The 72089-nt window shown below is 36.2% G+C and overlaps 3 protein-coding genes across 3 annotated transcripts; 1 reads left to right on the forward strand and 2 right to left on the reverse strand.

Moving 5' to 3' along the window:
* Positions 1-8207: 8207 nt before the first annotated feature.
* On the reverse strand, positions 8208-30907 carry LOC144452795 (uncharacterized). Its single transcript, XM_078143951.1, has 12 exons — positions 30704-30907; positions 21044-21231; positions 18235-18289; positions 16877-16959; positions 16453-16596; positions 15885-15982; positions 15587-15728; positions 14875-14939; positions 14259-14293; positions 13824-13868; positions 12933-13040; positions 8208-11825 (listed from the first exon to the last, which is right to left on the reverse strand). The coding sequence occupies exons 2-12, from the start codon at positions 21145-21147 to the stop codon at positions 11649-11651; spliced, it is 1056 nt and encodes a 351-aa protein (XP_078000077.1). The 5' UTR covers positions 21148-21231; positions 30704-30907; the 3' UTR covers positions 8208-11648.
* Positions 30908-37596: 6689 nt separating this feature from the next.
* On the forward strand, positions 37597-39273 carry LOC144453208 (uncharacterized). The gene is made up of 3 exons (XM_078144485.1): positions 37597-37790; positions 38370-38672; positions 39066-39273. Exons 1-3 carry the CDS (start codon positions 37597-37599, stop codon positions 39271-39273), a joined length of 705 nt encoding a protein of 234 aa, XP_078000611.1.
* Positions 39274-59607: 20334 nt separating this feature from the next.
* Positions 59608-64305, reverse strand: LOC144452828 (uncharacterized). Its single transcript, XM_078143995.1, has 4 exons — positions 63841-64305; positions 63016-63168; positions 62510-62573; positions 59608-61938 (listed from the first exon to the last, which is right to left on the reverse strand). Exons 1-4 carry the CDS (start codon positions 64163-64165, stop codon positions 60708-60710), a joined length of 1773 nt encoding a protein of 590 aa, XP_078000121.1. The 5' UTR covers positions 64166-64305; the 3' UTR covers positions 59608-60707.
* Positions 64306-72089: the final 7784 nt, after the last annotated feature.

The following is a 72089-nucleotide window of genomic DNA, read 5'->3' on the forward strand; positions in this document are numbered from 1 at the left end:
TTTACTTTTCACCTTAGGTAGTAAAGTTGTGATTTTAACTATACACCTTAGGTAGTGAAGTTGTGATTTTAACTATACACCTAGGTAGTAAAGTTATGATTTTCACTATTCACCTAGGTAGTCAAATTGTGATATTTTTTTTTTCACTATTCACCTAGGTAGTAAAGTTGTGATTTTAACTATACACCTAGGAAGTAAAGTTATGATTTTCACTATTCACCTAGGTAGTCAAATTGTGATATATTTTTTTTCACTATTCACCTAGGTAGTCAAATGTGTGCTTTTCACTATTCAGCAAAAATTACCACAAAATATGCATTTCCCTGAAAGCTGTACTACTTATTATTGGAGTATTATTATTTCGATCAGACAATCAACAGTACATTCACTGAAAATTGTTAAAATACCAATAATTAGATAATTGTAGATGTATGTAAATTAGGGGTGACTGTATATAGAACTGGTGGAAATCGTAATTACATTGATTTTTGGGTGCGGACCCAAAAATCAATTTGATGGGATATATTGCACCACAGTATATGTACAGCTACACAAATATACATTCCCACATAGGTGACTCAACACTTCAGGATGTACAATATTACGAGCGAGTTATTATGCCAAATGAAAACAGTTTCAACAAATTTTCCAGTCACAGCTAGTGTAGTTTGAAGCTTTTATTCACTGTAAAAAAAAATCGCGAAAGGTTACAGCTAATGTGGGGCTTCAGATGATGATGATGTCTACATTTTATAGCAATCTGACATTTTCACGATAATGCAGACACTATTATATATCTGCTTGTCTATCAGCCCACATCACTGATAAAATATGTATGTTCCTCAGAATTCTTTGAACCCCTTTCAGACAACACATTGATTGAAGTAGATATTAAGGTCTCCACTGAAAAGCATTTTGCAGATGTTACAAAAAAAAAATCTACTGGAAAACATTCCCAGGTTACATGCTTTCTAAGAAATGCTATTCATTGACTATATATATAGACTGATTTCAATTCAATTTCATACATATTTAAAAGATATCAAATTCTATGAAGAAAGAAACTAGGTCGCCGTTGTCCTATAAATCTCCTCCCACAGGACATTATGTACCCTTCCAGACAAAATGTTGGCTAACTATGTTTTTTAATAACCTTTTAAAAGGTAATGACTCTTGCAGTAACGATCTTACAATGAATATGATTTGAAGGAAATTAAAAAAGAAAATTATGAATTGCTACATTAATTTTCAATAGCCATCTAACTATAACATGTATGTAGGCCAATATGTGCAGATTTTTAGTGAAATTATTCACTTTTTGATAAAAGAACCAAATATGGTGTGAAGGTAGAGTTCTATGTACTGATTAAAGTTGGATAATGACCCAATTGCATGAATTAAAAATGGCCACCATTTTCAATATGGCCGCCATTCATAATGCTTACTTCATAGTACCTTGATTTTAAGATTGTTCCTTTTGTGATAATGACACCAAATTTTGTAGAAAGGTAGAGTTTGATCAACTGATTAAATGTAAGTATGAAACCATTTGAATAAATTAAAAATGGCTTCCACTTTCCATTCTTATTTACAATACACACTAATTCATCAATGTACTAAAATGTTCAATACACATGGTGGCCATCTTGGAAATGGTGGCCATTTTTAATTCATGCAAAAAATTTCAAACTCTATCTTCCCACTATATAAATTTGTTCCTTTCATCAAAAAGTTAACTTTTTTTCAAATATCCACTAGACTAATATTTCTCCTGCCAGTAATAGCAAGAAAATGCTGACTCCTAGAAGTAATTCAATTTTTTTAAAACAATTTCATCAGGTGACTTAGTCTCATGGGACCACAAACTTGACAATCTTAATGTAACTACTTTCTGCAATATCAATTCTGTTTAGCAGAGTTCTCTAACAATATTCCAAACAGCATATACTCACTTGATCTGAAAACAAGTCTCATTTTTTAATGTATCTGGCAAATACTTACAGACGATCACACTCAACAAATGAACAATGTTTGTTTAGGTCAAAACCCCCTCCCCTTCCCCTAAATGAATGTTCACAAGTACGACATCACACGTTTTATGTGATATAAACCATGATGAAAAGTGTAACAGTCACACCACTACGATAGATGTAATGTAAAAACTTGATGTAAACACATTCAAATACTACCAGAAACCCAGCACTGTACCATGGGTATACATGTATCATATTAGAAGTAATTTTTATCAACTTATCAACATCTCATTAGTAAATACAATAAGCTGTTATCATTGATGGAGTGAACATTTTCTGTCAAAATTTGTTTAAAAGTGTGAAAATGAAGTTCAGCAACTGCATTGACACCAGACTACATCCCCCTATATGAACAAAGTTCGCTTAATAAAGCTTGTGTGACAGTGTGCGATCGTCCCTTACTACCAAGGAATTAAATTATTGAAGAAACATATGAAATTTAGACTTATTTCAAGAATCTACAGTCTTGTGGATATTGATGTATTAAATAAATTAGATATCATTCCCAAACATGTTTCTTTGTTCCTCCAAGACAAACTTGACTGTCCTAAGGGGCTTTGTCACAACTCATCTAGCAACTCATAGACAAGCCTCGAAGTCACGATTCACAAGTATTTTCCACCTGAACGAAGAAAATTATTGGGGAGGGATAATATAATCATACCTCCTGAAGCATAATGTTTGAAAAATAATGAATGTTTGACTTATATATCAAGCAACGCAAAATAGATATTTTTCTTCGTTCAGGTGGAAAATACTCATGAATCGTGACTTAGGGGCTTGTCTACTAGTTGCTAGATGTGTTGTGACAAAGCCCCTTAGGACAGTCAAGTTTGTCTTGGTGGAACAAAGAAACATGTTTAGAAAAAAATACATCTCGACAAATTGACATAGAACAACCAGGGTATATAATCCATATTTTCTGTTTAAACACAATAAATTGGCTTGCGCGTGGTACAATGTGTATTTTTTTCTAAACATAAATATTAAAACACAAAAATCTAGTGAGCCTTGACAGAGTGAAATAAGAATTTAAGTCATACATTTTGTCAAGGTTAGCTGCAATATGTTTTACGTCAAGGACATTATGATGTAAAAACTAAATTATAAATTTGCAAGTTTGTCAGTAATTTTACCATATTCCCTTTTAAGTGATTCGATAAAATCTGAAAGTTGAAATAATACTACAATGTACTGCTTTCTTTCCTTAGGTTAATCCTTGTAAATAATTAAAACATTATGATAATAATATACGATTTGTGATAACCTGACAAGATATAGTGACTAGAACTCATCACATCACATTACATTGTGTCACATTGCATTGTATTGCATCACATAACATAAACATCACATCACGTCACTTCATGTCACTTCACATCACATCAATCACATCATAAACCATCACATCACATCACATCACATCACATCGCATCATATCAGATCACATCACACCCATCACATCACGTCATCACATCACATCACACCCAACACATCCCATCACATCACATCACATCGCATCACATCACATCACACCAATCATATCACATCACATCACATCATATCGCGTCACATCACACCCATCACATCCCATCACATCACATCACATCACATCGCATCAGATCACATCGCACCCATCAGATCACATCACATCACATCACATCACATCACATCACATCGCATCAGATCACATCGCACCCATCAGATCACATCACATCACATCACATCACATCATACCTGCTATCAATTAGTTTACTTGCAAAAGTCTAAATTCACAACCATTCACAAAACATCAACATATCTTACGGACTTCACTTTAAAAGAAAACATATTAGTTAACTACAATTTCAATAAACCATACCACAGTACTGATCAACACTAGCTTACACATCCACCATTATTCAAACAAAGTTACATATACATGTGCATTCCTCTGGGAATCCGAACTCAGTACATATTTATAGCAAGTTAATAGCATCTATGCTCTCAATCTGTGAGTGTTAATACAGTTTCCAACTAGATTCTCAATATTCACATCGCTTCCTTACATCCATTCTGAAAGCACTTTGCTGATTGGTCAATCCCTTTGAGAATTGCAAATGATTCTTATTTATTAATAGAGGTACCTACATTTATGACAAGTACCCCTATGTGCACCTGAATTATTCCAATTCAATTAATGTCAAGATGTGCATGCATGTCGTTCACTTAGTCATGTCCTCAGAACAATGTAAACATCTAACAAATGTTCTCAATTCTCTCTTTGTATTTTTTTCAAATAAAAAGAAATTAAAGAGAAACACAGCCACTCCGGAAATAATATTTTTACGAAGTGATTGTTCTTGATAGTCATTTCATAATTTCACTTCACATAAATTTTGCGCGGTTGGCAAGAAACATCAAATTGAAACTCTATTTTACTGCTCCACCATTGCATCATGGGACTTAGCAGATATACAAATGCATTAGATGAACAATGAATATTCATGACTCCCTAAGTGCTTATAAGTTATTACCTTTAGAAAAATATCACGCGTTCCTCCCTGTGCCAGTATTATACATACAAAAGCTCTTCATTCCATTTATTTATTTATTTGTTTGTTTGTTTGTTTGTTTATTGATGTGTTTGTTTGTTGTTTGTTTACTATTTTTTGTGTTTGTTTATTTGATTACTTATTCAATTATCTGTTTACTTATTTACTTATTCACTTATTTATTTATGTTTTTGTTTGTTTACTTTTCATTAAAAACAAAGACAAATTAAATTGACATTTAAGCTACGATGTCAAGAAACCTGTTCATTTCTTTCTAGGATTTATATTTCAAGGATTTATAATTTTACACTCAATTCCAATTCTAGCCAATAACTTCTTGGAGAAGAGAAAAAAAATCTAAAATCTCTCAAACACAGTGACAACTTTTCCCTGGCATATATATAAACCAAGATGTATAAATTGAAAACATTGCATTCACAATAATATGATTTTCAATGCTAGCGTTGTTTACATTGTTGATGAAATTCATTACCTTTTTCCATAAATTATTTTCATATTCAGATTCTCTTCAATTTAGAAATGAAAATTAATAAAAAGATATTTATACATATAGATGGATTTATTTTTTTATCTATTTAACTTTGGAAGAGCTACAAATTGTTTACATTTGCAAGTATACAAAAACAAACAAACAAACAGACAGACAGACAGACACATGCACAAACAAACAAAATAACTAACAGTTATTCATGTTTTTGGGAAACACTGTAACTAAAAAATATGGATTCATTTGAATTAAACCTTTAAAAAATACTGAGTCAGCATTTTATCATGCCTGGACTTATTTTCAAGGGAACGCTACTTAAACTAACTTGTGTTATTTTCTTTTATAAATGTGAGATTTTTTTTCACCTTTTTAAATCAAGAAATTGAAAAATGCTTTTCCAGTCATCAACAACACTAATTAATGTGGAGCAATACACAACCAATATAAAACCACATCAACATACAAAAGTGAGATACCCAAGAAAAATTGTATCCTATTTGAAATTATGCTGACGTAAGCATTATTACTAACAACACAAAACACATCAATTCCATACACCACACTATGTCTTGTAGCATTCAAGGAATTATGAGTGACACATTGGAAAAAAGTAGTGTTCAATTTTAAATCTGAACAATTTTTTTTTAATTATTTTTTTTTACATTTATTATAAAACTATGTATGTCCAACGATCATGATAGCATTATGATTTATACACAAGTTCTCTTCTTCCACTTTTGATAAAGAAACGCATGATTTGAACAAATCACATGTCCGTGTTTATTTATAGTGTCAGACGGTCTAACTAGATCTCACCAAAAGAATGATCCAAATTTGTTGGAGGTGTTGAGGAAACTGGAGGTGTGAAAAGGTTAGCTTCAATATATGTAAATTGAGGTGTGAAAGTGCTTATTCAGTTATGTACATATAACTGTCCACCTTATGTGATGATATCACTGCAGATTGATGGAATGTCGTACTGTAAACCGCTATATTTTCACGTATGTATTTTTTGGGCGATTTGGTACCTTGTGGTAATTTCGCGACGATCATTTTTCGCGTATTGTGGTCAAACACGTCTCTAGCCTACGTCAGATGTCATCATGACAACTGTAACCTTCCATCAATTCTCTGCTGATAACGTGTGATTAACCGTAGACTTGATTACACACTGCTAAACGATACCCCAATTAGAATGGCTAACACCGTATTATCGAATGCCTCATTAAAAACGTTAAACGAAGTGTTTTGTCGCATTTTCTTACATTGCCGTCATTGGCATGATTAAGTAACGGATTGTTGACTTTCATGTACACGGCCTCATTCTTGTTTGTTAAAGAGATAAGAAAAATCTTTCAATTTCCTCCGAATCCGGGTTAGTTCAACCAAAAGTGATATATTTCCGACAATTATGCAAATACCAGGTCTGGTATGCAGTGCCAGTGGGTGAGGACTCGGAGGGCAAATTGTTGACCCGGCGAGTGTAACAAGTGGTTCCACAGTGCGGTACCGGGTCAGGTCGTTCACGTATGGGGGTTAAGACGTAGCCTCGAACTTTGAGATCAAATTTTACCCAAATAATACAAACACATTAACCTTTGTGGCCACACGACAAATTATTAAAAAAATTAATGCCTTTGTAATCATATATGTCTGAGCCGTATTGTTTTTATATCAACGTTAGTGGCATCATTAAAAGTTCTCGATTTAAATTAAGATTTTTCGAACTATTTAATTTACTGATTCAGAATCAATTTTACGTCTGATTACATTTAATACTAATTACCTAATTGCATGTGTACTTATTAAGTTCGTGTTATGATAATTTGCAGTAATTCAGCGGAGACATATCGCATTGCTGAAATTAGCATGCATAACAACACTTCAGCGACGAATAAATATAACACTTGATCAATGATCATGAACTTCGTTCAACACAATTTATCGAATAACCACACGCTGACAGTGATTTTAACTGAGAGATTCGAAGTTGTCTTTGCGATATTATACATATACACTTACCTTTCAGATGTGAAGTTTGCGTCCGGAAATAGAAAGAGCCATGTATCTCATCGTCTAACAGGTAGTGAAATGTCCACATCACATTCTGCAGTTCCATCTCTTTCAGCTGTTCTCGCTTATCTTCTCAGCTGGATCAAGAAAACCGGAAGTTTACAAAGTAGGTGCTGCGCCCTCAAACGACGAAGTTTGAGACGAAAAGTTATCGAAAAGCAATGATCGAAAATAGGAGTTTATCTTTCGAAAAAAAAATGAAGTGCCTGAGTCATCTAGGCGAGATATACAAAAAGAAACGCTGAGTATGGAAGACACGCTGAGAACGGAAGAAAACTGTCTAACACTTTCTTTTGAATATGGTTGCAATTTTTTTTTTTTGCTTCCATGCCGGTATCTGAGTAATTCATTTCCTTAAAATTTATATTTTTGTAAGTTTTGAATCGACAAGGAATGAAATACTGCTTGTACCAGTTTCTACATATTGTCTTTCTGGGTAAAATACATAGTTCATTATGTGCATTTAATCTTAACTGTGGGAGTAACCCAATTTTTTAAAATGATTTGAAACTGAGAGCCAATACAAACATGATCATATGTACAAAGTAATGATGAAAACAAACACTGGAACATTTTATCAAATTTCTCTCACCACTAACATTGGTGACTGGACAAAAAACGGTTTGTTTTTCCCATCCTCAGGTACCAGAATAAAGTTTTCCACTCTATCTCCATAAACAAGTACGAGTTGTCACAGAGACCGAGTGTTTTAATATGATATATATATATAGTTGCATAGTGAATAAATGAATGGGTGAAATCATTCTATAACCCTTTCATGACTAGAGACGCATTTTAAATAATATGGGGACCAATTTCTATGAATATTTTCATAATTACAATAATATTACTTTATTAGGAAGTAACATTTCTTTAATTCCACTCTAAAATGAAGTTGATATAAGCCAAAAATTTACATAAAACAAGAATTTTATCCAAACAATTTTGGCGGGAATGTTTTCAGTTAAGATTTGGTTGGATTTATCAAATGGAAAATCAGACCTACATATTTACAGAAATCTGTCTCACACTCAGCACAAAGAAGTCAAAACAGAGAAATTAGAAACTGTGCATAAATAACAATATTTATTACATCCTCTATATTAGAGTATAAACATGAATCAAGTGACATAATTATGGACACAATAAAATTGCAGTCGTAAGACAACCAACCATAGAACAGGATGGGTACCAAACACTCAACACTCTTACCATTCACATTTATAATGTATACTAAATTTCTGTACTTTTTATCTCCACTGTACATTTCTGTTTCAAAAAACAAACATTTTCAAAATCGACATGCACCAACTTCACATTAAAAACAAAAGAAAAGAAAAACTTGCCACCGGTGGCGCTGTTCAGTAAACCATAAGTTGTTAAAAATGCAAAAGTTCCTACTTGCTTGGAAAAAACGTGTTACATGAGACAATGTATCATGAGACAAAGTACACTGTAAGTGTGAAATCAGACAATTGTTTTTGTCTTGTTAAAAAAGAAAGGCACCGATCAACTTCTGAATACACAGAATAAACAGATTAAATATAGTAAAGTCACACGTTCAAAAATGTACAAGTTAAATGAAGGTTGAAGGAGTTGATAAAATCCTATTATACAAAGAGTAATAATATATATCTCTTTTGAAACAAAATGTCCACAAAACAGTTCTTGTTTTGTCCCTCTCTCCCTCCCTACGTACAATAATAAAGTACGCCAACATAATGGTGCCAAAATCAATTCAGGTCTATACCATTATATCACAGGAACCATAAGACTGATAATCCACAGTTCTTGTTTTGTCCCTTCCTCCCTATATACAATAATAGAGTATGCCAAAACGACATTTAATATAAAGGTTGGCAAAGTGCCAAAATCTATTCTGGTCTATCCCATTATTTTGCAGGTACTAAGCACAAACAAATCACTGTTTTCCTCTCCAAGAAAGCTTGATCAAGTAATATTGTAAAACTTGGCAAAAGGAGTATGATAACGTTATTATTACCAAAAAATGGTTCGGCCAGAAAATGGCTGTCCTTTTATTTAAGCAGGTGACCAAAACCAACTTTTTTACCCATAATGCACTGTTTTGCAGTCTGTCAAGTCAAATTACTCCCTTTTTAGTACTTTTTTTTACCAAAGCTGGAAGTTTTACTTTATATTTCGTTCTACGGTTCTATAACTTGGCATACTGTAATATCACAACATAGATAAAATAGTAAAAACTGTTTTTTGCAAAATCCAATAACTGAACTTTTAACGGTAGTAAGATTGATCGATGGTTCAACTGGGTTCTGGGTACCCAGTACATTTCCTGGCATATCTACAGTTTACAAGTCCTTTATCCATAAATTTTCATGAACAACTGCCGTCATTTTCCATAAATTTTCATAATCAACTTCACCAAAAATTTCCATAGTCTACTTCCAATGTTTTCCGTAAATTTTCCTACATTTCCATGTTCATTCCATGGTCAACTGTCGTCATTTTCCACAAATTTCCAGTCAACTTCCATCATTTTTCATAAATGTTCATACATTTCCACAGTCAACCCCTGACATTTTCCATTAACTTCCATGGATAATTCCAACATTTTCCATATTCTAGGTAAGTCAATCTCTATCCCTAAGCTGAATCAGTTCATATATTTTCATACACTGAATCTTCCCAACTTTGCATTACTTTTTGTAACTTCTTGTTCTTTTTTCACTTTACTTTGATGTATTTTAGTCTCAAAGGATATCTGCCATCTTGTTCAAACCCATGGTCATATTTCGTAACTATTATTTTGCAAATGTGTCATAATTTTGTTTACTTCGTCCAAAAATTTTGTTAGAAATTTTGGGATAGAAAAGAATGAGTATGGCATGTCCTTTGTAAACATAAATACATTCTGAATTTTCTTCCTTTTTTTTGCCTATGTCCATTTACATAAAGATTTCCACTAAATGCAAAACAACTTGTTACCATGGTAATATGGTACATGTTCACAGCCTCTAGCAACTGTTGCTAATAGTAACCAAGTCACAATCTGTTGTTAGTAAGTGTAGGTTTCAAGATACCCTGAGTAAAGAAGTAATAAACAAACATGTTTTCCTCATTATGTAGTCATATTTTGGCCACCAAAAAAATTCTTTCTGATTAACAATTATACTTAACAAAGAAAAGCTTCTAAATACAACATGCAAACTGTACACAAGAATGTTCTAAATGTTTGGGGTTTTTTGACAATGCAATGACAACACAATAGTTTGAATCTTTGCATGTTGAAAATTTTTGAGAGTAAGGAAACATTTTCTGCTAAATGGCCATCACATTACACAGAAACATTCACCAAATTTTACAAATGGCCAAGGTAAAATGTAAAACTTGTAAACAAGTTGAAAACTGCGTCCTGAGTATTGTTTGACAAAATGTTTTTCTTGTTTGTCCATATACATTGCCAATGATCTGAATAAAAATGATGTTGAAAGGATGGATATTACAATATATTTCAATACATTACCCTAAGCTCATAATTGTTCTTAGTAAAAGTAGCGCCAATGGTGTTGTTGCACAACTGAGCATACTGAAATTAATCAATTCATGTTGCTGTAGTTAAAAACAATAATAAACACTTACAGCAATTATGACCACGGTCATGGTTGCTACAGATTTCACACAGACAGGTACAGACAGACATGGAGACAGACACAGACAGACAGACAGACAGACAGACAGACAGACAGACAGACAGACAAAGTTTATCATACATTGAATGTTTAAGCTCAGTTGTTCTAAAACTTGAATTGTGACAAAAGTCTGAATCCGTGGCTATTAAAAGTTGCTATAATTTCTGTGAAGAATAAGTCAATATGTTTTCCAATATAAAGTGGGAACCTTCTAGGGCTCCCTATTAGTTTGTCCAATCAGTGAAAAAGCTTCTAATGGCTTTATGTTGTCCTGTCCAATCAGAGGGAATCTTCAAAGTGCTTCATGTTGACCTGTCCAATCAGTGGACACCTTGTAATAGCTTAACATCGGCCTCTATTCTAGGCAGTGTTAATTTATGTACAATGTTATACTTTGTTTGCCATCTCAGGTCAAAGGTCAGTCGTTCCAGGTGTGAACACTCCCATCACATTCTCCTTGGTATAACAATCTCCTTAGTTTCCATGGAAACAGGATGTAAATACTATAAGACTACGAGGAACTGGATCGTTCAGTGTTCTACAGATTTCCCATTGTTGAAGTTTTCTTAAAATTGCATGTGACAAATTGAAGGTAGTTATGGTTCAAACACGTTACACTTCCAAGGAAACAACTGTCTCCAAATAGGAATCGAATATTGCAAACTTTTCATGTGAATACAATATTACAACATTCAGTATCCTAGGCAACCATTGTCATGACAACCACACGTCCCGCTGACAACTGTCCAGATATATTAATGTTAACACATTGCATATTTTGTCAAGTAGGAGTGTTGCCATGGCGAGTTGCCGAGGTGATGTGTTGCTATGGTTACATGTGTGGCCCACTGTCTGACTCCTCCTCTATTGGTGGCATGACTGGGTACGATTGGCAACGTTTTGGTGGACTGACGTAATGTTGTCCAGATGCTGACGCCGACTGTAAGTCTGGATACGACAGTCTACTGTACCCTCTAGGTGGAGTGGGTCTGAATACTGAGCTGAAAGTCTGAAATAAAAAAGACACACATTTCAACTTTTACAAATCAAGATTTCAGCAATTTCTGTATTTTTATAAAACTCAGCAAAACCAGGTTCTCAAATTCCTTAAGGTTATACTGCCCTCTACTTTAAATCTCACTAACATAAACTTAAATCTCACAAACATAAACTTTAAATCTCGCTAACATAAACTACATGTTACTCAGTTTAAGTAGTAGATTCTCTTACACTAGGAGAAATGCAAATGCATTATATTCTAGGGAGTCCATCACTAAAACACAATAACATTGACTCCCTAGGTTGATAATATCACACAAGTTTGTTTGTTTCTTCCAGTTCACTGTATATTCTCAACTGAGGAGCATTAGGGTATTTGAATCTGCAGAGAACGTGTCAGTCTTCCATGTTAGTTACATTGCAAAAATTCTAAAATTCTTTTAAGAAAGTCTGTTGAAAAATTTGTAAAATTTCTTCTCCTTCTTTCTTTATGTACATATTATGATTGTAAAAGTCTTGGTTTTATGTACTCGTTTTTTACAGTCTTTATTTATTTGTTTAAATCATTTTTATGACAGACACTGAATTTTCCTGATAAAGTCAGAGCTCAAAATTAACTTTTTTCTTTGGTAGTCCTAGTGGGCTACCAATTTCAGAAATTGATAACCCAAGTATTGTGACCTGTAGTCCTATATTCCTGAACTGAAAACAGATTTCCTCTATTGGAAATATGTGTGTTATTAAAATACTTTCATGTCCATAAATCTTCTACCTTCATCACATAATCAGTGGTAGCCTGAGTGGGCTACCAGCTGCATACTATGGTAGCCCCATGACAAGAATTGGTAGTCTGTGGACATGGGACTACTGTTAATTTCGAGCCCTGAAAGTTGTATTGTATTGTACATAAAACCATTGATATATGAACAGATGGAAATGGGAATTCAGAAACTCAATTCTGTGTTGCCAAAACTTCCAAAAAATTTTTTTAAAAACATTGTACACAGGTGAGATTTGTCTGACTTCAACAAGACCACGAGTACAAATCAGAGAGAATTGTGGGTAAAATATTACACAGTACACTCAACTTGCTATGATTGAGAAAATGTTTACTTACAGCATTTATTGGATCCGTCAATACATCCGGTAAAACAGTTTCATTTGACTTGTCAGGTGCATGGAAGACACATAACATAGCCCAGATAGGAAGCATTAACTTGAAGATCTAGAATAACAAAAAAGTTTTCTCAATGATGTTGTGACATAGCTGTGTTCAAATAATGATATTGTTTGGTTTGTTGAGAAAACTATTATAAGTCCAACTGTGAAGGAATGACACAAGAAAAATTTCAAAGCTGGGACTTGACAATGACAATATACTATTGTGTTGTCATTGCATTGTCAAAACACCCCAAACTTTTAGAACATTCTAGTGTACAGTTTGCATGTTGTATTTAGAAGCTTTTCTTTGTTAACTATATTTGTTAACCAGAAAGAATTTTTTGGGTGGCCAAAATATGACTACATAATGAGGAAAACATGTTTGTTTATTACTTATTTACTCAGGGTATCTTGAAATCTTTATTCACTCATATCGAAAATTTCCTAAAGTTTTAACATCGACAGATTACCACAAACTCACAATTTGTTATTGTTACTAAGAGATGAAATATTGATTTTAAAATATTCCAAAATTTTAGAAACAAATCCAAAAGTTTAACTGACCTCCCCCCCCCCTCAATTCCCACCCCGCCCTCCCCTCCCCTCCCTCAATCACCACTCCTCCAATCCCTACCTCCCCCACCCTCAATTCTCACCCTCCAATCCCTCCCTCCCTCCCCTCAATTCCCATCCCTCCAATCCCTCCCTTCCCCACCCTCAATTCCCAGCCCTCCAATCCCTCCCTTCCCCACCCTCAATTCTCAGTCTTCCAATCCCTCCCTTCCCCACCCTCAATTCCCAGCCTTCCAATCCCCCTCCCTCCAAGTTAAAGGATAGAAATACTTACATTGACAAAGGCATATACAGCTGTGTAGATTGACTGCATGTCAAGCTGTTGAAGGAACAGAAAAATAATTAATAAAAGTGATACATTAACTTCAATAACCTGTGTATTTATATTTTGAACTTGACCTTGACATGAATATTTTGATACAAATACCTCATAATACAATCATTGTAATAAATAGTTATTTTTACCTAACCAAGGATTCTAATTACTGAAGAGTAATGATTCACCTGATGGAATCGATAGGCATTTTGGTTTTAATACAAACCTGGTGAACGTATTTCACAATATTATAAATACATCAAATTTTATATTCCTGAATTGTTTAGTGGATTTTATGTTACACATCTTTTCATTGGTTTGATGTGTAGTAAAACTACAGTCATGGCAATTTTGAGTCAATCAGATTTCAGAATAGTAAATGATATTACTTACAAAGATTGCACTGCAGCCATCACTTTCAGTACCCACTGTAACAGAACGTTCAAACCAGTCAAATCAAGTACAAATTTCAAAATGAAAGAATGCATAAAACATTGTGCTGTCAGAGGGTACTGAAACTCAAATCCTGAGTGAAAACTTGGATACATTTTAGTCTTTAGCTTGATCTTGTTTCATAGTACAGTTTTGGAGAGTGCGCAAAATTGGTAATTAGAATAGAAGTGTGCCCTCTGTGTTGGTCAACTTGACATCCTTGTTTACCCTGTCATACTGATACTCATTGGATAACCATCAGTGTGGTTGCACCAATCACAGTCAAATTTATTTTACATTCACACCGTGTAGTTAAATAATATACAATGTGCAAGATGATATTTTCAGGATGTTGTACTATCATCAAAGAACATTACTGAGAGAGAAAAATGTTCTGACTGCCAAGGTCCGCCGCAACAATTCGACAACAACAACCTGTCAGTCAAAGTTGGAGGTAGAACAAGTCACATTGTTGCTTGTTTTATACTATGTAAATTGTAGATTCTCGTTTCTGGTACATTCAATGTAGTATATTACGGTAAAAAATGTATGATTTATACAAAATATTTCTACTTACAGGCTTTGATAACAAGATCATAGAGTAAGGTAACAAGTGCTGACAATTCAAATACAATAATCAAACTGAAAGATAAAAGAAACGCAATTTTTACTCATTTTCACTTTTTAGTCGAACACCCGTTTATTTTAAGTACATTATATCTATGTTTCATTGACCATCATACATTCTAAATTCCATCTTTATTGCTGTCTGTGTGTCATATATACATATTTTATTCTAGGGCAATCCAATTTTAGAAGATCGGCAGGAAAGCTAGTCTCATTAAAATTGTATGCAACATAAACAGAGGTCCAATCTGATCCCCAAGTAACAACTCAACTCAGTGTGGTTACTGTCCAAATATTTCACTCAATCAACAGCAAAATATATATAGAAATCTCTCGTCACAAAATTCAACATATCTACCTCAGTACCCAACAAATCTCTCAACAAGTCAAATCAAATGGAAATGCATTTATAGAAATTACTGTACATGTATCACAAAATTTGACATGTTGGCCTACCTCTCAAATCTTTCAACAATTTAAATCAAATGGCAACGCATTTATAGAATTGAATCTATCACAAAATTCACCATATCCACCTCAGTACCCCACAAACCTCTCAACATGTTAAATCAAATATCAATGCATTGAGAGATTTCACTCTATCATGAAATTTGACATGTCGGCCTATCAATGCATTTACAAAATTTAAGACATCCACCTACCCCCATAAGTCTGTCTTCAATGCTTTTCGACTGCTGTCAAGAGTGCTCACTGTATTTAACTTGAAAGTGATAAAGATTCCAGCCAATAAAAAAGCTTGAACTAGCACAAATTCTACTGTTGACAACAGCAGCCAATATGGTTCTGTAAAGGAAAATAGTGTTTGTAAAATTAGTGTTTGGTGTCTTTGTTAGGCCTCAAAATAAGTGAGTGGGTTGAGCGTGAAGCCATGAGTGTAAACAGAACTAGCAATATTTGAGCTAAAAAATGTAAATTTTTGACAATAACGAGCATACTTACGAAGGCATTCTATAGAACTGTGTTTTGTAAAGACAATACCCAATAGAGTAATCACAGTAAAATACAGAAACACCAGAATTAAAAATGGCCTCACAACTCTGTAAAAGACAAAGAAACACCAGAATTAAAAATGGCCTCACAACTCTGTAAAAGACAAAGAAACACCAGAATTAAAAATGGCCTCACAACTCTGTAAAAGACAAAGAAACACCAGAATTAAAAATGGCCTCACAACTCTGTGAGTGTGTGTGTGTTTGCCCATCCCACAGTCTGCAGATCCGAGGGAAACAACAAAAATAACCCTCTCTACTTCAGTGAAGACAACTGCAGAGCCAATCATGAACAAGCAAATGACATCTTCCCCACAAACACACTTGCTCTAAAGTACTAAATAAAAAGAACAGTAACTGCCATAAATACATGTATATGTAGTAGATTGAGTGACAGGTTTGTTGAGAATTTGAAAAAAATCGCGTCATCGCACCACTTTCGACAAAATGTCCTGACCAGAATTTTTTTTTTTTTTTTGCCTTATCATAAAATCAGAGGAATCGTATATTTTACTTACAAGTTGATGAGTTTTTCTCTCTTGAGAAGCCTTGATGTATGTGAGAAGTAGAAATTAATAACAATCAGGAACTGTAGAAGTTTAATATACTGGATGGCAAAGTCAATTTGGCTGTAATAATGGGCATACACCCAGTGTACCGTGCTGAAAAACAAAAATTATGAATTTAGGATCAAACGGTCCAAAGTTTACATTCATTGAATTATGTAATCTTACAAGTGATTTTAATGATGAAAGTACTGAAAGAGCATGCCATTTATTCTGTTTAAACTAACTTACATATTAATTTACATATTCAAATCAGCAAATATATTGACTATGATATACAGAAACAAAAGTATTTAATACAATGACACTAGAGGGCTCCATTTCAATGACAAACTTCTTTGAAAGTATAAAATGAAAGTCTATTGACTTGACTTACCACAACAAACACTCTGTTGTTGCAAGTAAAAATATTGCATACTGGTAGTATAGTCTATGATGGCCTATGAGGAGACGAACAATCTAGAGAGAGAGAGAGAGAGAGAAAGGAGACATTTGTCACGCTACAATATCATCACAGAAAGAAGTCACAGCTGTTGATTTGGTTTATTAATCCTCTTTCTCCATATGAGGGGTATTTGTTTGTACACAACTACGTACAAATTGGGAAAAAGAGGATTAACATGCATCATCTACGCAGGGCTTGAAATTAACAGTAGTCCCATGTCCACAGCTAGACTACCAATTCTTGTTATGGGGCTACCATAATTTACAGCTGATAGCCAAACTCAGCATGAGGGGAACATCGCCTTTACCAGCAAAGTGCAATTCTTGCACTTTCTTATCAATCCTTATCAGCTCATTACCATAACGAAGTGTTTGCTTTTTGTAATTACATCTGATAAGCCTGAGTCGTGGCTGGTACAGGTACTAGGTCAAGACTGAAATGCTGTCGACCGAATGTGTGCAAGTTCTTTTACATACCTTTTGTTCACAACTTTCTTTATGTACTGCCTCACGATCAGCAACAATACCAAATTTTAGCTCTCACTTTGCCAAATTTGGGGCGTCATGACCTTACATTCAAAATGGCTACAACCTTACATGCACAATTACCGGAACATTGGTATGTTTGTAACCATGGCATACTGACTAACTTCTAGGCAGGACACATAACATGTAATACGATATTTCATTTCCTCTGTGCAAGTCAAGGAGGAAGTTTTGAACTAATGCCAAATTTATGTATGTTTTCTCTCTGCTTATCTCTGGTTGACAAAGCACATACATACATACATACATACATACATACATACATACATACATACATACATACATACATACATACATACATACATACATACATACATACATACATACATACATACATACATACATACATACATACATACATACATACATACATACATACATACATACATACATACATACATACATACATACATACATACATACATACATACATACATACATACATACATACATACATACATACATACATACATACATACATACATACATACATACATACATACATACATACATACATACATACATACATACATACATACATATGTTTCTATTCACTACTAGAACACACACAATTAGTGGTTGAGAACTCCACACTCAACTTTTCTATGAAGTAATTTTTATGACTGGATTCTGAGAATCTGAACAATAACAAGAGAGTGCAACCAGCTACTAAAAATACTACACATACCATTGTCACACACACCAAACCGACATCATTTTAGCTGTATAATCAATCTCTCTTACCTTTGCCACACATAGCAGGGCTGTTACTGTTACAAACAAGGACAGTATTCCATTTCTGCGAAGAAATAAAATACAGAAAAAATTTAGACATCGCACTTCCTATGAATAGAACATCAGTATAATTTATATATATTACAAATATTGTTAGACATTGTAATTATGTGTACATTAAAGGGGCACAAGCTGAGTTGATATGTTTTTGGGTGTTATTTTTGCTGCAGATTCAACAGGAATTTCTACTTCCTGAAGCATACTCGGGTACATGTACTTAACTAGGATTTCGTCTCATCAGTGAAGTAAGGTCGTATCTGCCTATACAACTGCATAGCAGATACAACCTTACTGCACTGATGCTTCAATTTACAATTGACTGAGCTCAAACCTGGTATTAAGATATAACTTATAAATGGTACAACGATAATTTTTTTTATATGTCCAAAAATGTTGAGAAAATCTAACATGCAATCAACAGTCCTAGCAACACCAGCAGACAATTGTAATGTCATAGAAGATACATTATATGTATCAACATTAATATTATAATACTAGTTCAGTCAAGATTTTATGTAAATATTTTCACTTGAGTCAAAATTATATGAACTCAGCTTGTGCCCCTTTACTGAATATGTACCAGACAACATTTTCTGACTTATAAAAAAATGGGTTCTTCTAATTATGTACAATATTATTCTGTGTTTATGAAGTATAGATAGTAGGTTAGAGGGCCTCATTCCATCACTGTTAACAAAGTAGACACCTAAATTTATATACCTAGCTCTAAACTCCCTAGCTTGCAAACAAATATATGTAAATAAGTAAGAGTAACAGTGGATCTATCAAACTGGAATCTTGTCAAATTTTGAAATATGTTGAAAATACCATGGTCATTTTTACCACAAACTAGCATGTTTATAGATGAGGCACAGATATATACATGTACAAGTGAAACAGAAACTGACGGTTGTGTTGTAGATATTACACGTAATGGAATGCACGGGTGTGAACAATACAAAGGTTGTTGACCCCTATTGTATGTTGAGTATATTAGCAGGTTTCCATTACATACACATTGAACATATATATACATTGTATACACAGCAATAAATTTCTTAGTCTGAGTCACTGAAAAGCGAATTTCTGCAGAATCATGTAGTTATCACAGACGACCATGTTGTAGTAAACAGCGTGAGATTGTGTTGTCATTGTTATTTTTAGATATCCAGACTCAAGGACAAAGAGATTTTTATTTACCAGGCACTATTGTACATTGTATTACCTAAGTCAGCAGACTGTGAACACTAAGCAGGAGAAATGTTTATGACTTACAGTGGAGATCTAAATAAAATGGATCTATGCTGTTAATTACATTTTCGTTCTCTTACATTCTATTACGATTTTTCCCATATTTTGTTTCACTCCCTTATTTTCACTTTCTCTTTGGCAATTTATGTCCCTATGCAATTGTTTCTTTCCCTCTATGTTAGTGTCATATTTTCTCTCTCTCTCTCTCTCTCTCTCTCTCTCTCTCTCTCTCTCTCTCTCTCTCTCTCTCTCTCTCTCTCTCTCTCTCTCTCTCTCTCTCTCTCTCTCTCTCTCTCTCTCTCTCTCTCTCTCTCTCTCTCTCTCTCTCTCTCTCTCTCTCTCTCTCTCTCTCTCTCTCTCTCTCTCTCTCTCTCTCTCTCTCTCTCTCTCTCTCTCTCTCTCTCTCTCTGACAAGTGCAAATATACTATACACAATGTAGTCACATTTCATACTCATAGACATATTAATACATTTTGTACATTGCTGAACTTGTCCTGATGCATTGACGTAGATTTAGCAATTTAGCTATAGTAGTCACAACATTGCCTTCATAGCAGCAAAGTTGAATGAATAACAGTTTACTTTGATAAAACCACTGGACAGGCATGCAATTATTCACTATTACAAACATCATCATGGCTAGTTGTATGGAGTGATGGCTAAGTACAAACCAGGCTCAGTAACTATGAAACTCTGTAAGGTACACCATTACGGGGCACCCTCACACATCACTCAACCCCTCTCAAGGTGAGGGTAGAGCTGACACAACATGTCTTACACTGTGAGAGGTGCCAAATTTGACATTTGTTAGGATTCAAATGATCATGCACACCTGTATCACTCTTTTGATCTGACCCAACTAAATTTTGTACAAAGACACACACTGCTTCAGCAAAGTATCAATATATTGCAGTAATGTAGTTCATCATTCATACATTTGTACTTAGTTAGACTCTCTCACAGTCTTCGGAGCTTCGCATTACTGTAAAATTAAAGCTAAACGGATTATTTTGTATTTACCGATACCACCTACATAACATACTACATGACCGTACTCGTGCGCCCTCATTGACCACATAGAGATAACTAATTGTTGACGTGTGACTGCGATGCTCCATGTATATAGAACACGGAGCGTCGCAGTCACACATCAACGAATGGTTATTTCTATCATGGTCGATGAGGGCGCACAGTACAAGGATATTCAAGTACGGTTATATAGCTGGTATCGGTACATACAAAATAATTCGTTTACCTTTATTTTTAGTAAACCGAAGCTCCGAGGACTGTGAGAGAGTCTAATACTTAGTCTGTAAGATACAGACACTCGTGCCACGCTATCAGTCGGTAGTCTGATAGTGCCGAACAACACGACGATGTATCTTACAGTCTATTCATACTTTGATTGGCAGCATACATGTAGTAAACTTTTATTACACTACACTAACGTAAAGTTACTTGTATCAGGGAAGGACTGCATGGTACTTCCCACTTTTGCATACTAACCTTACACATGCTACTGCATCAAAGTTACAAATGCAACCTTTTAGGGTAACATCCAACGTAGTGTTGTACGTATAGACATCATCTGAGGGGATCGTGTATAACATCTTGACTAACAACACACCAACACAACATAGCAACGAAAACTTGTCTTTGCTATTTGTCACATCCTGATATCGTGTACCATACACCTGTAAAGTAAACAGATTCAAGATAAAGAAAATACACAACATGTCATGTTTGTTTGTTTGTTTGTTTATCTTTTCAAATTGCAACATTGTACATGTCAGTTTTAGATAATACATGTAAATACTGAACTCATACCCTGGTTGTTTCGACACCACGAAAATACACATTACTTGTGATTTTCTCGAAATCTGAGACAAATCATTCAGCATTGTAAGTTATTTTTGAAAATTCAGTTTACACAGGTACATGTTCCAGCATAATGTAATTATATTACCCCATACACAAGCCAAGTTATTGTCTTTGAACAGAAAATGTGGATTATACACCTTGCTCATTCTACATCATGACAACTTGTGTCTACGTAATTGGCTCTGAAGCGCTCCAAATATGGAAGTGTTCCTAATCATCATCATTTTGTCAGATTTTTTATGCATTATGCTTGAGGAGGTATAATTATATTATTCCCCAATATTTTACTCAATTCTGCTGAAAAATACTCCTGACATACAAGTAAGCGTGTTGTCCCTACTCATAGTGACAGGACCCCTTATGTTACTCATATAAAGCCAAATGAAGAAAATATTGGGTGAAGTACATTTCATTAACATTGTATTGCAAAAATAGAAAACTTTGAAAGTGAAATTTTTGCAAAATATATTAACAATAACACCTTACAAAAAAATATGTGATTATGTCTGTAATGTATCCTTCGGAAAAACATTTAACATTTTCACATGATGTACCTTTGTATGTCAGTGCACACATAATTGTACCTTGCCCTGTTTTGATAGAAAATCAAGTTCAGTATTTACCAGTGATATGAAACAATGATATGACCTTTGACCTTTGACTCTATATCCTCCTAAAAAACCACTTCTGAACAATGATACATTGGTGAGGACTACTTAACGTTGACCCACATTTTAACACAAAACGTGTACACGTGTATGTACATGTACATGTAAAGTAGCAAGCAGAAAACAATATTGTCTTGTTTCCAGTGTGCCCTGTAAGCTAATTTGACATGCCACTGACGCACACATCTTCTAGTGACGCACCAAAATTTGGTATTCCCCTATCTCTTTCTATGTGGTGACTCACAAGATATCCCAGTTTTTCTCATTTTGACTCACAACAACAAAATTTGGTTGTCATAAGAGGGCACACTGCTTGTTTCACTGAAAATTTACGATGGATTACTGCGCCAGAGGTTTAATACATACGTGCAGTTACAAATGTGTAAATGTATATGTACAATGTACAATGTACATGTATATACATGAACATGCAATGTATACATTACGATGCATTGATTATAAAAACGTAAAACTGATCACGATTTCAACTTTATTTATATACTATATATTTTTCTTTTGAATAAATCTAATATAAATCTTTTCTTTATTTTTAATGAATTTCTTTTCTATTTATTTAGGAAAATGGATTGTTATTTTTCATCTTCATTTCTTAAAGGCCAAGGTTTCAATCCTAGGTTCCAGTATTTGTGTTATCATATCCCAGTGTGCTCTCTAATTTTAGCCAAATTTTGTTGAGATACGGGAACACCAAATTTTGGTGTGCCGCTAGAAATTGTGTGCACCAGTCACACGGCAAATTGTCTTAGACTAGAGGGCACACTGCAGTGCAGCCATTACAATTACATACGACTATTCCTTTGTTCTGGACCAACTTACAACTTCTTCAATAGCTCTGCCAGACGACTGTTTTCATACCCAAATTGTAATTTCCTAAGGTAAACAGGGCCTTACCAGACACTATTGTTTAATGTTATTGCAATTTTTTTACAACGTAAATGACAAGTGCGTCACTTTATCTTTGATGCCCTTAGAACATGTGGAATGAATGGATACATGTATGGTATGGTGGTAACACAACTGGAGCAAAGAGACGTTTGTTCATGACCTTTCAAAAAGCAGGTCTGGTTCAAGGTCACCTGACAAACTGACGGCAGGAACAAATCTAGTTCATGTCGCCTTTGACCCAGATTCAAGGGCACACGCTCTGTCTGCATGCACATCCTGGTGTCAATTTCATAACACACTGTCCACAATGTGGTCGTCTACAACTAAATGCAGTGTTTTAAATATAAGCACAAAAAATCGTGACTTTGAAACCATGATACTACATACCTCAAAAAAACTCACATGCCTACTGGCATAAATGGGAACAGTTTATAAAAGTGTTCCTGGTCACAAAAATACCCATTCTCGATCACAACAGTGTATAGTAGTTTGTATGTACACATACAATGTATGACACATCAGTCGGTAGGCGTATAGAGTCAACAAATATCGCTTTTCCTGACACCAACCACTACACTGACTTTTAACAGCTATTGCATATAATATATCCATGTCATGTGAAAAACCTGACATAATGCAGGATGTACATGTAGATAGCCATATCAAAATTATCAAAAGGATTGTTTAAAGTCCAAAAAACTGCCACCCATGTTTGGACAAACACATCACTCGATTCACATTTTTAAAACATCCATCAACGGCACCCAAGTTATTCCTCAGAAAAATACAAATAAATATTTTTTTTTTACTCACACTGGCACTCACATCTTGCTCATGTGCACTGGAGTTATTCAAGGGGTCCCATAAATTTCACAGACTGCTCAACTTCAAGGTCACCTATTTTTTTTTGTTTTGTTTATAGTCTGTAGTATCTTTACTGACAACCAAATGGGTGGACCCCATATCTCATTATTATTCAAATATGTAATCCGGACCATTCTATTTTCTATGGGTAAAACTTCACAGCTGTTACTAATGAGGGGGAGATTAATTAACTTGACTGGCATGGCAATTTCATATTTTGTGAAATGTTTGATAGCAAGGCGTTAAAAGTATCAAAAAGAGTAACTTCTGACAAGATATGCTACATAAAACTGACAGAAAACTCATCTCCATTTTCAATTATCTGGCTCTAATATCCATGTGTTCCTTCTTTCATAGTGGCAATCACAACAAGGCCCCCTAAGTTGGTACATGGTGAAGTGCCAGTACAAATAAGGTGACTGTTCTCTATTGTGATGTAGATAGTACATAAAATAGTAGGTAAAATAACGACCTGAACCCCCCACCCACCCACCCCACCTAACCCCACCCCCATCAGCAGAAGTGCATATACATGTACATATACATGTAAACTTACCAATATTCCAAAGGGATTCATTGAAAATACAAGCAGAAAATTCAGAAATCAAACTTTTTGTAACTTTGTAATTTTAACATATTTTTACTTATTTTGTGTATTTATTAGTGACGTTTTTACACATAATTTTGAGTCCAGTCAAATATTCTGTAAAATTTAACAGTTCAGGAAGAATAACTCCTTGTTCTGCATTAACCTCTTGAGACAAGTATGGCGCCTAGATTATTATTTTGTCTCTACTCTAAGTTTGACAGATAGCCACTCTAACTCCAGGAACAGGTGCCTGTATTCAGTACGCCAAAGTATTGGCTATTTTTGTCTTCTAACCAACTGTGTACATGCAAGTAAACAGCTGTTGCGTTAAATTTCTCTGTTAAATGTCTTCCTCACCTACATTATTGTACATGTACGGTAACACATGGGGTTATTCATCAAATAAACAAATGGTATAGCAATCATGTCTTGCATTTATACACAGTGGTCTAGATACATCATGTAGTTACTAAAGTATGACAGCCAGAGTTTCAGTAAGGTACAAATGTACGCACTGACTGGGTGTACGTCCTCACACATCAGTCAACCCATCTAAGAGAGAGGACATCACTGAGGACAGTAAGGTACAAATGTACACCATGACTAGGTGTACGTCCTCACGCATCAGTCAACCCATCTAAGAGAGAGGACATCGGTGAGGACAGTAAGGTACAAATGTACGCCATGACTGGGTGTACCTCCTCACGCATCAGTCAACCCATCTCAGAGAAAGGACATCGGTGAGGACAGTAAGGTACAAATGTACGCCATGACTGGGTGTACCTCCTCAGGCATCAGTCAACCCATCTCAGAGAGAGGACATCGGTGAGGACAGTAAGGTACAAATGTACGCCATGACTGGGTGTACGTCCTCAGGCAACAGTCAACCCATCTCAGAGAGAGGACATCGGTGAGGACAGTAAGGTACAAATGTACGCCATGACTGGGTGTACCTCCTCACGCATCAGTCAACCCATCTCAGAGAAAGGACATCGGTGAGGACAGTAAGGTACAAATGTACGCCATGACTGGGTGTACGTCCTCACGCATCAGTCAACCCATCTCAGAGAGAGGACATCACTGAGGACAGTAAGGTACGAATGTACGCCATGACTGGGTGTACGTCCTCACGCATCAGTCAACCCATCTCAGAGCGAGGACATCAGTAAGGACAGAACGCGTACGACAGAACATATCTTAAAGTCTACCATAGTTTTACTTTCAGTATGGATGCCAACGTGGTTTCTAACTAAACCAAATTGTAACGATATCATATAGGAACTAGACTACTAGATTTTATACATAACATGATTTATAAAAAAAAAAAGTCTCTTTCCTGGAGTGGAGTTCCCCTTTCATTTATTGCATAATTGTTGCCACATACTAGTCACAATGTACCTGTAGTTTACAAGTCATTTATCAAAATTCTACCTGGCCATGGTTTTATCACAGTGGACCTGGAGAGTGTACTAGCCTACATTTTTTCCCTGTAGATTTGAAGGACTATCGCTACTATGCTATATCATGTATTCCACTATCCTAACTGACATTTTGAGTTTTCGCTGTCCTTCCAAAAATTCCAAAAATCAAAATGTCAGTTTAGGATAGCTAGTAGTAAGTGTAGTAGCGATAGTCCTTCAAGTCTACAGGTAGGCTAGGTGCGTACCTGATTTTTTGAGAATGCGGAAAGTAATAAAAAGTGGGCGGATACTACTAGTGTATACAAATCAAGTCTTTTTAGATTTGCCAAAAAAAAAAACATAAATTGTTGAAAAATGTTAGTTCCGTTTATTGTAAGTCTTTGATAACAAGACTCTGTCAGTCAGCAGGCTTCACTAAATTGTTATTATTTCACATCGACTTACACCAAATATATGTAGCATTGACTTCAGAAAATGTCCTTGTAATCCACTGTTGAAGTTTTATCAAATTTATGATGTACGGCCGGCCCTTGTTAGTTGCTCCACTGCCTATGCTGTGCCAGAGGCAGTAAACTGTAAGTGAAATATGTATATGTATACATGTAGTATGGGTGATGCCTGAAGCCCAAAAAATGCACTTTATTAAGGCCAAATAAAACAAATGTGTTTCCAATAACCTGCCTGACCCTACCTTTGTAAATTTAAATTTAGGCCGCTGACCGTAAATACTTTTTTTTTAAACATTAAAAACAAAAAAGGTACAAATTTCTTTGTCTGTTTGTCCTTGGTGCACATCTGTTTTCTTTCCCCAGTCATGCCTGTACATATTTCATTAAAAATATCACAAAAGGCGTATTCTAACCGACATTTTGTTTGTGTTTTGCATCGAAGCAATAGTTTTCAAAAATAAAAAAAATTAAAATAAAATACATAATAAGATAAATTTCCGACCTACCTACCCTATTTCCTGAGTCCATGTTATCGATGTTATCAGAAACACACAATTATTTTTTTCCGAATTCAATCATTCGATTATTTGTATATGTTGTTACACTGGTTTGCTTCCTGTATTTCCTGGAATTACTTGTATGGCAGTATAGTATATTACATAAATGGTGTATGCTATCATGAACAGTAGAAGCCTAGAAAGTAGAATCCAGATGATGAGGATTTTAAATTGGATTTCCCCATCCAAATGTCAAAATCCAAAATCAAAATTCAAAATCCCCATTTGCATGGATTCTCTGGATGGATGCAAACTGAGGTCTAACCACAGTAAAGGTATAAATTGTAACGATACTGTATAGGAACTAGACTAGTGGATTCTAAGCTTGAACAGTAGTTTTACCTGGAATGACATTTTTCTTCTCACGTTTGTTTTTATCCAGTTACAACTTATCAAAGTTGTACTAGTCTGGATGTCAACGAGGTTTCTAACTAAGTGAGTGGAGGTGTAAATAGTAACGATACTGTACAGTATAGGAACTGGACAATCTGATTAAAATCTGATGTGGTGAAAGCGGCTAAATGCTTTATATACCTCTATTTCCATCGTTTTGTGTCATGTTTTTCATTCTGAGTGATCGCCACCTTCCCGATCACTCGGAACAAAAACCTCAGAAATAGAGGTAAATAAAGCATTTAGCTGCTTTCACCACATCAGATTTTATTCAGATTGAGAAATTAGACTAAAGTTGCACTAGTGTCGAACCAGTTACACTCTACACAGAAAGTACGCCGTGACGGGGCGAGGGCTGTGAGGATGGAACAACACAACAGATCTAACAGTCTAACATACATTGTACATATACATTTGTAGCAGTTATCAGGATGTTCACAGATTTTCTACTAAAGGTTGTTGAATTTTCAACAGGCAATTATTTAGAAACAGTAATAGTTACAACTACTGAGGTATCATTTACGCCATAAATATAATTGCATATATACCCTGTAATCGTACATTGAATTTTTCATTACAGTAGAATTTCCATACTGTGTATCCTAGGAGACATGACTCCTAAGCATCACTGACTGGATTTACTGTTGACTCATCATAGACACTTAGGGTCAAATCTTAGCTAAATATTGATATAGTATGACTCACAATAGACAAACACAGTGTCATATTTTGTTCAAGGCTGTGTACTATCTGCCTGGGCCCAAAAGCCATTGTAAGAAGACATTCAGGTCTCCCACTCTTTCACTTTGGAAGTTTGTTGAACAAAACCAAAGTTTGACCCTCTGTCTAGGTGCAGTCTTGGCCTTACATGTATAAGTTACAATGCAAATCTTTAAACTAAGCAAAAATAGCCCAACATTCTAAAACTAGAGACTAGATGGTCAATAGATTGAATGTAAAAACTGACTTCTTTACCTTTTCCTAGCCTGTAAGGAACGCTGTGATGGGGCGCCCTCACACAACGGTCAATCCCAGGGTGAGAGGAGGCAGGTGAGGGTGCAACGACACAGCCTATCTTGCAGTCCTTGTCTTTCTATGTCTGAGCTATTACAGATTATACATCATGTACAACTCCCGTCAGAGATTAACAAAACTTTTCATGTGTTTGTCACACAATGTGTTCCTGTCTTGTTCTACGGTTTATTACATAAAATTTCCTGTGGAACTGAGTAGTGGGTGTGCCCCAATAAAAATGATCAAAACAGACACACAATTACCTTATCAACATAGAATGGCTCTCCGAGACTGGTGACTAATCAGCTGATTTGAAAATATCCATTATAATGGTTTCAATTCAACACAGATGACAGACCAGCTGCTAAATATAGAGTGCTACCTTTGTACATGCATATGCTGTTTTACAATAATATTAGTGTTTGTTGAAATATACCGAAAGTTCACTTTGTCATTTTATAAGGGTACTTTTTTTTTTATTCTCATTGTCAGAGTTTTGGACAGAGGAGAAAGGAAGAAAGTCTGCCCTGAATTCTCCATGGTCATTAGCTAATTTTGCCAGTGTTTTTCTAGACCGAGAGGGACATTGAGTGACACTACCTATGGCAAGGCGCCCGTTCTGGAAGTGTCACGTCTGGGGTGTGGCTCGCCTTATAAAGCTCATTTGAATGTAAAATATCCAAACTTACACCTGTCGAACACAACAAGTGACCAATCGAGAGAACGAGAAATCTTGGCTCACATTACTATAATACAGGCCAGAATTTATTAAGTCTAGGGATCGAAATCTACCTAACTTCTTTAAAGTTTGTTATTTTACTGGGGGTTTCCTCCCAATGTTTTTGTTAACTGTGGTAAGTAGGTAAAATCAACCTGAGTTCCCCAGTCATTTCACTCAGGTTTCCAACCAGTGTTTTTTGTTAAGGGTGGTACAATGTAAATTCTACCTGAGTAGATACCCCTTTCATTTTACCAAGATTGTCGATCCCTACCAATGTTTACCTGAGTTCCTTATCACCCTCAACAAAAACACTGGTAGGGAACCCTGGTAAAATGACAGGGGAACTCAGGTAGATTTTACCTGCTTACCACCCCCAATGAAAACACTGGTAGGGAACCCTGGTAATATGACTGAATATGTACATGTACTTAAAATCTACTGTACCCGAGTTCCCAAGTGTTTACCAGGTTCCATACCGGTGTTTTTGTTGAGGGTGGTAAGTTATATTAAGTACATTGTACACAAAAAATGTATGTAAAATCTATCAGTCATTTTCTACATGTAGGGTTATTGTTAAGGGTGGTAAATTAACATTCACATCTACATGAGTTCCTGGCACAGTTATTTTACTGTTTACCAAATTCATGGCACATGGGTTTGGGACTTCTTGCAAGCTTCACAAATCAATACCACCACCACCACCACCACCACCACCACTCCCTGAAATACACACCAACAACAACAACAGGATGCCAAAAGTACTGAATAAACTGCACATTTTTTTCCAGCAATTATTAAACTTGCCAACCTGATAGCAATTATTATCACCAAAATCTCAATACATAATTACTCTATCAACCAAACTAATTATGTTTTTAATTTGCCATAAATTAATTATTGACATCCTCCAAAGTAAGCTGGTGACACAGTGGTGTATTTTATGCATATAACTGTGATCGTTAAATACATACATATTTGTTTTAATATTGACAGGTTTCATTGTTCTCATTACTTGTAACACTAACAGAGGGTTCACGTCAGGATGACTTGCGTGAACACGATTTTGAGTGTCATCGGTTCGAACACTTTGAGAGTGTTTCCATACCTAAGGCTAAGCTGACAAATACGCTCAACATCTGCGACCAATATGGATTCGATCGACTCCGAGCAATATCATGTATACTCGATAGTCAGACGTCGTTCACATGCCAAGCTTCAAGTTTCGTGTTCACAAGTCAACGATTTGTCAACAGCAGGGGTCAGCATTTTCCCCTTCGACATTGACAAAATACCGTGGGAAGTTTCAGGCTAATGAAACAAATAGCACCATTGTGACCAAAATGTAACAGTCATCTCCAGAGGTCATGACGAATGTGTGTTACCATACCACAGTCACTTGTACTGTGAGCTCATAACATTCTAGTCAATTTTCAGGATGAATACGCCATTCCGGGATCATCATAATACAAAATAATAACGTTATTGTGTATTTTGAATATCCGTAAATACCTAGTAATGTCATTATTTTGTATTATGATAATCCCGTAACAGAATATGATCATCCGGGAATAGAATTCAAGGTGACTGTGTCCATGACGGCAACGTTCATAGCACTACACCACGGAGGGCGTGTTTATTGTGCCCGTAAAAAGCCGGTCACCACCAGTAATCAACACATTCGAAATGTAACAGTGTATACTCACTTTTTATCTCCAAAATCAACCAAAAATGTTTTTCACTGTCTGCTTTATATAGCTGTAGTTTCAACGTGTCGTCAGTGATTCTAATCCGGCAGTTTAGACGTTGAGTTACTCACGGAAATAGCGTGGCGTACGAGTTCGTCAAATCAAAACATACACACACGATCGACACATAACAAAACGTGATGATGAGACAGTCATGTGCCATGTTTACACCAATCATGAGCTACTCGTATTGACGTCATCAATTTGGAATGTTTGAATTCTCTTTGCCTGAAAGGGGCACCCTAATTGGCCATTTTTCATTGCCAGATCATCCTTTATACAGACGTTACTTTCAGTCGAAATCCTATTAATAAGTTAAGACGAAGACAAAGTAACCAATCAACTCTCTCGTTCTATTACACAGTGTCATTCACAATTCTCCCGCGAAAATATATCGACTTGTGATGAGTCACTGCACTATGATAATTATGCAATGGTCAATGTCATGGCACCAAATACGGTCGGTAAAGCCACAGGGGCGTGTAATATTTCATAGATTGTTGTTTTCCAGGTCTACAGACTAAATATAACAACCTTTTGATTAATATATAGTCCCACATGTAAAGGAAGTAATATTTCTTAGTAGTATAGAGATTGATACATTTGTAGCAGCAAGATTCGTACGATATTTTCCTAAGAAAACGGCATTCTAAGCAATAAGAAAACAACAATCTATGAAATATTACACGCCCCTGTGGGTAAAGCCATGACTCAGCAGTTTCAGTCTCCCCTATATACACCCATCTGCATGTGGTTCAATCGAGGTCAGCGGAGGCGGAGATAATTCACCCGCGATATTATTTCCGCGAAACGCTCTCTAGTGTGATTGTTTTTTTCTTTATTGATCAAAAATTAGTTTAAAATATGTGGACAACATTAATGAACGCAACGCAACGTTTTTTATACAAAAAATTGTATATTGTTTAAATGTTTGGTGTAACTATAGTACTAGGATGATGTATACTTTAAAAGCGGCATATAATAACACAATGCAATTAGTATTTGACCTAAGAGGTGCAGTCAGCATTTAATATCTGTGTGACCAGAAATATGTTGAATTTTACATCGCTCCACCGAAAGTTGCTGGATACATTCAAACGACAGAGAGTAACAATACTTTAATTCGAATCTGCATTGACACGGATGCATGTTTTCGTTTAAACTTTTGGAGAAATTATAGTTATTCCGTCTGTTTTTTTTCTTTGTGTTTGTATGTGTTTTATATTTTTATGGGACAACTTGATGGCCTGAAATAAACAAATAACCTACGTCCACGTGTAGATATTCAAATGTTAACAACTACCAAGTTCCGGGTTTGTTTTGGACGGCGGAAGAATTCGATGATTTTCCATCGTCATACACCACCGCCCTCTACGGCGAGTCTTATCGGGAAAAAATGCTCTGGTTTTCGTTTCATTTGCCTAGGCTGTAGGCTGTGGATGAGTCCAAGGGTCTATGATAGGCCTATATAAAATGAGCAAATTCTTGTTACTTTCATTGCGCATGCTCCGTTGTATATAGTTTGTTTAGTTTTGTCACAGTGAGTCACGCGTACACTAGTGGGGGACACAAAGTAAATGACACTTATTCTTAGCAATAATAATCTCATATAAAGCCTGTTCCACAACAATCTTATTTCACATTTGTAAATATTTTCCTGTCACTTTATTTAGTGGGAACACAAAATTAATTTGTAATATATTAATAAATATAATTTATGGTATGCAATATATTATTCTTTTCACAGTATTTTTACATGTACAAATCCATACAATATAAATAAAATAATAAATATCAAATATTAAAAATGAATTTTTACATGGATTGAGCTGTGAGAAAGTACATTGGTGAGTGATAGCATGAATGCAGTCACAAATGGTAATATACAGGTGCAGTCAACAAATTTGTTCTTGCGTAATTTTTCAGTGGGTGGGCAATTTTGTCAATCAGTAGCAGGAGAGCTCGAGAGGAGCAAACAAGGAAGAATAAAGGCAGGGAAGTCATGATTTTGATACAGTGGGAGGGGAAAACATTGTGTACATCAAAATGAATTGTTGGTATAGTGGAGAGTACAAACATTTCAGTGGTGGGAGTGGGTAAGTCATTCTCAATATTGGGTGAGTAGTGGTATATATCTTTCATCAGGGGGAGGGCACATAAGAACAGCTAAACACCCACAATTTTTTTTTTTTTTTTTTGGTCTGAAACAACTTAGTTAATGAAAACCACAACTCTGCCCATTGGCTGCACCTAAATATACTTGCCACAACATTTTCTTTGGCCAACTACAGGATTCATTGCAAGCATGCAGTTTTGATGTCAGACGGTATCAATTTCAGTGAGACAGAAAACTACCCAAATATGTCAATATTGTAGCATGCCATATCAGAGAGACAATTAATCCCCTGTATTCTGGCAATAGAAAGACCCCATGATCCTCACATTCTTTACACATCATTTCTTTGTGAAGACTTGTTACCATTGGTAACGTTCTCAACATCTACTGCAATGCTATTTTAAGAATGGAGATTGAAAATTCACTAGGAAAGCACAAACTGTGAAGATTTGCTCTGCTAAACCATTCATTGTAAGCTTCATGTCACTGTCAAATATATGAAATGCTTTTATACGTCCTATAGCCCTCTCTATATGAATGCGAGCTTCTGATATTCTACGAGACTGTTCAACTTCCCTTGCTGATAACTGAGTCCTATCACTACCTTTGAATGCTGGAACATTTAGTGAAACACCAATGGCAGTTAATTCAGCAGAAACAGTGAAACCCTTGTCTGCCATTATATCGTCACCTTTATCTAAATAATCTTTAAAGTTACTGTTACCAACTATGCATTTATCCGAGGCTCGCCCACCCCACATTCTAGAAACATATGTCACTGCACCATTTGGCCCAATCCCTACTAAAAATTTGAATGTATCATGATGTTTGTATTAACTCCATGTTTGCCTCTTTGCTGCTAATGATGATGGCGTCTCTGAAAATAACTCTGTGCAGTCTACAACCACTCTTGTGTCTGGAAATTTGTCAAATGCATGACATCTTCCTTGGTTAGCTTCTTCAATAGATGGCATGGTACATATGGTGGATAATTCAACAGCTAAAAAATTAACCCATGTGACAAAAATACGTGATATTGTTGATTCAGACACCCCAACCCTTTTTGCCAAATCTCGTGTAAACAACCCAACCCTCAATCTAACCATCACAATAAAGAATTCATCTTGCAGAGATATCTTTCTGTCTGGACCAGGTTTGTTTGAATCATGGATTTTGTGGAAATGAGTGTGTTTATCTTTCCCACCCCGCCAATACTGTAAATTAACTGCCTTTGACTCTAGATATTCAAATATAGCACAAAATATAGCAAAATTTGGAAAGCCAGTCCAAAATTTCATTTGTATGTTATCATCCTTAATGGTAGAAATTGTTAAAAGTCTACTAAAGTACAATTCATTAACCTCCCTTAGGAGATGATTTTGAGTTTCTAGGAACTTAAGATAAGCATAGTACTCAGGATCCTGGTTTTTGATGTTTTCTTCCAATTTGAATGACAAATCATCAGCAGTTGTCCTGAGGTAGTCATGGTCAGTAGAAATGACTGATAACTGCTAAGGGAAAGGAAAGAAACTTGGTGTAAGTTCATTGCAAGTCAAATGAGTCAATAGACCTGTTGCCAGTTCCAAGATGCAGTGCACATCTCTCCATACAATACAATGTATTGTGTACGTGCTGAGGGGTTTGCATGCACTACTCAGGGCCCGGGGATGGTTGTCATCTGACCGTACCCTGTGTACACTCGTAAAATACCTCTCTGGCATTGATGATGTTTAGTCTTTGTTCTATAAAATAACTTATAATCAAAGAGGACAAAATGTCTTTCCATTATTTCCTGATGAAAACGTTATTTCAAATGTAACAAAGACAAAACAAGGCTAAATGTAACAGTATAAGCGACGTCCTCTCGCACAATGCATCTTGGAACTGGAAATCGACTTATAACTTTGAGTTAAAAACAAAGTGAACCTCACAATATAGTGATTCCATTTTGTAACTGCAAACAACACAAACATGATTTCTTACTTGTTTTTGGCTTTACATTATCTGGTGAAAACCCAATGACAAGAACAGTGTTACAACTCAAACTGAACTTTCTGTTTTTGTATCTGCTCACATGAATGAATTATTTCCAATCATATAGAATGATTTTGATAAATTATAATCAAATTAGATTACCAAATGTCAATATGACTTACCTCTGCACTATTAGACTGTGGTTCTGGTTGTGGCTGTGTTTTGAAACCTAACTCACACTCAATCAGTTTTGTAGAACATACATTCACATTTTCACATACATCAACACCTGACTGAAAAATTAGAATAACATAAGAATACCATGAAATCCATATCACATGATAACTATACAACTTAGTATATTATACAAGATTTCTGATACAACTGTGCCTACTGCTGTACTATTACTTCTGCCATACTTTGGAAAAGTTTTTACATTTCAAATATCACTATCCTGATTGTTGAAGCATCACGCGATGACATTGGACCAAATGCTATTTACATAGTGCATAATATAAATAATCATCTGTTAATGTTCAATGCTCTAATATTTGATACTGAATAACCTGATAAGGAAATAATCATTACCTGTTTACTGTTAGTCTCTGTCCCAGTGAAAGAGTTACAGTTTACGTCACCACTAGATGTCTTACACTGAAATACATACAAAGTTTTGTCAAAGTTAGAAATGATGTTAAATGTACACTCTGTAGCACCGTGGTTTATCACAACATTTATACACAAAATACGTCAAAGACAACCTTAATACAACACATATATACACACATATAAACAAAACAGTGATAGCACAAATATGTATTACTTCCTTGCAGCACATTATCTGGCAAAGTAGTAATTCTAATTAGTGGAAATCTATACAATGCAATAAATAAATAAATAGCTCCCTACCTGGTCTACTGTACATTCATCTTCCACCTCATGATTAATGTCCTGTGTTGTATTATGATCAGACTCCTTGTTCATGTTTTCCTGAAATGTCAAATGATATAATTATTTAATTTATTCAAGGGTGACAAAATAAAATGTAAAACATATTACAAAGTAACATGAACACTGATGATCATTCATCAAAAAATGACAAAAACATTTTTTTTTCATTAATTGTAAATGAAGCAAATATTGAATGAATGAAATCAACAACAGAAAACCAAAGAAATACATGTATAACAGTATATACTGGTTTTGTTTATACATATAAAATGAGTGTATTTCAAACAACACAAGAAAACAAACTTGTACATGCAGAAGTTGTACTTTATGGAAAAACACTACATGACATCACACGGCATGACACGACATGATACTACACTGCACTACACTGAATTTTATGTTACAACATGACTAACACAGACATAAACAAACTGATAAGAGAGTCGTGTGAACCTAGTTTGATAATGATAAGAAGCAGACTTTTTCGAAACCTTCAAAGCCAGATTTCTTTGTACACAACTGATAAAACGACGTTCTGATCAAGATCACACTTATAACTTCTGTAATGTAGTATAATGTCTCAAAGTTAAACTAACCTTGTTTACAACTTGACCAGTCCATTCTTTCTGGATGCCTTTATTCTTATGCCAAGGAAAAATAGTTGGAATGTATGAAGACGACTTAGGATCATCACTCTTCATGTTGTTTACGAAATGTACGTTACATACTTTTTGATGGACACTTGGTTGCCACGACCGCCGGTTTTTACGATGAGATCGTACAGCTACAATCCATGCATTTCGACGTGATTTTGGCCCTACTGGAAACTTGTAATATTTCCCCCCATCACGCCAACGTTGTCGAAAACAAAAGGGAACACAACAGTTGTCCTTTTTACCCATATCTGTAAAATACACTTTGGAGTCTACCGACGTCTGCTAATTCCCATACAAATGCTATGCCTGGCAGACGATTATCGCGGAGGTATCCCCCCGCCTCGTTCTGACTATAAATACTGCTTTGCATGCTGGGAGAACCGGAAAGTCGACTATTGCGGTGAACATGTATAAGTCACTTTTGTAAATATGCCGAGTAAAATGGAAGGTCGAATAACGTAATTTGTAATTGCATGTCACTCGAACGAGGGTACAGAACGAAATAATATTTTGCCAGAGTATATCCAAAAATCTATTTTTATTTTGTTGTCGTCATCATCAATGACGTCAAGATAGAACTCTAACGTTTGAAACTACTAACTTTCGTAAGAAAATGTCTCAGATAGTTACGGTAGAACATATCGACGCAACGTGCACGTGATGTAAACAATTCTGCGCCGCGCATTCGTGTGTGTGTACGTGTGTACGTCTACAGTGTTCTAGAACCCCTCTGTTGAAGTCTGAAAACATTCGAACAACGTGTTTATGCATTTCCAAGAGAACACATTGTGTCTGTGTTTTGTCGACAAGGTACTGGTAAGTTTCACGTCCGTTTTCAATTCCTTTAATGTGGCAATTTATTTTTGTAACCAAATCCTGAAATAGAAAGTGCCAAGGAGAAAAGAATGGCGCTCTGTAGTTATGGATATTTACTTGAAAGCAATATAATTCGAAGATATTTTGAAAATATGTAAAAAAAAAAAAAAATGGCATAACAAAAGCGAATCTGAAGCATCGATTGCGGCTCTGAAACATCCATAAGTTGGGTAAGAAAATTGTATCACTGAACTCGGCTTCTTCAGAAATTTTTATAGTTACGTCATGATTGACATATACTAATATTTATAATTTCAAGGTCATAGTTCAGATCATTAATGTCAGTCTCGCACGAAAGAAAACATCTCGTACGCGTTCCAGAGACTCTGGTTACCAGTAATTTTTCTCCACTGGATAAGAATGAACCTCAAAGCAAGTCTGAACTTGGTGGAACGGTGGAAAAGAAACTTGTGAAACATGATGAAAAAGTCAAGTCTAAAAAAAGTTCAGTAAAGAAACTAGAAAGTAACAGGTAAGTAATAATAAGTCAAACAAACAAACAAACAGACAGACAGACAGACAGACAGACAGACAGACAGACAGACAGACAGACAGTCAGACAGACAGACAGACAGACAGACAGACAGACAGACAGACAGACAGACAGACAGACAGTCAGACAGACAGTCAGACAGACAGACAGACAGACAGACAGACAGACAGACAGACAGACAGACAGACAAATTAAACCATAGTAGAAATTTAACTACTAATAAATGCAAAGCAGAAAAATACCTAAATGATTGTTTATATTTGTACACTGATAATGACACGAATTACATGTACATGGGTAATTTTACCAGCAACTACACGATAAGTGTTACACTCGCCTTTGCAGTAGTCTTGATCCTATGCTGTCGATTGACGCGTACGCTCCGCTACGATCACCATCCTCTAGTGATTGCAAGTTGGGACACTAGTCTAAGACAACCTTTCCAGTCATATTAATTTTATCATATCAATGATCATATCAATAATGTATCTGTTTATATAAGTACTGTGATATAAAAATCATCTTAACTTCATAACTGTACATGTGTTATTTTCCAAGTTCTTCTGACGAAGACTTAGATTTGGTGACTTACGTCAGACGAAAAGCTCGGGAAAGGCGACGCCGTGAAAAGAACAAGAAAAAGACGCACGATATCTCCTTTAGAAATATCCGGAAATTTAAAAATCCACCCGAGTCGTACCCTTTTACGATATGTTTTACCTATCCTGGAGTCGAACTAACCCATTCTGACGTCATCAAGGCGCTAGAAGACGATGTAAGATGTATTGACCTCGATAATATTGAAAGTATACAGTTTATTGAGATGAATGTTATCGTTGGAACGGCAGGTTTAGACAATAGGTAAGGATGATCATACCGTTGGTGGCGCTGTTCGAAGCGTTAACGTGGCATCAAACCACCTGTTGAATGTAGGCAGTTCTTCGCTGAGATTAACTCACGTGGATTAGGGAGAAAGTTCCAATCACAATCATCCGATAAGTTACCTTTATTCTGATGCTGTGAAGGGATTTCTAAAGCATGAAGACGTTTCCAATGTTATGAAACCCATGTATCGATCCCCAATCGATATATACATACATATATATATATTTGTATATATATGCGACTTCCTGTGGTGCTTACCTGAAAAATGAGCGAAAACTTCAGTAATCGGAATATGACGTATTTTCGTGCATACGTAATTATAAGACAATATCCTTTACATTTCTCGAACAAAAATATTTTATATTTAAGGTGGTTAATTACTGTGAAGGATTCTGACACCCGGCATATTCTCCTTGGTACGAGTCTGTTCATTGGTGGAAAATACGTTTATCTCCGTCACTATGACGACGTTTTGAGTGAAGACTACAGAGAATTTCAGCGCAGGCGTACTGTCTTAGAAAGTGAAGAACAGCAAGCAGCAAATAGGGTACTCGGACAGCTACCATCAAACGCATGAAAATACATTTACATTTATAGAGAAATTAATATCACTGTATACGATAATATCAAGGCATATAGTTTTTGTTAACAGTGGAAACTGAGGGTCACAAAATCAATGTACGTGGTATTGAACAATGTTGTACAGCATCAATCCTTAATAAACACATGTATGTCTATAGACCTATATATCTATCAATGGTTTTACTTTGAGAGGGTGACGGGGAGGAGGGAGGGAGAGAGAGAGGGAGGGAGAGAGGGAGGGAGGGGGTTAGAGGGAAAGAGAGACAGACAAACAGACAGACAGACAGACAGACAGACAGACAGACAGACAGACAGACAGACAGACAGACAGATAGATAGATAGACAGACAGATGGGCATGCGGACGGACGGAGGGACGGAGGGACAGACAGACAGACAGAGAGGGGGAGAGATTAACACAAACGCATTATTCTCGTGGCAGTCACCAGGCTCATCACTGAATGTTATCTCAAAGAGCCAAGGTTGTATCCAAGGTCATCATGGTAAACCCAACTGCTAATATCACATCCACGTACAGTTTTGCGACATCTGGAAAGACTGTATACGCATAAAAACGTATTGTAGCAAGCCGCAAGAAATGATTTGGGGGGGGGGGTATAGGCAATTCTATTAGCAGGGGGTAGAATAATACAACTGGGCGGCAACTACTTTATGATGAGATTGGAGCAAGGGGTGAGGTGCGGAAGGGGGGTATCCCCTCCCGTCGTTGAAACTTGTATGCGCTCTGGTGCTATACTGATGTGTTAGCTGATTAAAAATATCTACTCCTGATCGCGGTAGAGATATTGCTTAATCGATAAAACAGAGAAAATAATATGAATAAAAAATGCATGATATTCTCTAATTAGTATAAAAAAAGTGTAAAACACTACTATTTGGGAAATTGACGTGCCAGGAACCTCAGAGCGAATATTTCGAGAGTTAGACCAACCCAAGTCACGTTTAGGCCATCAACAATAAATATCATTTTGCCTAATCTACCCTGCCAAATGCCACAATATCAGTTTTAGTTTGTGCCTATCTTATTTTCCTTATAGCGTGATTTCCATAGTAGTAAAGAAAAGGGAAATACAACACCACAACATACATCAAGGCGTGGGTAACAATTCTGAGTGTCATATGTTTCTAGCGCGGTTCATTTATTGTTTCTGTTCATCGTTTATTACGTTGTACAAATTGTAAACTGCAGTTATATATGGTGGTTGTCCAATCGTAAATGATACACCAGTTACAACCAGCACAGTTTTAACATGGTGACAGAGATTTAAACTTACCACTATGCTACCTAAAGATAACATTGACCAGATACAATGCCTTGTTATAAGTAATATTCCAGTGCAATTTTAGTGAATATGTATTTGGATGAAAAAGATTTCCTAGTTGCAGCTAATGCAGTCTCTATGACGTCATCAATGGGCGTGGGCTAGATGGGACCGGAAATACCTGAAAATCTCGAAGTAAATCCGACGGGAACAGACTGAAAAACTGTCATTTTAAAATGTTTGCAGACGCTTGTTTAAAGTTTTAAAATCAGAATACATTGCACGAACATGACATCTAGCAAAATAGCAATAGTGAATGTGAGTATTTTGAATCACGCTTAAGAAAGGGCTACTTTTTAGAAAACAGAATTGGGAAGGGGCACATTTCACACAAATTAACAAGGGCTTCATATCCCAAGCCCCTCATATCCCTTACTAAATATGGCTCCCCTATTCCTACCATGTACATGTTACTATAATTCTGACGTCAAACGCATTATCATATAAAATGAATCATATTGGCTCTACTATACTTGAATGTAAACCTTGCAAAATATGAAAGTCTGTGTACATGAGTTATTTTTAAATCTAAATGGGTCAAACACTACCTTCTTATAGCATTCTCAGGCCTTCGTTGGGTAAATCAAATACACACTACACATGTATCCTATACAGCTCGATTCATGTTAGTGGTCACCAGCTGCGGTTGAGACAATCGCGCAGAAACCATCAAGAAACTGCGTATTTTACACTTGAAGATAATAAGATCGAAATATTACTACATAAATAAAATAAAAAATTAAAATGCACTACAACTGAACGCAGATACGAGGATGCCAATGTTTTGACATCTGCATGCCTGCAGGGTGGAAGAATTACTTCAATTCATGTAGATAAAATGTCAATAAAGTAACATTGTAACAGAGTAGCATGTACACAGTTTCTTATTGGTTTCTGAGTGGCAGACTATATATTTAAATCTCACCGTTTGGATATGAGGGTGAATATACATGATTTATTTTGCAAATTTAAATGGATCACACACTACCATTTTTTTATCATGCATTCTGAGAGTTATTATTGCGCACATCATGTGCGCACAATCACATAAGACTTGCTGCTAGCGATGATACTACTAGTAAGCGCCATCTGCTTTCTCTTCTTTCTGTTCAGCAGTCGAAATCATCACCAATGTAAGCCACTCCAGCTAGTCATCGTATTCGTTGAATAAGGTCTGTAGAATATTAATGTTCCATGTACGCTATTGGATCGATCGATCGATTGATTGATCGATCGATCGATCGAGACAGAGACAGACAGACAGACAGACAGACAGACAGACAGACAGACAGACAGACAGACAGACAGACAGAGAAACAGAAAGAAAAAGACACACAGAGGGACGCAGGCAGGCAAACACATTCAGACAGGCAGGCATGCATGCATGCAGACAAACAAACAAACAAACAAACACACACACACACAGAAAGAAGCAGACGGTACATACATACATACATACATACATACATACATACATACATACATACATACACACACATACATACATACATACATACATACATACGTAGAGAGACAGACAGACAGACACGGTAACAGACAGATAGAAAATACGATGTGAGACTATGGATCTACAGATTGAGAAACAGACGGAGGTAGAGGTAGAAATGCCATGTTTTCAATATCATAATACATACTGTTCGTAAATCAGACAAACTGTACACTGATGGTGTTCATTTTCCGTTTCGAAGATTGATTTGAAGATATCATGCTGAGTTATTTCCATATACCAAACATTATATTCATAATGTTTGTTCTATGCGGTGCTACAGTTGCTGAAGATGAAGACATGACACCGAAAAAGTGTAAGTAAATAAATAAATAAATAAATAAATAAATAAATAATTGATTTTACAATTCTATGATTATTATGATGTATAGGGAGGGACCCTCTGTGCCCACCCACTGGTGGTAAGGATATCTGCCCTCCCTCCCCATCCACTTGGTTTCAACTTGCCCGCCAGCCCAATGCCCACCCAATATTGTGAATATTTTACCCATTTCTCATCAGGAAAATGTTTGTCCTTTGCACTATACCAATAATTCATTTTGACGTACACAATATGCGTTACCTTACATAGTATAACAAGACTCGCCGCCCCTCCCCCTACAATTCCATGTCCCCCCCCCCACTTACATACCGCAATTGTTCCTTATCTGCTCCTCTCCCGCCAGCGATGTACATACACACGGCGATATATACACATATATGTATATTTCATCTTCCTGTTCATTAGCGTCTATTCACATGGTTACTATGCATTTCTGTGTTCCGTCATAACTGTATTGGCATTCTTCAAAATTGCATTTGTCTTCAAATTTTCAATATTTTTATTGATGAAATATTTTTTTGTATTCGGTAAATGACATTTGCATTCATCAATTTCTGACAAATTTTATATTTGCTTGCCATAAAGTGCATATCCAAATGTATAATCATATTTCCGGTGGACAAGAGAGCACTGTTTCGTTTGTACTGGGCACGCATGCGTATTACCATTCAAGTGAAATATAGTAGTACTTGAGCAAACGAATGATATGTATATTATTATTATCTCAAACACTCAAACAAAATAAAGTCTGGTACTGATATGTTTTTGATGAAACTCTTGCATATCAATTATGCATTAGCATAAATATTAACATAATTTATTAATAATTTAAAGGAAATTTGCTGTGAAAATTGTCGGATGTGTGCTACAGGAGTAAAAATGTATGACAAATATAACTAACACAGTAATTAAATAATTCGAGCTAGACTGAGCATGCTCAGATACAAAGGGCTGTGGGATTACCTATAGTTATCGTAGTACCTAATCTGCAGCTATCGAAACAAACCTCCTACAATGGTTAGGGTAACCATGGCTAGATTATGTGTGGTGATAATGTAACATGATTACTTACAATAATGATTAACTCATATTTATCGTCAAATTTCCCACAATACACTAGCTGTGATATTCAAGATGGCGGATATGCAAGTTCCCTCGTCTACTCTCTCTTTATAGTATCTAAGTCTTTAGACCACTTTAATATCAAGTAACAATAATTTCCTTTCGATAGGTCTAAAGCCTGTTGCTTTTTGGCCTCTAAATGGTAAACATGGTCTTGAAGATACATCAGGTAATGGAAACCATGGTGTAGCCAGTGGTGTGGTATTAAATAGAACAGCAGTTGGCACTCTTAATGGTGCGTATGTATTTGCTGGCAATGCCAACTCGTACATCGAATTTCCAAATAACGGTGCATATGATACACGTTACTCCATAATGTTGTTGGCTCATGTCTATCCAATGGGCTCTCCTGGTCCTATCTTTAATTTCGGTCGCGATAGGTGGGGTGTTCATTTGTGGCTCACAGCAATAGATGCTATGACGAGGGACCTACAACTTTTTGTCAGATTCACTACGAGACACCTTTCTCCTCGGCCGTATCTCATTTCCAATGTACTACAAGAAAACGAGTGGCACTTTGTTGGTGCTAGTTACAACTACGTGACTGGGTTAGCTAAGCTATGGAAAGAAAACCAGATAATAGCCACACTCTTCATTGGCAGAGTACAACTATCCACTCAATTCGAAGCAAGAATGGGTGTGCATGTTGGTGATGGAAGAAGATTTAGAGGAATGATTTCATGTATGTCTGTCTATGACAGGGAACTGACAAAGGAAGAAATACAGATCGTTATGGCACAATGTCGTCTGCAAACAGGTACGCCAAAATCAGAATGATGTACTTCTATATTTCAGCAGTCCCAGTTACTTTAGAGATGAAATTGTAGACAGACCTGAAGTCGTAGGAATTAATTGTATGTTTGTACCGTTTGGTGCTTTTGAGTAAAGTACTAGAGAGTGTAGATTTTAACCTCTCATAAAGAGAGGTAATGTCATGGGTCTGTCTGTCTGTCTGTCTGTCTGTCTGTGCATGCACACGCGCGCGTGCGTGTGTGTGTGTGTGCGTGAGAGTGAGGTGGGTTGGTGGATGGATGGATGGATGTACAGATGGTTGGGTGGATGGATGGATGGATGGATGGACAGATGGACTGACTTATCTGACTGATGAGTGTTTGCGACTGGTTGTTTGTTTGGTTGATAGAAATTCTGATGATATGGTCGATACCATGAATCAATGGCATTCTATTTCAGATTTTCATTGTTTTGAGGATGATAAAGCTATTGGATACAGGGGTCACATTGACACAACCAAATCAGGACATACATGCCAGAAATGGACGGAGGAGCTACTACATGCCCATGATTATACTCCTGACAAATTTCCGAGTGCAGGTTTAGGTGACCACAATTTTTGTCGTAACCCGAGTGGTGAACCTACTGCATGGTGTTATACCACAAACCCATTATTTCTTTGGGAGTATTGTAACGTCGATGCTTTCCATTGCAGTAAGTGAAATATGATTCAATTTATAATTAATAATAATAATCCTATAGGTGCTAAATGTAGCATATAAGGTACAGCGTGATGCAGCACCATCACACACAAGTCAACCCCTTTCATAGATAGATAGAGTGAGGGTGGAGTAACACGACGTATTTGTCCTATGTCTTTCCAGGTGTTTGTACTTTATCTTACTCATCTTGTCTAACATATGGTGGGTCTTTTTTTCTATTATTATCGTTTTGTGCTTTTATGATATTGCATCATGTCATTTTTTGTCTTTGCTTAATATATTAGTTCTCTATATACTGCCTCAGCTTAATTCGTCTTCTTCATTACATGGTCTGCATTTGTGTTTGTGTTTGTGTTTGTGTTTGTGTTTGTGTTTGTGTTTGTGTCGTGTCTCATTCCGTTTAGGTTGGTGAGTGATCAGTACCATAACTTAGACTTTCTCTGTCTCTCTGTGTCTCTCTGTATCTATCTATTTATCTATCTATCTATCTATCTATCTATCTATCTATCTATCTATCTATCTATCTATCTATCTATCTATCTATCTATCTATCTATCTATCTGTCTGTCTGTCTGTCTGTCTGTCTGTCTGTCTGTGTCTGTCTGTCTGTCTTTCTGTCTGTCTCTGTCTCTCTCTCATGTAGAACAATACACTCATAATACTAGCTTTTTGCTTTAGCTCCTGAATGTTTTCAGGATGTAAAAGGTAAAGACTATAGAGGTCTCCTGTCCACTACAACGTCAGGCAAGACATGTCAGAAATGGAACGTCACAATGATGATCCTCTGCTGGATATAAAACATGTATGTAGATCAATAAACTCATATTATCTTTCTCTTTCAGATCTTCAATGTTTTCAGGACATAAGAGGTAAAGACTACAGAGGTCTCCTGTCTACAACAACATCAGGCAAGACATGTCAGAAATGGAACGTTACAACACCCCATGATCATATCTTCCTTCCAGAAGTCAGTCGTGTAGCAGGTCTTGGTGACCATAACTACTGCCGTAACCCTGATAACACGCTTTACCCTTGGTGTTACACAACTGATCCAAATACTCGCTGGGAATACTGTGATGTTGGTGCGCCAGGTGAACACTGTAGTATAGGTACGTTCAAAGAATTACTGTGACAATTTCGACCAATCTACATCTCTGATACAGGAGAAAGGAAGTTGCTTTAGTATTTTATCCTTCATGGGACACGTTGTTTTAACTCACAGATGACACACTTCAACTCGAGACTAATGATAATAGATACACACCACACAGAGCAGGAAGATCTTTACCCAATCACATTGAAAAGTGATAAGGCATTGATATTCTTTTACAGTGCAGTAGAAACAGTCTACAGGTCAGCACAGTGTTGGCCCTCTTACATTATCTACAGGGTCATCTCAGTGATGACCCTCCTAGAGTATCAACAGGGTTATCACAATATAATGATGGCTCTCTACTGGATATAAAACATCATGTGTGTAGAACAATAAACTCATATTATCTTTCTCGTTCAGATCTTGAATGTTTTCAGGACATAAGAGGTAAAGACTACAGAGGTCTCCTGTCTACAACAACATCAGGCAAGACATGTCAGAAATGGAACGTTACAACACCCCATGATCATCTCTTCTTTCGAGAAGTCAGTCATGTAGCAGGTCTTGGTGACCATAACTACTGCCGTAACCCTGATAACGGGACTCACCCTTGGTGTTACACAACTGATCCAAACACTCGCTGGGAATCCTGTGAAGTTGGTGCGCCAGGTGAACACTGTGGTATAGGTAAGTTCAAAGAATTGCTGTCGTGGCAATTTCGACCAATCTACATCTCTGATACAAGAGAAAGGAAGTTGCTTTAATATTTTATCCATCATGGGACATGTTGTTTTTAACTCACAGATGACACACTTCAACTCGAGACTAATGATAATAGATACACACCACACAGAGCAGGAGGATCTTTACCCAATCACATTGAAAAGTGATAAGGCATTGATATTCTTTTACAGTGCAATAGAAATAGTCTACAGGTCAGCACAGTGTTGGCCCTCTTACAGTATCTACAGGGTCAGCTCAGTGATGACCCTCCTAGAGTATCAACAGGGTTATCACAATATAATGATGGCTCTCTACTGGATATAAAACATCATGTGTGTAGAACAATAAACTCATATTATCTTTCTCGTTCAGATCTTGAATGTTTTCAGGACATAAGAGGTAAAGACTACAGAGGTCTCCTGTCTACAACAACATCAGGCAAGACATGTCAGAAATGGTATGTTACAACACCCCATGATCATATCTTCCTTCCAGAAGTCAGTCATGTAGCAGGTCTTGGTGACCATAACTACTGCCGTAACCCTGATAACGGGACTCACCCTTGGTGTTACACAACTGATCCAAACACTCGCTGGGAATCCTGTGAAGTTGGTGCGCCAGGTGAACACTGTGGTATAGGTACGTTCAAAGAATTACTGTGACAATTTCGACCAATTTACATCTCTGATACAGGAGAAAGGACATTGCATTTGTGTTTTATCCATGGGACACGTTGTTTTAACTCACAGATGACACACCAACTCGAGACTAATAATAATAGATACACACCACACAGAGCAGGATCCTTTACCCAATCACACTGAAAAGTGATAAAGCATTGATATTGTTTTACAGTGCAGTAGAAACAGTCTACAGGTCAGCACAATGATGGCCCTCTTACAGTATCTACAGGGTCAGCACAGATTACCCACTTACAGTATCGACAGGGCCATTGCAATGATGTCCCTCTTACAGTATCTACAGAGTCAGCATAGTGACAGCCCTCATGCAGTATCTACAAGGTCATCACAGTCATGGCCCCCTTACAGTATCTACAGGGTTAGCACAGTGATGGCCCTCTTACAGTATCAACAGGGTTATAACTGACATCGCGTTACAATCGGAAATCCTGTTATTTGAGATATTTTATTTCAAATTAAATTCCTACAGTCTCTGACCAGTGTTACAACTCAAACTACCAAACTCAGTTCACGATTTATTTGAAACACCAAATATTTTGAGGGTATTTATGTGATGAACTTTATATTTCTAGGAGGATGGCATTTTGTCAGATTTGTGCTGAAGTCTGCAACACTATTTCTAATAGACATGTAGAATTCTATAACATATTACATTGCTTATTGTATGCCCTTAATGTTAATGGTGTCTTTTGAAAAGTGGCTGCTTACTTCAGCTTAGTGTGCTGAAATCCAATATGGCACCGGTCACATAATGCACATGCGTCATTGAACTCACGCATTCAAAAATTACAAAAAAATCACTAAAGATTGAAAAGAACATGTACTGACTTGAAATTAACAAATCTGAGTAAGCTACCCTCTGGATATCTACATGCCAGATATCAAAGCAATCTGATAAGTAATATTTGAGAAGTTAAAAATATAATTTTTGACAAAAATGCCGAAAGAATATCTGAAAATGGCACAGATCAACTTGGCATGAACAGATCTGAATAACCTCCCCAGGAAACATGCACACCAAATATCAAAGTGTTATGACTGTCAGTTTCAGGGAAGAAGATGAAAATAAAAGTTGACAGACAAACTATGGATGATGAAAGAGAATCAACCTAACCTTTAAGCCCCGCTCAGCTGTCGCTGACACTTTAGGTTCTCTGACATGCCAGTGACTTTACTATAACTGCAGACAGACAGACCGACAAACAGACTGAAAGATGAATGCGCATGACGTATGTGTACACAATTTGTTGAAAAGTGGTTGGGTCGTTTGCAAGAAGTCTTCAACACTATTAAGAAATCAAAAATACATTTTAACAGTAAATGGAATTTGCAACATGGACAGCACGAATGCTACTAATACTAGTACTGGTGATGCAAAGAAGACAAGTACAGGGTCTATTGCAAGGCCACAAAGCAAGGACGAAAACACCGGAATATCTAAAGACCCCACCTCCTCCACCACGGATAAACCAATGGTCAAATCTAATGCAAGACATTTTACGAAGGTCCATAGCATTTATGCGTCCAGCAGCACTCTGCCAGCTATAGCAAGAAACGTGATTGGTGATGATTTGGGAACAACAGATGATGTAGTGACGACTGAGATGTCTCCTCTGACATTTCATAATGAAACACAAAGAAACAATGGTCTGGCATCAGGTAGTTCCGGCTAATATGTTCTATTCATTTTTTGATTAAAAAATACTCTTAGGGTGATATCAATGGTTGTGGGTTTTGATTGCAATGCAGATGAAATATGATAACGATTCTACTACCACCATCACACCTGCAACCTTATCCTCCTCATCATCTCATCACCTCCTCCTGCTCCTCTTCCACCTGCTTCTGCACAACCCCCCTCTCATCACCACCACCACACTACCAGCACCACCACAACAACATCAGCATCATCGTCATCATTATGGTTATACTTAAACGTAATCCAAATCTTTCAATTTTCATCAGTCAAATATGAAATGCTCTAAGTGAATTGTGTGCTGTAAACATTGTAACATTATCCATGTATTTCACCATATAAATTTCCCTTTTCTTCTTCAACCACTTTAGCACCAGTGGAAGTAACAATAGGTGTTGTAATTACCATTATAACACTAGCAGTCATTGGTTGCATCGTCTGCTATATTCGCAAACGGAAGAATGATACTACACTGGCCTTCGCAATGCAAAGTCTGATGCGGAAATCGTCTGGAATTTGGAATGTGGGAAATGTAGAAGAAGACAAATCTAAGAGTTACACTGTCAACACATCTATTTAAGCAGGAAGCCACACTTTGCTCGCCTGTGTTTACATATGTACATTGCATGCGTACACTGGCAACTATCTAACACTCTCATTACAGGGGCTCTACAAAAGCCTTCGTGTTTCTTTAGGAATATTGTTTGCTTATTACTTTAGTTCACTATTTGTTTACAAATATTTACTTACAAGGTGTCATGTAATATAGTAACGATTTGAAAAGCTGGTGTTGTGTTTAAACCAATTTTGATTATTCTTTTGGTTTTACTATGGCTACCTTATTTTTAATAATTAATGAGTTACTTCTACCGAACACCCTCAAGGGCGACCATGAACACCAGCGGCAAGATCTAGAGACGTCACTATGATAAAGTCTGAATGCAATCTGAAGGGTTATCCTTTCCTTATCATAAAGTACTAGTATGTTTGACTGGTAACGAGGATGTACATTTAGATGTTGACGTGGAAATATTCATACTGTATAAATTCTAAGTATAAGTTAACGAGAATAAACGTTGTGAATGTGAAATATGTAAAAGAATCAATACATAGTGTCAAAGGTTATGTTCTCTTCTGTGTGGTGTGGTGTGGTGTGGTGTGGTGTAGTGTGGTGTATTTGTATGTATGTATGTATGTATGTATGCATGTATGTATGTATGTATGTATGTATGTATGTATGTGTCTGTCTGTCTGTCTGTCTGTCTGTCTGTGTGAGACTCCGAAGAGCTAACTTACCTCAGATAAATTAATTTTCATGAATATTCAGTGTGCATGGGATGAATAATCATGTCCGCCAATACCCATCATTGTTTGGTGTGTCAGTGAAAGGACGGAAAATTTAGGAAAATACTTGTATTCCTGTAAATGCAAGGATTCTTTTGTTAAGTACAATAACTTACTCGAAATATCACAATAGTATTGCATCACAAATTGGTAGGCGTGCTGTTGTAGCTGTATACACGATAAATCAAATCAAATCTATATTTGGGTCCGCACCCAAAAATCAGTGCCCTCAACGGCGATCACGATGTCAACCTGTTCAGTACTGCTTATAGAAAATATCAACTACTGATTAACACGTGCAATGTGTAGTTATTGGTATCTAACAATGTTTATTAACGAGTGTCTGACTGAAATATGATACTTCAGTTGCAACTTCAGTGCAACGTATTAACTTGACAGGAATGGCCGTTAGACACTGTTCCACATTCCTCGGCGAGATTGCAAGTCGATGTTGGAAAGGTCATGCATGTTTTTGTAATTGTAGTACAGTTATTACAGACATATTCAAAACCTAGCTTTCACTCAAGATTTAAACTTGCCACTACACAACCTACGGATAATATTGACCACTACTTAACAGATACAATGTTTTTTAAAAAAAAAAGTTATTGACGATACTGAAATGAGTGCCGTCTGTTGTCTCCCCATTGTGTTCAGCCGATGATGAATCATCAACAAATGTGAAAGACTATAGTTATTCGTCGTATTACGTGCACGCAGAGAGAGAGAGAGAGAGAGAGAGAGAGAGAGAGAGTGTGCACACTTATAGCTATGTCGTTTATACATTTGGTGATTGCACACAAGGCGATCTTGTGTTTGTGTACTGTTTATGTGTACGAGGTTGTCAGATATTCGAGAAAGTCTGAATTGACAAAGAGGATGAGTGACTTTCACATGTCAGTTTATTTGAAAGCAGAGTAATATAACTAAGATACACACATCACCATTTACGCAATATATTGCATTTGACATTAACATAAAACTAAAAGTTCCAACCATATTACTTTTCTTCTGACGTCAAATACACCGTTATGTGAAATTATCATTTTGCCACCATCATATTTCAACATCACATCATGGGAACAGTAGTGTCCATATATATAATAAAATGATTTAGTAGTAAATATATATATATATATATTACAGTTTTTGAAGACTTTATTCTTCTTGCGTTTGCAGTCAAAGCTACATTTAAAGCAAACCCTAGAACATTAAAAAGCTCAAAAATAAAAATACGAACGCTTCGATTATTGCAACTAGTCTTACACTTTGCAATCTTTTCTCAAAAGTAGACTTCAGATCAAACGTGGGTCTTTTATCAGTCGAAAATACAACTTTAAGACCAAAGTTTGTCAATGAAACGGATGGCTGTACAACTGAACAATAGTTTCTGAATAATGATGATGGCCTTGAGTTGTAGGTATATTTCATTAATTGGTACTGATAGTGAAGAATTCGGATACAGATTTTGAAACATGTATCACATGTAACAAATACACTATACATACTCTGTGAATGAAAGCGGAGCATTTACAATTCGAGGACCTGGAGAACTATCTGACAAAGGGGCAACTCGGTTGTCTCTGAAATCACGCAGGCTTTAGAAGCACGCAGAGTAGACAGATTTCAGCCTTAGCTTATGGATGAACATAATGATTTTATAAGTTCAAGATATAACATGATAGAGTTCATTATGTTTCAATTTTACTCACTAGTCTATTCCTGAAATCGTGGAGAAGCCATAGCAAACCATCTTTACAAACTCTGTGAGAGACAAATGAACGTCCGGTACCAACTTCATGTGTTCTCATTGAGAGGCAACTTACACAATTGATGTAAACACATATTCTATAAGTGCCACATGGTTAAAATGAATTAGCCAATCTCTGTCAGTTGCTCACAATGACTTGCTACTATGTGAATATACCCATAAACCCGATTGGCCAATTGGTGACCACATACAGGTGTGTTTGATGTGATGCTTAGGATTCATCTCTTGGATGGATTTTTCAGCTGCTTTTCAATTTATTTGGTCGAGAGAATTTATCAACGTTTTAAACACGTGACTGTAATGCATGTGGTGTATACAGTAGGACGCTTAATGAACTCGAGATATATGACTGTATCTGCTCTATAGCCCTCCTTTACATTATGGGTTCCTGTTTCCCCAAAAGAATATTCTCAGAATGAGTAATGAATAATGAGTAATTACATATTATTCCCCAACATTTTTCTTCGTTCAGGCAATGAAAATACAAGTGACCTACGGGGCCCTTGCCACGATGAGTTGCTAGACGAGTAGTGACAACCATTAGGTCACGAGTATGGCTGCCTGAAGAAAAATACTGGGGAATAACATAATTATACCAACGCCTGTAATATAAAATAAAATAAAGGAAATTTTGAACATTTTGACTCATATTTCGAAAACAGCAGTGATGTAGACAAGCGTTGTCGTGACGTAGACCGACCAGAGTATATATTCTGTATTTTTTGTTGAACCTGGCTCGTGCATGGTATAATGAGTAATGATTAACGAATAGTTTGTACCGATAACTAGTCAGTAATAATTATTCAGTAATAATAATAATAACAATAATAATAAATAAATAACATATATAATCTACTACTTATAATAATAATAATAATAATAATTATTATTATTATTATTAATGAAAGAGAAAGGATATGCATCCATTGAGAGAAGTGTTGTTATGGCATTACTCACTGTATGTGCAAAATTGTATAGGACTGGTCAGTCTACCTTCTTTTTATACTTGATTACCTTTATGTCAGGCGCACATCTGATAGCACAAAAAAAGTATTGTTTAAGGCTTAGATGGTGCAGAGAAAAAAAGAAAAAAAACAAGAACACCCGAAGGCTGCCAGTGCGCAGAATGATTGCGCAGTACCGCAAATACTGAGAGCATTTCGGTCGAATCAAACGAAAATATATAGTGAAGAAAAGAGTACATAGTCTGATTTGGAGTGTCATCTGTTCAACGTTTTCAGTTCTTCCCTCTATTATCAATCACAGTAAGCAGTGATTAATATGACATCCTTACCGGAATGAGGTTTGTATGACATTATCATTCTATGTGTCATGAATGAGAGAGAGAGAGAGAGAGAGAGAGAGAGAGAGAGAGAGAGAGAGAGGAGAGAGAGAGAACAGACTGACAGAACCGAACGAGTCTTCTAGCTTTTGAGAAATATAATTTCTATTGTGTTAATAAAACTACTAACTGTCATGTTTTCCTGTTACAGCATATGTGCATTCATTGTAGATCATTTATTCCACATTATACACAGCTGTAGATTTTTAAAAAGGGAAATTAAATTTTTTTTGCCATGAAAGAATGGACGTGTGTAGCTTTCAATATTAAGTTAACACAGATATTCAATTGATTTGTTGCGGGGATTGGGTTGGAGTAGAGATGTCTAAAAAGTAATATTATTGGAGCCATAGCTCTATAGACAGAAAGACTTATACGTAGTATTCCAATCCGAACAGTCTAGAATGTCATATCAAATGAAAATGTTTAAAAGAACTTGAGTGCCATCTGGTAATTACTATTAAATGCTTATCTGCGTTTCACTTTTTCAGTTATGGAAATTATCAATACAGTAAGCGATAATTCGTTATCTTCTTCGAGCTCTAATAAGGTTTACGTGACGTCATCATTCGTGTTCCATATATATATATATATATGATATTACATTGTGGATTTACACTACGGACCGTTTCACCAGAAGGATCGTTGGGTGTAATAGTATGGTTTAATAGTAGTCGTTGGCTATATACATTCTGCTTTATGTACATAACTTATGTGTGTGTTCACTGACGGCTGTGTGTACACAAAAAAAATGAAAACAAAGGTTACGTATTATTAACTAAGAACTTGTTGTTGTTGTTGTGCGTCAGTGAACACACAAAAGTTATGTACATAAAGCAGAATGTATATAGCCAACGACTACTATTAAACCATACTATTACACCCGACGATCCTTCTGGTGAAACGGTCCGTAGTGTAAATCCACAATGTAATATCAGACTCGTCTTCTTTCATTTTTGTGTATGATAGCTCTCCAAGGCGATCGAGTACTCTACTTGGCGAAAGAAGAATGAAACACTCTCTCTCTCTCTCTCTCTCTCTCTCTCTCTCTCTCTCTCTCTCTCTCTCTCTCTCTCTCTCTCTCTCTCTCTCTCTCTCTCTCTCTCTCTCTCTCTCTCTCTCTCTCTCTCTCTACTTAAACTGACTATATCCATTGTTGTTTGTGTAGATTTACTTGTAACACACGTCATGCGGTATTTCCGAATACGAGATTTTGTGTTCGTAATATTGTTGTTTGTGTGTGATGATGCAGCATCTGAAGGTGAAAACATAGCTCAATCGACAAAATGTAAGTGAATTGGTTAGCTTTTATGATAAATGATACATTTGAATAATTATTTATCTTCATGATTTACAACTTAGGTTACATATTATGAATGGCTTCTCAGAATTGTTATTAATATATATATACTGATGAGGGTACCGATATTGGTGAGTTTGGCTTGCATGACAGATGGTGCTGTTTATGATGATCACGTCACTTAAGAAAAGCCCCACAGTTGTCATGTAGAAAGTGCCGTCCCTACCGTCTTTTCAGGTTACTTGGGCAACGCTTAATATAGATGACCTCCTTGATAAAACGTTTCTGTCAGTTGGACTCTCCTGGTGTTATATTTTTAGGTATTCTCTTTTTTGTCTAAATATCTTGCTATCAAAAGAGTAGACGATTGGGAAAAGAAGTAAAACTGATAATGCATATATAGCCCTGTAAATTATAAATACTATTAGATAGATAAAATACATAAAAATACTTAAGTTGACACGGGTGAAACGTAATAGCGCAATATACTGTGTTTTGTTATATTTGATGAACAAATATTTGCAGGGATCTTTGGTGCAAATGAACATTTCAGAATGTTAGATTAGAATTTTAGACTTCGACTGTTTATACAAACATTCATTCATGGATCCACTTCATTTTTTCCACAAGAAAATACATCTTTATTTTCCAGCTAAGTTATGGAGAGATGACCTACGTTGTGGCCCAAGCTATTCCTTAGCAGATGGTAGCCCGGCACAGTGCTACCCCGACGGTATATACCCATGTTGTTCACCTTATGCTTGGTGTGGCAACACAGTAGAACACTGTTATTGCTCTGGCTGTAAATACTACAGGCCTGCACCAGGTATGACAATAGTGTGTGTGTGTGTGTGTGTGACAGAGAGAGAGAGAGAGAGAGAGAGAGAGAGAGAGAGAGAGAGAGAGAGAGAGAGAGAGAGAGAGAGAGAGAGAGAGAGAGAGAGAGAGAGAGAGAGAGAGAGAGAGAGAGAGAGAGAGAGAGAGAGAGAGAGAGAGAGAGAGAGAGAGAGAGAGAGAGAGAGAGAGAGAGAGAGAGAGAGAGAGAGAGAGAGAGAGAGATTATAGAGGTAGGCCACTGCTTTCAAGAATCATTGCCTTTTACTACAACCTTCCAGGTAGAATACGCTCTGGAGACCAATTTTACTGAAATCGATCTTTAGAAGTTTAAAATTCTCCCTCCAAACTTCATGAAAATAATCTTTTAAAATTCAAGCGGCCACTTTAAGTTTCCGTAAGGAAGGTTATATATTGGGGATGAAAAGTCTGTCTGTGTGTGTGTGTGTGTGTGTGTGTGTGTGTGTGTGTGTGTCTATCTGTCTAACAATTTTCTCAGTAATTAGGCTATATCTTCAACATCTATCTATTACGCTGTACACTGTTGGTCAGCTTAGTGCTTCACAAAATTATCATGGAGTTCCACTTCCACCTGTCATTGGTAACTTCCGTGAACAATTCGGAGCCCAGTTTTAGGTTTGGGTTGATTTCTATCAGCTCGGTGTTTACCATGCTGATCCATGTGGTTTTTGGTCTTCCTTGTGGTCTTTTACATGGCGTAAGAGCTTCTACGAGGGCTAGCCTGGCTGATGATTTCTCAGGTAGTCTCATGAGATGGCTGAGCCATCTTAATCAGTCTTTCTCTCCAATCTTCAAAATGCATACTTTAAACATAACTCATCGCATATGTTCTGTTACATTGCAACAATCATTGTGTAGGAACGAAAATCTAAAGTCATTGCCCTTACGGAAGGCATTCAGTTTGAATATGGTCTTTATTTTGGCAGAGGAAGGTGCTTATGAGAATGGCAATGCGGATGGTACATCTGACACGTATGCTGGTATTGGTAGTAGCAATACAACTGCAAACTCTATTGGGAAACAACAAAGTACAACTGATGGTGTTGACCTTCCTCGAGACAAACGTCCATCAACAGACAAACGAACCATCATATCTACCCGAAGACATTTTGAGAGAGGTCATGATATTCATGGGCCCGGAAGTATCCAAAAGCTGCTACAGACAACAATGCATAGTGATTCTTCTGGAGCCACAGATCCTGTAGCTACAACTGTACCCAGTAGTACCCAACCACAAACCGTTACGGCAGACCATTTACCAACGATGTCTGAAATCTCCCCTGTGATCATGACATTTAATAATACTGAAGCAGACAGCGAGAATCTGAAATCAGGTAATAGTTATAATTAAAATGAACATAACATTGATACGCACAATTCTGATTGTGCTCATTGGGTAGTGATTGTGGTGAAGGTCTTAATTGTGACCAGAGTCCACGGCTGGTCACGGTAATATATATGATCAATCATACTTGGACATCATGGCAGCTTGGGAGGTATTCATCATCATCTTTGTCGTCCACTGCTGCCGCCGCCGCCGCCACTACCACCACCACCACCACCACCACCACCACCACCACCATAATAATAATAATAATAATAATAATAATAATAATAATAATAATAATAACAACAACAACAACAACAACAACAACAACAGCGACACTAGCTTCACCTTCACCATAATCACTGACGTCCTTATACTTAAACTTATTTAAATCTTTCATTTTTCATCAGTCATATATAAAATGCTCTAAATGAATTGTGTGTTGTAAACATTGTAACATTATCCAGGTATTTCCATACAAATTCATTTCCCTTTTCTTCTTAAAACACTTTAGCACCAGTGGAAGTAACAATAGGTGTTGGAATTACCATTATAACACTAGTAATCATTGGCTGCATCATCTGGTGTATTCGAAAAAGGAAGAATGATACTAAACTGGCCTTCTCAATACAAAGTCTGACGCGGAAATCGTCTGGATTTTGGACTGTGGGAAATGTAGAAGACAAATCTAAAATTTAGACTGTTAACATATATTTATTTAAATAAGCCCTACTTTGCTGGTCCGTGTGTACATTGTATGCGTATACAGGTAACTGGTAGTTGTATCTAGCGCTCTCATCACAGGGGCTCGAAAAAAGCCTTTGTAGTTGTTTACAAATGTTTACTTAGAAGGTGTCATGTAATATCAATAAAGATTTGAGCTGGTGTTATGTTTAAACCAATTTTGACTAGTCTTTTGGCTTTACTATGGCTACCTTATTTTTAATAATTAATGAGTTACTTCTACCGAACGCCCTCAAGTGGCGACCCTTGTCACCAGTGGCAAGATCTAGAGACGTCACTATGATAAAGTCTGAATGCAATCTAAAGGGTTATCCCTTCCTTATCATAAAGTATTTTTGACTGGTAACAAGGATGTACATTGCGATGTTGACGTGGAAATATTCATACTGTATAAATTCTAAGTATAATTTAACGAGAATAAACATAGTGAATGTGAAATATGTAAAGAAATAATGGTTCAATATCAAAATCAAAGGTGATATGTTCTATTTTGTGTGGTGTGGTGTGGTGGTGGTGTGTGTGTGTGTGTGTGTGTGTTGACTTCGAAGCGCAATCTCCCTTCAGATAAATTGTTTTGAATATTCAGTGTGCATGTGATGAATAATCATGTTTGCTAAGACCCATCATGCTTTGGTGTATAAGTGAAAGAACAATAATAAAGGTGAAAAAGTTTAGGAAAATACTTATATTTTGTAGTGGTGTTCCTGCAACTGCAATGCTGCTTTGAAAATGTTTTGCTACGAACTCGTAACATCATACAATATGTATTGCATCACATTTTGTTAGAAGTACTTTTGTAGTTGTATACACGGTAAATCAGATTAAATCCATGCTTGGGTCCGCACCAAAAATCAGCGCCCTCAACGGCGATTACAATTTCAACCTGTTTGGTACTGCTCATGGGTAATATCAACTACTGATTAACATGTGAAATGTGGTATTTGACAATGTTCAGTAAATTTACAAATAAATGCATAATGTTTTTCAAATAGAAAATGATAATCCAGTTACAAACCAGTACAGTTATAAAATGGTGACAGATTAAAAACTTAGCTTTCGTTCAAGATTTAAACATCTCAGTCTCATGTATGGGTAGGTGCTATCCAATGTAACAACAATTAGATAAAATAGAATAGCTTTTTCCATGGAAACATACAGGAGGCTTTCAAATGTTGTTTTGGTAAAAAATTTTCTGCCGTCAAAATAATGCGATTTATTTTTAAATTCTCAACAAACCTGTCGCTCAGTCTACTATTTATGGCAGTTACTGTAAACAGTTCTTTTTATATAGTACTTTAGAGCAAGTGTGTATGCGGGGCAGATGTCATTTGCTTGTTCATGATTGGCTCTGAAGTTGTCTTCACTGAAGTAGGGAGGGTTATTTTTGTGTTTCCCCATGGATCTGCAGACTGTATGGGCTGGACAAACGCACACACACAGAGGGGTATTTAAGTGATGGGCGAGCTGACCAGTAACAATTCTTTTCCTTTTTGGCCTAAGTGCATAGGATCTTAGTAAATGCTTCACATAGCAGTCTCAATGGTTAATTATTCATTATTATTTAAATTGTATTTCTAAATGTCTATTTTGGCCTTTCTCGGTTCAAGAGTTTAGTACAGATAGTGGACACGAATATACACAATAATTGGTTTATTTATCCAAACGTATAAACGATTACAAACTAATGGTAACAAAAAAAGAGATAAAGGTAACGTGGAGTCAAGAAATAACTTACAGCCTGACCCCCTACATTGTACATTGCGAATGATAACAATAAGAGGGTTCAGCCATCAAGGGGACTAAACACATACATAACTGGGAGAAGAAAAAAATGTATGTACACACAAATCTTTTGAACTACATGAAAACGTCTAATACACCAAACTAAAAGTCTATACCTCTGTAAGTTTACAATTTAATCACCTGTACAGCTCTACTAAATATTGTTTCAAAGATTTCCTAAAATATATAAAAATATTCGATCTGATGTGAATAGGAATATCATTTTAAATTTTTGCACCAACGAATAAAATAGCAAACAGACCACCCAGAATTCGTTCTCGCATGGTACGAGTAAAGATATTGACAATGACAGAGTCTCGTATCATATTCATGTTTTTGCCACTAAAATAATCGGACAAGATATGTGGTGAATTCAAGTGGATCAGGCTATACAAATAGCTACTTTGAATGTATAATATTATGTATACCACAGGCAACGTCTGACATTGGAAGTCAAACAGAATGTAAAACATGGCTGCGGAAATCATTCTTTACGCAGGAAAACACCAATCAAAAGCAAAACCTTGCATGTTTGTAGCAGCTGTTGCGACTTAAGGGTTGTTGTGCCGTTATCCAGGATTAAGAGTGAACAGCTCTCCAGTGTTATGTAATCATAATAGGCAGGAATTTGCTTGTTCAGATATTTGTGAATGTAGTGGGACGTTATGTTGTCGTTTGTCCGGGGTACATGGGCAGACGACAGTTAATTGTAGACGGTGGACATTGTCTTTGAATAGATCTCCTTGCAATTGATTTGTTCTCAGAAGTAGATAACAGCATGCATATATGGATTCTTAGAGAAAATGAATGAAATATCATATCTTGAGATAAATGAATCTACTACCCCCACCGTTACCACTGACAGGTACGTCTATGCTATCTCTTGTTATCAATCAATCAATTGCAATTTGTTTTTGGTTTATATAAACCTTGTCGTGTAGTACTGGTAAAAGCGTTCTCAACTTCAGCCTGAATTGTATATTTTATATACATTTTGTCAAAGTTGTCTTAAACTCGTGTAGGGACACTCTGATCGGGGAGTCTTCATTTTGTAATTTCTCCTTGAATGCTTGGGCGTTTTCGAAGTGCACTGAGTAGTTTTCTCTGAGGATGTCGATAATTTTCAATTTCCAAGCTTCAACATTTTCCTTTGACTTTTGATCGTTAACACCTACTTCGACTACCATGGACCTCGAATCTTGCTTGAAATGTCTTTTCAAAAATTTAGCAGCTCCTGAGTTGCTTGTAACTAGAGTAGGGAGTCCTGTTGCCATGGCTTCAAGGGCCACCATCCCGAAAGGCTCACAGCGGGATGGCATTATAAACAGGTTGCACTTCTTCAGATCTTTTCTAATTTGGTCTTGAGTGCCGTACAGATGACATCTTTTTCTTAAATGACCCGAGCTGGTGTGTTCATCAATGAAGTCGGTACTCTGTTTTTGTTTATCTCTCTGGATTCCGCGTACCCATAATGTTGGTTCTTCTGAAGCCTTTGCATCATACAGCACCTCAGCTACACTGCTCATAGCGTCCACAGCAATGTCAATACCCTTTAGCTTATCTTTGTCAACACGACCAACCGTAAGAACTTGGGGAGTGAAAACTGTGTCCGGTTTTTGAAGGTTGACTTTGAAGAATTCATCATCCGGGAGAGGAAGAAATTCCTTATGGGTTATTTCATTTGGATAGTCTGCTCCTTTGTACTCAGTTTCGTACTCTTCGAATATCATTGGCCCGACAGAAAAAACAACATCGGCTTCCTCTGCCTCCTTCACTATGTCATCTAATTTGACCTCAGTTTGGCCCAAATCCCAAACCTCTTTATACATATCGGTCGCTTGTGGTAAAATATGATTGAAAAGGAATGTTCTGGCGTTGGGAAAACAATCCTTTTTGATGTTAAGTGCTGCCCTCGACGTTATAGGCACGTGACCTATAATAGCCTTGACATTTTTTATCTTACTCAGTGTAGGAAAGTGGGTCGTATGATACATTTTTAACCAATCGAAATTAGGTTCACATGAACCTGCTTTATCAGCCATTATTACATTGACACCTCTAGAATGTGCATCTTCTTTGTCGTTGTTGGTGGCGTCAAATGCTGTCACGTGAACATCGAAACCTGCATTCTTAGCTTGCTGTGCTATACAACGATGGACTGAGGATATGCCACCCTTGGATGTACCCCACTCGTCATTTAGGATTAAAACGCTCCTACAGAAAAGACACATATCAAAGTACAGAATAATAAGCAATGAAAATAAGAATGTATTGTAATAGGTGTGAAACGTAATCAATGACGTAAGAATGTTTCATGTGTGATAACCTAGACTGGTACCAGTCCCTTGGAAGATTTTTTCTCATAATTTTCAAATGTTTTGAATGTGTTATTCATTTTAAATTTTGGGAAGGAAAATGTTGTCCACCCCCCCCCCTCCATAGTCATTAGTTGCAGTAGTCTCCCATGGGACTGGTGTCAGTCACCAGCACTCAGAAGTTACCGACCTGAAATGTGGTCACGAAACAGCAAACAAAGAGAGAATGGTAGACAGGTGCACAGAATGCTCTAGCCAATCAGACGTGAGAGTACGAAGACTAAGGTTACTATATATGCAAAATGGGTGTCACATTATTTTTTAAGAGAGGTGGTATTTTATCATTGTTCATATGAGAAGTATTGACATTCTGTTGCTAGGCATACACACTCAGCAATTTAATATGTGATGAGTATCCCTGGGGAGTATCCCTTCCTGGGGCCTTTACATTTTTAATGGCGGAGACTTACCCTTTTGTGGTTTCCTGGACTGTTTCTGTGGTGTCCACATGACAAGGATTGGAATCGGTTGAATCTATATTTTGGAAAGAAAACGATTTTCAATGAATTTTCGAGAACAGATCACTGTGGTATTACCGGAACAACACTATAAAACGAGCAACAATAACAACAACAGCGCCTAAATGGCAACAGTAAGTCCACCTGCTGTTACTCTATCTGTATTTGAATAATTTTTTGAAATTTGTATATGTTAATTATTCCCTTTGCTCTGATTTAATCATGGAGGAAACTTCCGATTTCCATTTTCAATTCCAATTTTACTTCAACAACTTTATTTGTTATAAATGGCCAATTCTGTAGCAAAATAACTATTAATGTCGCTGGAATACTCAATATACGCCTCTTGTGTTGTATAATTGTTGGTAATAACTTCTTGGAATCATTTATTTGAATTTATTTGAACGATACAAACGTGTATCATTTCAAATTATAGTTCATATTGACTTGGTTCTCACCTCTCATGTCCCAATTTGTTCCCTCATAGTGTTTGTCACTGGTTGCACCATTTTTATTGCCACCTTCGGATTGATATCTCGGTCTTTTGGACGGTCTCTCTGTGACGTCATCCTGACCTGGAATGGTTCGCTTCAAATTTGATCCTGTGTGACCTGACATAAATGATAATAAATCACCAGTTAGTGAAGCACCCATTATATATCAATATGGCCTAAAATACCACCACCACCACCACTCCTCCTCCTCCTCCACCACCACCACCACCACCACCACCACCACCACCACCACCATGACCACCTCCTCCTCCTCTACCACCACCACCACAGAAATAGTAATATTAATAATAATAACAACAAACAACAATACTACAGAAGCAGCAACAACAATTACATACACGAGAATAGCAACAGCACCAAAACAAAGAAAATAAAATTATTGAAGAAATGTAGCATATATATTTCTGCATAGGTGACATTTGCTCCAGGATGTAATATTTTTGTCAAGCTACTTGTAAAATTAGCAACTGTGGGGGTAGATACTTAATGTCACGCGTAAGCGGCGTAACCAGGTATAATACATCACTGTGTTAAAGATGTCACGGGTCCTAAATGCAACAATGGGCCGAGGTATGGAATTACGTGATCAAATCTACAGGCGCTTGCCAAAAAACTATAGATTAATACATTGAGTTAAATTAATTGTTGATCTTGACGTAGATTATTGCCAGTAAAGAATCGTTAATGTTCAAAGTATACCCTAGTTTGGCAATAAACAGTAGCAATCTATATGTTTAGATATACGCACAGTAGTCGTAATTTACTGACCTTTGCTCGTTTCTGTTTGGATTGCCGTGTTTCCCCTTTGTGCGGCTTTGAAGTCATTGACCTTTTTGAGAAGAGGAAGCTTGTTCATATTCTTAAGAATGTCTTGTAGGAAACCGAGATTATCAACTGCAATGTAGCCATGATCTTCAAGATAATTGAATATGTCGAGAGGTGTCTTCAAGGTTTCTAACACACTAGCTGGAATTGGCTCATTGGTATTTGGGTCACCCTTTACTAAGTTCCGAATGTTTCGCAGGTCATGTTCGCCAAGGCCTTTATTGAGGTCAGTGAATAATTTAGCAAGGGGGCGAACACAGGTAGCCATGTTCCTTCCATGCAGATCCGTTTAGCTAAAAGGCGAAAGAAAATTGTTATCAAATTAAGGAAAAGGGGAGTTACGCCATATGTAAATTGGTGACAATTACAACCTTATAGAATTAGAAAGGAGAATAATCCTGTGATAAGCGGAAGTTTGATGCGATCTTGACTACCGGTATGCAGACATATACCTAGACACCAATTTCCTCCGTTTCAAATTTTTCAAAATGGTATTAATTAGTGAAAAATTAACTTTAATTTAACAAACTTCAAAAAACCAGCTACTTACGTATATCCGCCTACTGCATGTATGAGTAATCTGGAATTCCCCGAACCGTATTAAATATGCAAAATGTTTGAGGGCGCTGTTCGAAATATCATAGGCACTGTTGAAACTAAACAGAATGGCGTTGTTCATTCGATTTCCGTGTATGCGATTGTTGTCCAGACGATAGTAGAAATACTTCCATTTCGTGTTACTTCGATTTCATCGGAAGGAGAGTTGTAAAAAAACTGGTTCTAATTCCATCCGAAAAAGTAGTGATCATATATACATGTATAATGTGCCATATATTTCGATATTGTGTATTTTATCACAGCGCTGAAAAGTTTGTATTGAGATTCTCACACGACTTATAAAAATATTATACTGCAACTAAAATACATACTAGTTTCCTAATTTGTAAACAACACCACTGGAATTTATTCAGAAATTTCCTGCATCTAATGAACAACAAAAGCTTTTTACACAAACACAAACACATTTGTGAAAAAAATACTCCTTAAGTACATTTTTTTTATGTTGAAAATCAACATATTGTGACACATGATAATTATATTCACACATGATAATTATTTGACTAATATATTATAATATTATAATTTGCAAATATAACTAAATGTACTTTGCCCAGTAAACGGACACCTTAAAGGTGCAGTAGCTGCAACGGAAACTTTTGTTAGTTATAACGACTTACTTGTAATACTGGTCCGTACACCCTGAACAATATTTTGGGTAGATATAGTATGGTACAATAATGAAATCAAACGGATTTTTAGGTCCACACCAAAACTCGGCGCCCTCAGTGGTGATCATGATTTGAACCTGTTACTGTCCAACTTATATATAAAATCGACATCTAATTAACATAATCAGTGTCTAATTATTGGAACTTTAACAATTTACAGAGAATATATATATTGCTAGTCGTCTGCCAGGCGTGTATATACTGTTACTTCATACAAGGGAGTCACGTGATCGGTTACAGTTGAGTAACATACACACGAAGTTCGCGCTCCGAATTTTTCAGTATTTATGACTCAATATTGGATTATTTATCGCAAGGGTTGTTCGTACAGTCATTTAAAATCTCTGACACCTGCCACTTTTATACCACCCATTTAGGCTAATTATGTCAGTTGTGACGTAATAACATGTAGATGTCCATGTAGAAACACACATAATAATGACAATAATCTCATAATAGCCCAGAATTCGAGATTAGGCCGATCACATGTATACAAGGGTATTAAAGTGGTGGTGGGGGATGCCGGGGGGGGGGGGTTGGAGTTGAAAAAAGGGGAGATCATTGTGCGAACATTAGGAAGGTATATCACACTGTATATGTGATTATGAAATACGCAGATCTTTACACAGACGAAGTGAATTTGTTGTGGTTATGGTAACGAAAACTGTTTGGATTGAACTGCAAAGCAATTCATAAATTGGATGAACCGCAAAATAATTCCTAATTTCAAATTTTCGAAATCCTGATTAAATCACTATTATTTTCTATTGTAGGGCGCCACCTACGTCAGCAATGCAAGTTTGTAGGTGCCCAGTACTGTACTGAGGTTGTATTATCATCACACGACAATCACAATAACTCGTTAGCGAAAATGAAATAAGTATGTCTTTGTACCAACGATATTATTAATAATAACTTGAATTTTCATTTACTCATTTGTAAACAAGTGACAGAATACTAATATCGATTGCTAATAATTCATAGAAGTTTGAGCAGTTTTCTTTTTATCTTTCCTGTTTATTAGTATTTCATCTAGAGAAGTGTACACAATAATATTGCAGGTTGCATTACGTGGGTGTTCATTCACGCATCACACCTACACATTATATTACTAACACTTGTTAACATTCCAAGGTGAATGAAAGAATAAAATCTAAGCAATCATCTCTAGTATCACGACCACCATGCACACTGTGTTAGGTAATCACGATTGTACTATATCCGTTGCCTAGCAACTGATATTGCAAACGATAGTAACAGGCAAAGTGTATACAACCTATGGGGAACATAAAACATTTTAAAACATACAGAATAGTGTTTACAACAATTGTAATACAATTTATTTCGTTTGTGGGAGAGTGCGTTTAAATTCTACAAGACCCTGAATGTAAAGTGTGGAATATTTAATAACTCTTGATACCACAGAAACACACACACACACACACACAGATAGATACATACACAGACATTTGTTACATTATGGGGTATTTATATAGACCGTTACGTCTACGGTATTAGCAGCGAAGTACAGCCAGTTTCAAATTACCAAGTTACACAAAAACTGCACGATACACTTTAACAAGATTAAATTAATACAGTTTCTTGCGACATTCTGTCTAAATGAAATGAACTAACATGCTGCACCATACTTACATCAAATACAGACGTCAAAACATTGGCGCCAGTGTGCCTGCTTCTAGTTGCAGTACAACTAAAAATAGAAATGTTTTTTTTTTCTTTTACCCAAAATGTAGCAAGAAATTATTATTGGGTTATGCAGTGAGTATTGAGTTTTATCAACAGATATGACTGCCATTCGGTGAAATGTGCATATGTAGCAAAAGTGAGTGACGTGCACGTGTCCCATATCACATATCACGTTTGTGCCAGGTTTGAAACGAAAACGGCAATCCACATGCATGTTTGAGAAACTATGAATTATGGACGGCCGCGGACGCATTGACGAAGCCCATTGGTATCTTCCCGCGAAATGGGGACTGATTGAAAATCCATATCACTGTATCCATATTTGATATGTGATATTGTAATATTTATGTATTGTCATTACATATCAACTATATTTGGAAGGTATAGTATAGTGATATTACTTAATAACAACACATTATTTGCACGTGACAAGACAAACACGACATTATTTAATAAAGAGTTGTAAGATATATAATGACCTCCTTTGTTTACCTTCTGTGATCTAAAACCTCCTGAACTGAGTGGGAGAGCGTTAATTCGTATTTGAATAGAAAGACTTGTTTATCTCCAAGTCGTCAATTCTTGATATATCTTGAATTTTTTGAAACCAATTCACACATATAATATAATTTACGTCAGTAAAAATTGATTTTGTTTACAGTACTCTTGTTTGGAGAGACATTATTCAATCAAGCCTCTTGAGATAGAGTTTTAATAAGTACATGTAGTCACGTGCTTACATGCGTAGATGTCATTGGTTGTCAGGTATTTGAACTTGAGTCGAAATGTAAAAAATGTTGAAATGTCACCTGTTCCTAAATGTTATTATAAGTCAAAAGACACGTTATGTCATTCTTAATTCTGAAGCTAAACAATTATCAGCATTAGAAACTACATAGGTGTTCAGGGCAAAATATACTGCTTTTGAGGTTGTTTGTCCGTACATATTGTAAAATATGAAAAATAAATGTTTTGAAAAAATAGCATGTATATTGAAGGTAATAAAAAACATACGGAGGTTATATATTCTTTTATTCGTATTGGGAAAAATAATATGATGAAATTGTTCACAGAACTTGATTTCAACACTATTGTCTAACAAGGATAACATGCCAGAAGTGATATGACTCTAATTTAAGTGAAGCCCTAATGTTATTTTGCATCATGCACATGTTGACGTACGTATAATGTGTAAATAATAACTGTACACACAAATATACAGTTTAATATACCTTGATGCAGTATGGCACCCTGACAAGTAAGTCATTTTTCGTGGCAGAACACTGCTTCGGTTTCAGCTATATCGCAGTTTTAAGATTATAACTATATGTCCTTTAAATATGAACACTCGCATAATTTAGTTAAATTGTGTGCAGAGTTTGGAAGCCTTACTTTTAAAACGTGATGATAGTCGCATTGGCAAACCCGTCTTCACTTTGGCAAACAGTGTTTTCATATAACATTTAGCTCAATTATTTATTTTACAATAATTATTTCAGTTATGATATATATTACATACGATATTTAGATAGCTCGCTTACAAGATTCTGACATTATGATATGTTAGCTCGTCTGTCAATTGATAGTCAGCATTCAATGAAATATTATGTTACATATATTGATGTTTTGTATACCGTAGTTCAATCTGATCTCCAGTAACGCAATATTGTATTGCAATCGATAGTTATAGCAATATCTATGACGTTGACAAGTATATGCAAAACCTGTGTCCAATATACATGTATATATCTAGGTACTGATAACTGCCAGCAGGGATTTGCTAGAATTCAGCAAAGACATAACCATGGCAACATATCATTTAGCCTGGACCATAAGCTTGTTGTTGATTTGGGCCACAGCTCACAGCCTAGAATTTTGCTTTCAATGTTTTATTTTATTGAATCATTGACCAGAAAACGGGTGAGAAACTTTACAGGGTTTTAAATTCAACTGCTGTGTCAGATGATGTCAGTGGTGCCACCATATGAAGAGTATGGAGCTATGCACATTAAAATTAATTACCATATTCAATATGTTTATAATAAATGATATGATATAATAAATGTGAGACTTAGACATATGATAAGAGTGACTGAACTTGTGCTGTGCGAAATTGTTATCTAATTTTATGTATGGAAACAAAACTATTAGCATCATTCGAGGCGTATGGTATGGGTAATATGCCAAATTAACCACAGGCCGGGTGTCTAGGTTACATATCACCAGTGTTGACTATTATGAAAGAGGTGAATTAAAACAAGGTTGATTGAACTCTTTGAGGTAGTGAACATCTGTGCTACTATGGCATCGAGAGAGTTCAAAACTGTACTGAACGTTTTGCATTTATATTTGGATAACACGACAGCAGAAAACAAGCTTTCAGTTAACTAAGGTAGACACAACCAAAACTGTTTTCAACATGTTGATATGACCAATTGAAAGGAGCAGGGTTTAATTGTACTCAAAGTAGGGTGGCGTTTCTGATGATTTCCATTATCTTACAGTGTACGTTTATGGGATTTCCACTGTTTACACTATCTTGATTACATGGGGATTACATCTGCAAGTTGACATCTCGGTAACCACAGTAGTAACAAAGCATGAAATGAAAAATGAAAAAGGCACACAACAATTTGACAGAAAATGGTAGGGGCAAAATATGAAGACATCATTAACTAAATAACTCGGATGAAAGCACGTTCCAACCTTAATTGACAAATTCTTGTCCGTTGTACGTACATTCAGAAATCTAGAAGACCCCGTGGCTTCATCCATCTGTTGCAAAGAGACTTTCAGTTAGGGACAATTATCCAAGTTGGTGATGAAAAACCGTTAAGTTAGGGTGTCACTCTTTTCAATTTCCCATTCGAATTTAAAGGGTCTTGTATTACCTTTACTCCCACGCGGACAATCTATATTCTTTAGCCCACATTATTTATGCAGCAACTGTATTTGCATATGATCTTTGATCGATGTAATGGGTCGTTCGAAGTCAACACTAAGCAAGTCATGTTTACGCGGTGAAACATCTTCTGTTGTCATCTGTACCTCGCAAATACGGGAGTGCTGTTGATGCCCGCATCATTCCAAAATCAGTCACGACCCAGCGTTCTTCATTAGATGGTAACGGAACACAAACATGGGAACACTGACGGATTTAGACAATGGCCAGGGGTAAGTGGGTATTTACATATTTAATTAATTTAGTCACTTTTTTCAAATAACAATAATCGAATGCGCAACACTTGTTTATTTGATACTGTGAATTCTGCCGAGCACGGCGCGAAAGGATGTTTGCGTATTATCTGTTATCATATGATCACCTCGCCTAATAAAATCTTGGAGTGTCCTTTTAAGACATAACTCATTTCTATTTGGAAATCTTGTGTTCAATTGTAATGAATAGCGCGGTATATCGGCCATGTTGATCTATTAATGGAGTTCCAGATACCCTACTGCGAATTGTTACTTACATTTCACATCATGTAAATGTCTCTCTTGGGATTGAACTTGGCAATTCAGCTATAGCTGTGCATTATAAATTACCTCTTCAAACTCTGATGTAGACAGTGATATCAAAATGAGGATGCAGATATTTGAGGCTTTTCGGAGAAATATCACTCAGAAAGATGTAGCCATATTTAGCGAGGCGTTCTACATTTCGGCAACAGTTTGTTTCGCAAATCACAAAAAATCCAATTACATTACCAACTACAGGAAGAGTCTTTGCTGTAAAATTTCAACTTGAAAGAAACATTCTGTTGCATATATTTCAATATTTACAAGAAATATTCACTTACTAAGATGTAGTGATATTTAGCAGAGCGTTCTATCTTTTGGCCACATAATGTTTTCACAAATTTAAATCACAAATATTGCTTTGGTAAGTTACAGACACCAATTGCATTGTATTTCTTTGCATAAACCTTGTCTTATCCTGCTTACCACAAGCAAGAAAACACATCGGTGTTTTTTTGCTGGTTGTACAAGTCTCAAAGTTTGGGCGATGGACAACATCAATCGAAATATAGAGTGCTGCTTGTAATGTATTAGAGTAAGTTTAAGGCGGAAATATATAGGAGAAGTAAAACAGGCGTATATTGGAAGTTTTTCATCTGTATTTGATCATGTGACTACAAATTTGAATATTTTTACTTGGATGAAAAAATGCGACTAACGAAAATATGAATTTTGAGCTTTGCATTAGGCAAAGACGATTGTAGCACCATTGAATACATTAGTATTATACAAGCGCTTCAGTTAGGTTTTCCGTAAGTAGTTTCCACCGATCAAAAAAGATTACAAACTCAGCTTGTATCTGATGAATATATGATTGTGTTACACGAGTTATATCATATATGTCCCTATGCGTGATGTATAATCCATAAACAGACCGTGTTTTACACATACCTGGAACCCTTCCCTGGTGACTATAAGTGTCCCTACAGGCAATCCAAACATTAAAAGGACACATACACACAACAATTCACACGCGGACCCACTTTATAAAATGATCGCAAAAACATGGCTTCGCGCCGATGGCTCAAACTCACGAGATTAGATTATATATTACAAGGACATATATGTCAAAACTCAAGTTTGTAATCTTCTCTCACTGAAAGATGTAATAACATTATAAACATGATGACAGGAGTATACACCCAAGAGAGTTTTTCTTTGATATTTTAAGAAATGTATTGTATAAGATTATAGGGTGAGTTTATGGAAATCAAATTTTACTTCAAACAAAGAACTTATTTACTGCCATACTTTAAGTGTCATGTAAATATATAATGAATTAGTAATATTTGCTCTTTGTATGTATTAGTGGTAATATATGTATGTATGTATGTATGTATGTATGTATGTATGTATGTACAAGTCTACCCAATTGGCATAGTTATTTATTTCAAATAAAAAACTCAAAACAACATAAATAATATAAAAAATACTAAGAAACACCATAGAAATGAAGCATACAGACAGGAATATACAATAAACGCATACACTCCCACCCTAACACACATATATAAGGTTTTGTGACGTTCACCACTTGTACTAATTAGTACTGATTACATAATAGATGTTACAATACTAATAGCTAGTAGTTTGAAGTAGTCATTTCCTGTTCATTGCCTTCGTCGTATTTGCACTTTTATGATTACAATCAGCATGAGATACATGCCACACGACAGA

Source organism: Glandiceps talaboti, chromosome 23 (genome assembly GCF_964340395.1).
Source record: "Glandiceps talaboti chromosome 23, keGlaTala1.1, whole genome shotgun sequence".
NCBI lineage: Eukaryota > Metazoa > Hemichordata > Enteropneusta > Spengelidae > Glandiceps > Glandiceps talaboti.

Bases quoted from the DNA above. Each gene is read 5' to 3' on its own strand.
- LOC144452795 (XM_078143951.1), bottom strand. From the start codon at position 21,147: ATGTTATACACGATCCCCTCAGATGATGTCTATACGTACAACACTACG. The intron at 16,597-16,876 runs GTAAGTCAAGTC...TTTGTTTTTCAG, and splicing joins ACAACAGAGTGTTTGTTGTG to CACGGTACACTGGGTGTATG. The intron at 13,869-14,258 runs GTAAGTAATATC...TTCCTTCAACAG, and splicing joins ATGGCTGCAGTGCAATCTTT to CTTGACATGCAGTCAATCTA.
- LOC144453208 (XM_078144485.1), top strand. From the start codon at position 37,597: ATGTCAGTCTCGCACGAAAGAAAACATCTCGTACGCGTTCCAGAGACT. The intron at 37,791-38,369 runs GTAAGTAATAAT...TTATTTTCCAAG, and splicing joins AAGAAACTAGAAAGTAACAG to TTCTTCTGACGAAGACTTAG. The intron at 38,673-39,065 runs GTAAGGATGATC...TTTATATTTAAG, and splicing joins ACGGCAGGTTTAGACAATAG to GTGGTTAATTACTGTGAAGG.
- LOC144452828 (XM_078143995.1), bottom strand. From the start codon at position 64,165: ATGGCTACCTGTGTTCGCCCCCTTGCTAAATTATTCACTGACCTCAAT. The intron at 63,169-63,840 runs GTCAGTAAATTA...CATTTATGTCAG, and splicing joins CCAAACAGAAACGAGCAAAG to GTCACACAGGATCAAATTTG. The intron at 61,939-62,509 runs GTAAGTCTCCGC...TCTTTTCTGTAG, and splicing joins GTCCAGGAAACCACAAAAGG to GAGCGTTTTAATCCTAAATG.